Genomic DNA, 72089 nt, shown 5'->3' on the forward strand with positions numbered 1-72089 from the left:
AACCCATCTCTGACAAATATTACCCATGCAATAGCCTGTCCTAACATGCTGCTCCCTCTGCATCATGCTACTTTCTCTGCCATCCATACTGAGCTACCCTGCTCTGAGCACAGTGCTTGGAGCCCACCTCCCAGAGGAAACACCCTGTGCATTACAGGGCTTCCTTCACAACATGTGAAACACATTTGTCTGGTGACGACTGATGTGACCTTTTCTGGGGGTTGAAGGAAATCATAGATAATTAAGATTAAGCTAGGCTGAGGTAATATCAATTTATCACCCTAGAGAAATCAAAATGCATATTTAATGAAAGAGTATTTTCCTGGATGCTGAGATCATAGGAAAACAGACCTTGGAAATCTGTGGAAATCTGTGTCTAACTCTCCTTGCCTGTACCTGTTGCTTTGCAGCTAAGAGACAGCCTCATCCAGTTTCATCACTTCCCTTGCCATTAATGCAGCTCCTGCAGTGCCCACAAAATTTGTTTCTAATTATAATAACAAAAATACATATCTGTGGCTCCAGGCTTCCATAGCACCTTCAAAGACTGTTCTTTTTGGGCTGCTTTCTACAAGAGAGAAATGGCAAGTGCTGGAGGCTTTCTAGAGAAGGGCAATGGAGCTAGTGAAGGTTCTGGAGCACAAGATTATGAGGAACACTTGAGGGAACTGGGGTGTTTAGACTAGAAGAGAAAATTGGCTCAGGGAGACCTTATCTCTCTCTACAAATCCCTGAAAGGAGTTGGTGGCCTGGTAGGGTTGGTCTCTTCTCCCAGGTAACAAGTGACAGGATAACAAGAAACAGTCTCAGGTTATGCCAGAGCATGTTTAGATTTCTAAATGCAACCATTTCTTCACCAAAAGAGCTGTCAGGCTGCCTAGGGAAGCAGTTGTGTCAGCCTTGCTGCAGGTCTGTTAAAGGTAGTTGCTCTGTGTAGGTACTGCACAAGGGGACAGGGTGTAGTGGTGGGCTTGGCAGTGGTATATTTACAGCTGGACTTAATGATCCTTAAAAGCCTTTTCCAATCTAAAGGGTTCCACAATTCTATCAATTTATACAATAGAAGAAAATCCAGCACCATTAATCCAATAATTTCAGTGGGAAAGCAACAATGTACAGATGCTACTTTCTGTCCTGTGATTCCCATGAGAAGTTTATTCTCAGCTTTCTCCAAGTATTCTTCAAATCAATGGCTTCTAACTCAGCCTGAAAATTCACCACAGAAAGGCAACTTTTCATCCCAGGCCAGGCAGCAATTTCAGTTTGCTCTTGCAAAATGAGAAAGCTCCAGTTTAAGGATTACAGCTTCTACAGCATGACTCAGAGGAGAAATTTTCCAACCTATCAAGTCTCTTTTCAGACCCAGCAGCTTCAATCTCAGCTCCAAGTGCCCACAGTACCCAAAGCACTGGGATCACATTTGCCCATGCAAAATATTTCTCATAAAACATAGCTGCACTCATCATTAGCTGGGATTTCCAAATCTAAGGTTGTAGCTCATTTGTGAAGGGCAGAAGCAAACATTTAACATTAACATGACAGAAGCAGAGGTAAGTGCACTGAGGGCCAGATCCAAAAGGAAAGGCTGCAGTCTTCCAGGCAGCTGATGGTGGTAGGGTGGCAGGGACAACTGGAGAATAAAAATGGCAATATGTAGTGCTTGCACTGCAGAAACATTACTGTAAACTATTTCCACTGAGTTAAAGCTCTACTTGTACCTGACTTGTTGCTGTAGGTATTGGGTGAAAGGTTTAGAGGACAACCTTCTCCTTTTTGTTGGAGGAAGATTAACCTTTGCAAGGCCACTTTAACCAAATATTATGCAAAGTTCTAAGAGGAATAAGCACTCTCATTTCCATCAGAATCCAGGCAATTTTTCACTCTCATGACTTCCCCTACTGCCCTTGAGAAACAGCATTCAGAAGTCCCAAGGTAGCTTTTAAAATCCATTGCCCAGGAATTTAAACTTGCAAAATACATATTTTTACAGCACTCAAAAAGCCCAGACTCTCCTGAATATTTAAATGCAAAAATACCACCCAAGTATGCTCAGATGGGACAAAAATGGCATTTGAAGTCCCTTTATCTTGCCAGAACACAAGCTAGACTGACAGTTGATTTCTATAGTATTATTAATTTATATTTATTAGCACAGAGCTCAAAACCATTAATATTTTATAGCACAGAGGAAGAAATATCCCTTCTCATTATACCCTGACCACACTGATACTGTCATGGTTATTACTGCAAATTTAAGAAAAACAACAACAAAAACTTCAACACTGTAACTGTGTTTTCCAAGCTTGTAGATTATTCTCTCTGCTGCCAGCAACATGACAGGGCCTTAGAGAACAGACTCAGGAAACTTGCTTATAGGCAATTTCTACATGTCTTTTAACTTTCCCCTCACATTCCCTTCTAGGTAGAAAACAGAGACAAGGGTAAAAGGATTCAAGTGGTTTCTTTCTGTCCTCAAAGTGTATCCTTTCTTTACCATTCCCCTCTTTCTTACTTTGCTCATCATTCCAGATCTTACTGTGCACCAGTAGCAGGTAAGTTGCCAAACAGAAGTCCTTCCACCCAGAGACAGAGCCTTTCCCAGAGTCACTGGCACACCAAATACAGAGGGAACCTTCTTTGATTAATTGCAAGTCTCATGGCAAACAATATATGATAGCTGCTGAAGGACAAAGCAACCTGAATCTGTAGGAATGATAAAAGTCAGTATGTCTCTTCTCATATTTTTTTTTCTACTTGTTCTTTCTAGTATTTCTCACCTGAGGTCATCACATCTGCAATAAAGTAATGAAGGCTTCTTCTTTTTCTGTATAATGATCTTAGGCTGTCTTAGACAAAAAAATGTGGGGGGAAAAGACATATAATTTTTACATTTATAGAAGGAATACATTTTTTTCTCTGCATGTAGTAATTAGTGGTGCAAATGGTCAGTAAGCAATACTTCCCTACCTTAATAGAATAAAATCTTTGGTTAATTAGGAGATTAAAACACATAATGAATATGTGAACTCTGCCAACTGTTCTAATAGAGGCCGTCAGCTCATTTATATTGTTAATTGAACAATTAGTATTGCTGAATTGCAAACCCACAGGAGACAGGAGGGCAGAACACGTTCCTGAGACACTGCATTGCTCTGCTGGCACCAGATATCTGTGACCACAGGTGACTCCATTGCCCTCCAGAGCCCTTCAACAACATGGGTGGATTTCAACCATTAGGGAGAGAAATTTAAATGTGCAAATATTTGCATTTTCCTAGACTGATCATAGTCCACCTCTTCAGAAATATCTCAGCACATGAAGACTGACAGGTAAGCAAACATAGGAAAAAAAGATGAAATGGTCAAAAGGAATAATGTATCCTGTCCAGAACTTCCAGGCATCAGAGACACCCATGACTTCTCTTCAGATGGTGGAAAATAACACTCTGCCTGGGGGTAATCCTATTTTTGTGCATATATACACACTTCTTTATTTAAAATATATGTGTCTATGACTATTCAGTGTAGAGATTATAAGCAACTTGCTGAAACACAGTACTTCTGAACTTGCTGCTTACTGCAGGAAGAAAAATAATAAAAATGCATAAAGAAGAGCAGCAGACATAGAACAGCTGCTGACTGATGGCACACAAGAGGGACTCTGCAGGGGAGAAGTTTCTACTGGGTTTCTATCAGCCTAGAATAATGCATGTGTTGGACTGAAGAGATTCATCTATAAATAGGATCAGTCTTCCTTCATTGATCAGCAGACATAGGCATAACCAGGAATTTAAGGTGAATGTTACATCCAGCAACAACAGAAAGAAAATGGGTTTTTGTCTTAATTAATAGAGTGGAGCAATTTACTTGTGGAAAAGGGTTATTGCTGAAATGTTGCTAATATCAGTACCTGCACTGAACTTTTAACCTGTCACTCACAGTTCATGTTGGGCACATAAAGTCACCTAGGAGCTTAATGAACCAGTATTTTTACTGTGGTCTTGTTGTTATACACTGGGGATCTAGTTTGATTTGAAAAATAGAGTATTGTTTTAATGCTCTATCAATAAAGCATCACCACACTGCTGGAGAGCCATGAATGAAGATGTGTTTCCTGCTTAACATGAAGGCAAAAGAAAGGAGAAGCAAGGGGGAGAGGGAGTGACAGTCTCTCTTGTCCTTTGATATGGGCCTGGAGACTAGCTGTTCAATCCTTCAGTTCCAGGGCTTAGCAAAGCCACCACTGAGAATCTTCACCCAAGCCAAATCTGAGTTATTGGTGTCCTCTTCAGGGGATGGTGTCTGGCAACATTAGACAAATCTGCAATCTCTGTTTCACTGCATCTGTGGTGAGAATCCACTGTTGCCTGAGCATCACTTTCCAAAAGCATAATAATATTTTATTTTCAGTGCTCTGTATCTCTCATGTTACACAGAATTATCATCACCTATTACTGTGGTGAAACATGGCAGCTGCTTAACAGAACACAGTTATAGACAAGTTCAGGAAATTAAAATTATACTGGGTCAATCTGGGACTCTGTTATACCTGTGAAACAACACAGTAGTTATTCTGTACTGAGCACATTTAAACAAGGGAGTCTTCAAAACCACTGCATGAAAAGTTGCAAAGCAAACTGTAAGCAAGTGGAACACCATTATCTGAGGTAGAAAGTGCTGTGTCTGCCTCTTCCTAATAGCATTGATAATGTTTTCATATATCTGTTTTTGGGAGATCCCACATCAAGCTTCTCAAGTACCTTAGCCTTCAGTTACCAGTGTAACTGCTATGCTTTAACATTAAAAATAATAAATAATTTTTCAGTGGTAGAGTATTTGAAATCCAGGGTTGTTAACCATTTGGCACACCATGTTTGAGTTTAGGGAAGCAAATCCCAAACAGAACTATTTATCCATGGAGAAGACACATCATTGTCACAGGATATTGTGCATTCTTTAAGAAGTTCACGTGATTTCAAAACAGCAGATAGACAAATTCATGGAACAAAAGTCCAACAAGTTAATCACTGGCAGTGGCAGGATCCTGGTCTGGACTGAACTTTGACCTGACTCACACAGCCACTCTTCTGCCCTTCCAGGAGAATTCTGCTCTTACTGTTACTAGACATAGAAGATTTACTGTGTGCAGCTGATACAAGCTATGCAAAAACCATGTAAAACCAGGCACCATTACTGAAAGGACCCTAATCACTAAGTTAATATTCACCTCCACAGTTAAATTTGTCACTCTATCATAAGGGGAAAAAAATCTTGTAAGTTTAGTGCAGCAAGTCTTGGTTACTGTATTTTTAATGATGCACACCACAATAATACAGTTGTTTCTACCTTGCTGCAGTCTAACTGAAGCCATACTTTTGAAAAATGACAAAATTTTTATTTGTCTTATCTCTCCTATGCTGTATTGAAAAACTCTAGAGCAGTATAAGAATTAAAACCGATTTCCTAACACAGAAATAGATAATGAGCTTCATACTGCACTGAAACTTCAAACTTTTTCCCTCCCAATCTCTGACAATAAGGGGTTCAAAACAATCATAGTTTTGTTTCATTGGTAGCTTTAATGTCAGTATACACTGAAAATTTTACATGTAATGTGAATAGTTGCATTATTCTCTTGTGAAAGAAGAGCTAAGCACTAATCTCAAAGTGAAGCAATCAAGTGTGTCTTTACTCATGCACACAGCTGTGATGTATTTGTGAGAATTATCTGCATTAGTATTAGTCAGAATGGATTTGGGTATTGAGATGATCAGTGATTAAATCTACAATTACACAAAGGTAGCACTCAGTGTGTTACACTTCCCCATACTGAGTAAATACTAGGTAAAAAATTACATGCACTAAAAGGTTAGAGTTCTTGGAACACAGAAAAAAATGTAAAGTATACTTACCAGACCTTTAGCTAGTCTGTTAAAAAAAAAAAATCAATCTTTATGACTTCTGAAAATTGATATGTATTAGTTATGAGTCTTATGTGGTTTCTTCAATTGCTTTTTGTAAAATTTGCCAAGTGTTTTTTTTTTTTTTTTTTTTTTTTAATAACTGAAGCTGTGCATTTTATGTTAAAATTAGAAAACTCTTCCTTTGTGGCCTTTTAAACTTAATTATACATCACAATTGTTTCTGATTTTAGAGCTATCACAGATTCAACCTCTAATCTCTCTTTATTACTAGCTAACTCTTTACTATATAGCATAATAATGAAAATGCTAGACAAAGAAACAGCAGAGGCATCTCCAAAGTTTCCAGCTCAACAGCATTAAAGCAGCTCCTTTCTTCTTAAAATTCACTGCTAGATTTGGCAGAATGTATGGGGTTTATTTGAAGACTGGGCTTTCAACATTGTATTGCCTTTTGGATACTATCAGACACCCTTAGATTCACCTAAACCTGGTACTACCTTCATTTATGTAAAGCTGGAATAAATCCAGTAAAGTTAAAGTGGTTATATAAAGTGGTTATATAGAATAAAGGCAGTGTAAGATAATAGCAATTCCTCCTCTGCCCTCCCCACCTGTTTTATACCTTTTAAGACTGAGTTCACCCTTTCCCCACTGTATGGCAGCTCACCATGTGATTAACTCCTGTGCTGGTGCTTCCTTCTGGTGTTCACCTCACACATCTTCCCCATGGGAGCCATGGCTACACAGGGAGTCAAGCAGTGAAGAAAGGAACGGAGTCAGGCATCTGAAGTCTACATTTCAATCATGTAAATGAATGTCAGGTGGGAAGTTTACCAGCGGAGAAATAATCCCACTGACAGAACTTTTCTCAGGTGACCGAAGCTGCTGGGGAGACACTGGAGTGCTGCTGTCCTCCTGAGATTATTTTTTGGCTAACAAAGTAGAAGGTTTTGAGAATGGTTACAGAGGGGTAATCTTCTTCCAACAAGCCAGAAATGCCCTTTGCCATGGACAGGTGACAAGCCCTCTCTTCCAGCCTGCTGTGTTTGTCACCTCATGTTAGGGTTGTCTCCTGGCAAGCAGAACACAAGAATTTGAACCCCCTGTAGCCTGTTACACCTGACTACCACTGAGTTACACAAAAGCCAGCTATACACTGTGATTTGCTTTAATTTATTTGCTGCTTTTTGTTCTCAATTCCTTGTTTTAGGGAGGATGTATTTCCTGCACTTTGATTTCCATGAGTAATTATGTGCCACGTCTCCCAGGCAGCCAGGCACCTCCAGGATGCTTCCCTGCCTTCTCTCTCACAGGAAGGGCTGACATCCTTCTTCTGAGCCCTTCCTGCTGTCACAGGGACCTGCAGATCCTTCATCTGACACATCCAGCTGCAAAGGACAGGGAGCTGAGGCACTCATCTTTGACTTTCTGATCTGATCTGCTCAGCTTGAGCACCTAAACCATAAGTACTTGCTACACTTCTACAGTGCCTTGAGATTCCTGCTTTCCTGGGGATGATATAATACAAATATTAAAGTTTTTCCATCACCTCTCAGCAGTGTTCTCTGGAGCACTGCCTTGTCCTTTCTCAGTCAGCAATTACAGAAGTTTTGTATTGTAAAGTCCCAGCATGAGAACAACTCTTAAGGAAATGCTTTGCTCCAGCAAGCCCATTCATCAGGGACATGCAAACTGAAGTCTCCTTCCTTTTTCCAGGTAGGAAAGGATGACTGAAAGGAAGTTCCCTGCAAAAAACACTCTAGCATGCTCTTCAAAATAGCCTGGATTTGGTGAGTTTCTGAATGTGATCCAAATAGCTGATATAATCAGTAAAACCAAATAAATTACCATGTACTCCAGCCTTTCTCCAAGTCTGAAATAGAAATTATGGAAAATAATGAAATTTTCCTCCCTTCTGTGTAAGCCAGGTTTTTTCCTCTTTTTCCTCTTAATAGTACCTGTTGGTGCACTAAAAACTCATATTTGTCCTTACAGATTTTGTCACAGAACTAAGAGCAGTCTGGAGGGTCTCTACAAAAGAGTGTGCACATTAGATAATGATGGCAAGAAGAGGCCAGCTGGACAGCTGGTATTAAAATCTACTGACACAGGATTTCATTTTATTTATTGCATGGTTAATCCTACAGACATACCTAAAACAATAAAGAGACATTCCTTATTTTTCTAATAAATCAATCAATTACATTATTACTGCAGTCTAAGCCAAGCAAGGTTTAAAATCAGGTTATTCAAGGTTATCCAATAAGAATTTCCCTTCCATGTTATCTACCTGTTTTGCAAATGCTTATAGCTAAGGAATGGCTGATGTTTGATGACCCTTCTCTACACAGATATTCTTTCTAGCAGGGCTATTTTTCATCTATTTTTTTACAGACAGAACTAATAAAATTGTGGGGAAATATGTTGGCTTAATGTTTTGTAGCCTTTAGGTGGATTTACCTGTGATTTGTGCAGCTCAGGAAGCCAGGGGAAGGACAGCCTATTTTTTTGAGAGAATGTTCATCTGAGTACTTCTCAGGAAAATTTGAGAAAGACATATTTTCCTTACTGCCATACACTTCTGTGCACAATCAACAAGCATTTTGCTCTGAGCCTTGGTGATGAATGTTCCCAGGGCACTTTTCAAAACATCAGAGGTTTCCTCTAAATGTCCTTGGGCAAATGGCAGATCAAATGTCTTCTCACTGGGGCTGGTGACATTCGGGGCTGAAAACCAGCTGCCTTTCACTTGTGGCAGGCATACACAGAGATTCTGAGAAACACTGTCCTGTGGGATAGAAAAGCACTGAAGGAACATTGGATCAACTTTCTACCAAAGAAAAAAAACCAAAGAAAAACAGCTGAAGGAATGCCAGACCATACTGTAGAGAGAAATGCTGCTCAGCTTCATATTCTCTTGCTAGCCCAACATCAAAAAAGTCAAGCCTGGCTTGAAAGAAACACTGCTAAGTCTGCTGAGATGCTCTGAGGAGCTTCTCAGCAATAGGGATGTCTATCAGGAGCTCACACAAACGAGCCTGCCCTCCCCCAGCAATTTGCCATTAATCCTCCTTCTTTGCTGCCACTGCAGGACTTACTGCAGCAAAACCCTGATCCAAGCCTCTTCTGGGAGCATGTCTGAGGCAGAGAGAAAAACAAGACCCAGGAATACTCCAGGCTATCAGCACCAGGTAACTGAAATTCAAGGACACCTCTCAGGGCTTCCACAAATAGATTTCAGTCCTCTGCCTACCCCTCTGGTTTCTAAAAGCCCCTGTTTCTTATAATCTCTCACACTTTTTTTTTTTTTTTTTCCCCCCAAGGGAAGCAGGAATCTGCTATTACCTGCCTTGAACAAATGGGAATTGATGATGTGAGCAACTTGCTCAAAATCAACCATCAGCATTGAAACAGAGGATACAATTGAACTCATAGCTCCAGAATCACAATTTTTTGCCCCAAACTTTAGGCAATCATTCCTTCCCTTACACTAGGAATTCAGTGTAGATGTAATGGGTACTTACTTCTTGAATAGGGTGAAACTATGTAGGTCTCCTCTGACTCTGACACAAGCTTATTGGTAGTGACAGAGCTCACTATCAAGACAGAAAGGTATTAAAATAGGGGTCCCTGTCTGGATTTTGTGCCCTTCTCAGCATAACTCCATATATCCCAGCTGCTCTGACATCCAGAGCACAGTACATCACACCTGCAGTGTTTTATTTTATATCACACCAGCAGTGTTTTATTTTCCTTGCTTCTCTGCTGAAGAGGAGTGCATGACGGGAAAATGGGTTTCTCCCAAGATGCCAGTTAATTCTTACTTTCTAAAGTGTCCTTATTTTCTTTCTATGCTTATTTGGGTAATCACACTTCACCTCTGGGGCATGGATTTGGAGAGTGCAATTCAAGCTGTGCTGTGTTGCATTATGATGCCATGTAATACAGGATAAATGCTTGCTTCCTCTGGGATACTGCATTTTGAGGCACACTACTGCCAACACATAGGTTTATGAAACACAACTAATGACAAAATCATAAAATCAGGAGGTACTGGTTACACCTTAGCGAAGGATAAAGAGGAAAAAACCAAAAACAGAGTGAAAGACAGAGCAAAAAATATAAATACTGTTGACAGTTTCAAATACAAAGCTTTTTGACAGGTATTTATTGAACTTCCTTTGGACTTTAATACAGCCAATGCTAAAGATAAAATATAGACTCTTTTCCCTGCCTAATCTGCTATTTTGGCATAGTATCCAATTTCAGTATCTCTAACAAAAGCATAATTAGACTCACTATTACAGATGTGGGACATCTACTCCCACCATGTTTTGAGTTGAAGGTTTAAGACCTATTTTTCCCAGCCTACTGCAACTTTTATTCTGCATAAAGCTTTCTCCTTTGTTCAAAATCTTCAATTATTTATAAATATTTAAATACAAGGCAATACAAAAAAAGCTGGATATTAATCTATACAAAAAGGAAAGTCAGAGATAAAAAAACCAGCTGCAAATATTCTAAGATGATAACAAGAATAATCAAAAAAACCTTAAAACCTACACTCTCAGTTGGCTATTGTCAATTAAATCACTTTAAAATGGGTCTCAGTACCAAGGGATTGTTCATGGGTCTGTTGTAAATTTCTTTCCTGGGTATTTATTAGTGGACAGAATCACTGTTGAGATGGATGGCATGTGTTCACCAACACCCCTGTACCCAAGCATACAGTGGGTAATTGGCTTCTGCCACATTACTACATTTTACCTCCATGTAATTGTAATGGGAATAAATGAATGGCTGCTCTGGAGGATAAACACTGCTGCTTGCTGAGAAAATTGCTCAAAATTGGACCAGCCTGAATCAACTAGACACTGAGCTTTAGTTTCACTAATTTCTTTGTGTGGTTTAATATCAGGCTGTCACCTCCAGTGCACTGAAAACATAGTACCTGTGGCTCTTACACAGGAAATTATCAATGGGGTCCATCTCAGCCAGCTCCTGTCAATCTCCTGGTTTGTCACTGATGATTTAGAGACTGAAAATGCAGAGGTAAGGCAGGCATTTACTAACAAAGGCAGGCAGAGGTAGGATTAGCCCCACTATTCCCACCAGGCCCTCTATTCCTACCCTTGCCAAAATATACCTGCTGATGTGCTGCTTTGCCCATGGTGCATTGATACACCTCTTTGTGTGAATGGGCTCATCTCTTGGCTCACCACATAGCATTTACTCGATAAAACAAAACTCTGAAGAACAGTCAAAAATAGTTTTGGACCACTCTGGCTTCTACTTTGTGCAGTTCTGAAGGAAAAATTTTCAGGTTACTATTTTTGCAAGCCCTATCTGTGTTGTCTGTATCACCTAGTTTACATGACATGGTACAGGGAAATTATATACCCAGAAATTCATCAAAGGCTGAGGGCACACAAATGTCTTCTCAGTTCCTCTCCTGCTGTTGCTCAGGGACAGAGTAAAGAGATGTTTCTGTCTGTAGCATGTGGCTTGTTTGGCAATCTGAATCAAATGCCTGGAATCTGCAAATCTTCAGCTTTTGAAACCAGTAAACATTGGATTTTAATGAGACTGAAATTAACTGTAGTCTTGGTCCTTGAAGGAACCCAGGGGAGTAGCAACAGGAGCACATGAGCGAGGTAAAAAATTAGAGCAAGCTAACATCAAGCACTCCAACATAAATAAATGGATTCCTATCAAACAAAACCTTTGTGAGGTGCATCTCTCTGCTGGATACAATGTCAAAATGTCTGCTTTTTCCATCCAAAGACTGACATGTGGAGGCAGATGCTGTTCTTCTCCAGCTGTCTGGGCTACTGAGAAACAGAGGCAGCAGATACTTGGGCAAAGTATTTTATTTATGATGTTAAAACTTCCAAACTTCATAGCATCTATCCCAAATCCAGCTGGACTAAAATTGCTGAAATTTCTCCTTATAACCATAGGAATTTAATTTATATTACAAAACATTTACTTTCAACAGTGAAAACCTTTTTTATAAAAATAGTAGATATGAAAATATCTATATTCATATGAAATAATTAGATATATGAATAGATAAATGAGTGGTTTACTTTCTTTTCTCTCTCCATGTGAACAGGCAGGACCAGCCATTTAAGACAGATTAAACATTATGTTCTTCTTTTTTGGGCAAATGTCAAAATCTCCCCAAAATACTCCAAGGTTTTGACTGATTCACTTAATTGCTTTGTCTTATTTTTTTTTTCCATCTGTTGAGTGAGAATATTGAAGTATGTACTGTAATTCACTTTTAGAAGTACTTTAAAAAAAATGGCATTATATTCAATTCCTGACAAACTTATTTAACATCCTTGAAATCAAAGGCTAGTTTCTCCCATCCATTTCTCTGCTTTTTCACTAGATTTTAGATAAGGATGGTCTTTTTAATTTGTTTGTTGTTTGGCATTCACATAGGTAAATGATAAACACATAGGTCATATATATATGTTAGCTATAATTTCATCACCAAAGATTCATTACCTCAGAAATTCAGAAGTGATCACAAACCTAAGATTAGAGAAATTCTAGTGGAGGATTTCAAAGTATTTTAGGTGCCTTGAATTACTTGTGTTTCACATATGTAGTTCTGGGGAAGTTTAGAGAATATGTTAAGTAACAAAGCAGACAATCCAACATTGGTCATTGGCAATCCTGGAGATACCACACTCAAATGAAAGGAGTTGCTGTGAGAATTAGCAGAATTTCGTTCAGTATTTCTACAGCATTTGAAACTGAAGAGCTCTACATGGACACCTGGAGTTGCCCATGGTAATAAGAAGCCTTGAGAGCCCCAGCCCAGCCCATCACTTCAGCATGTCCTAAAGCCAGGCATGTTCCTTGGATGGGAGGGGTGATTATGGGTCCCAAGCAGCTGTGCAGTGCTGGATTTGCATGGAGGGAAAATATCCTTCCTGACCCCCCGTGGGCAATCATCTCAGTTCCTGGAGCATGAAATTAGAGTGGCCTTATCTTTGCTTGCATACTGTAACTACAAATGTTATTAGTGATCATAAATTTAGCAAGGCCTATTTTAAAATCCATCCACAGCATTATTGCATGACTTTTGAAGACAGTCCTTTTTGAGAACTTACAACTTTTCCCCTTGCATCTTTTAATTTCGTTTGGGTGAACTGGGGGAGGAAGGTCACCGTCAAACCTGCTGAAATGCAAATATTAACAGTAGTACTTAGCTCCATTTCTGCCACCTTAGAACAAACAGAAACTTACCAATGTGTAGAAAGAATAACATTAAAATAAATACCACTCTTTCCTTCCCTGGAGTCTATGAAAAACCTTGGGCAAAATATCCCAATTTTGAGGTGTTCTGGTCTAGTTGAAGTTTGTATTGTTTAGACCCATAATGATAGTTTGCTTCTCTCTTTGTCCCTTCTTTTAATCAGGAAATCCCACCACAGCTCAGCAGAAATGACTGATCACCTATATAGAGAAATCTCCAATACTGGCAAAGATAATTGGCTGTATTTGGAAGACAGCAGGAAGAAGTGCAGGTTAACTTTTCTGCTCAGAGAGATTCTCTGCAAGTATTCCTACTGTTTGGAAGGAGAGAAAGGTGAATGGCAGTGCTGCTTCCCACACATGGAAAGCCCATCTCTTATGCACAAGGAGCAACATGTGTTTTTCAGTCCAGATGACTTTGTACTTTAGCCTGAGGAAAAACAACAAAGCCACAGTGAAAACAAACCCTTCAAAACCTGGGGTGGGGCAGAGTGTATTTCTCACTTGACCTTTCTTGAAACCCTTCCCCCAGCAGATGAGCTCCCACTGAGACTTAAACCATGAACAGCAGACAAACAGATGTTAATAGCATCTTCACTGGAACACTGTGCTGGTCCAGAGCTCCTGCTGAAAATGCTACTGGGCTTTATCCTCCCTCCTGCAGGCGTCTGTGCTAGTGCAGGCGTTCTGAAAGGATTGCAATTTTGCTGCAGGCTCATGGCATAGAAAAAACAGAGCTGTGAGGGAGAAAGGCCTTTGCTGAACATCTCTCAAAATAAGCTTATTTAACAGTCAGATGGGAAAAGACTGGTCTATCTTTTCCTTCTTGCTTCCCAGACTTCGGAATGCCCTGTGATTTACATTGCACTCAAACCCTCAGCACTGTTCACCCTCTTGGCAAGCTCCCCCCTTCCATTCCATTCCTGATCTCCATGCCTTTGATTACATTGATTAAAATAAAACCAATATATCAGAGACCTACTGAAGCAGCTGATTCCAAATATCCACAACAGCAAAAATAAACATTGGTGAAAAGCACCTGCAATCAACAGAAATAAAATGAAAGCAAAAAAAAAAGTATTGCATAAAAATAATAAAAAAAGAGACCAATTTAATAATTTAAAATTTAATAATTTCTACGGGGTTTCTAATTCCTGTGTATTGGATAAGGTGGTAAGAGTTGAAGAAAACGAGGATTTGCACCAAAATAACATTAAAATTAACTGTCAATTTTAATAAAGAAGAAAAGCAAATACAGAACCTTTCTGCAGTACAGCTGGATCAACCTATCAACCTCCTGGTCAAGGAACATGGAACAGACATGAATGCATCTATGATTTTCTATGCCTTGGACTGGAAGTAAAAGATCTTCTTTTAAAAATATAATACATATACAGTTTTTTTTTCCTTTGAGGGAGAATGACTTTCTAATGTGAAGGAAATGCAGGTGCAAAAATGGCTCCTAAATGTGCCAAAATGAGGTCTCCAGTTGGTAAATGGGTAACAGCATTTCTTGTCTTATTTTACTTCTTTTCTGTAGCTTCTGAACATTATTCAAAAATGAATGCATTTCAAGTGTATGGTTGAATTTAGGTGGAAAGTGCTGTTTCGTCTCTTTTTTTTCTTTCTTTTTCTCTTCCTTGCTCCTAATTATTCCAAATGATTTTGAGCTGCAAGGCTTTTACATTAATGGATGCCCCCATTCAGCTGGATTAAAAATCCTCTTTACTATGAGCACTGAAGGACAGCACAACACTAAAACTACCTGGATGATTTATTTTATTCAAGTACTAGTTGCATTAATATTTGAAAGACAATAATTCATGTGCTGAAACACTTAAGAAAAGGAAGAGGGATGGGGTCATGCAGGAAGTGACATCTGACTCTGTTTTACACAGAGGGAAACAGAATCTCCTTCAAAAATATTAATACACTGAGATATATATTTTTTTCCCTTTTAAGTCACTGTATGTCACCCAACAGTGCAAAACCAAAAGTATGACAAAATAAAAATGGAAAAAAGGCTAGATGAGGAATAGGCATCTTCCTCCTTTTTCTCCTGTATTTACAGAAAGGCCTCTGCAGGATGGAATGCACTGGAAGTAGTTTGTGACTTGATCCGTAAATATCCAACAAATCTGAGCACAAACATGAAAGGAGGTATTCAATAAGAAGCAAAGTGGCCTTTCTCTCCCTCTGTCCTTTATAATTTGAAGAAGACATAATTTCCTGTGGAATACTGTCTACCTGGCCCTGGTGCTCCCACCAGGAACAGAAATTGGTCTGCTGCTCTTCTGACATCGCCTGGATGAGTCTTCAAGTCTGAGACTGAAATGGTTAAACTTCTTTGGCTTTCCAGGTGCTTGTCCTTTTCTCTCCTGCTGCATTCTAGCTGACCACTTTTCAAAGGTGAGGCCAGGAGGACAGAGCACGTGGAAGGGAAGGAGGGGGATTGGTCTCCAAGCATTCCCACAGGTTGCTTCTTTTCAAAGGCTTTCTTGTTGAGCATGGAACACAACAGATTCCCCCACAAATGCTTACAGAGCCACCTTATTTCAGCTTTTATTTCCTTTGTTTGTTTCTTCAAAAGGACTGACATTATTATGGGAAAGAACATTGAGAGAACAAGTGAAATTTAAACAACATCCTGCTCTGAAACATTCTGGTTACGGCAGAGAGCATCTGTGCCACTGTATTTTAAACAGGCATTTGGAAGAGAAGTAGCTTTGACAAGATGATAATTTAGTCCTTTTGACTCCCTCACTTCAAAGTGAATCTATCTGGAAATTCTCAGAGGAACAAAGTTTTGCTGAAAAATGCCAAATTCTTGACCCTGACCTATTTTGTTTGCAACAAGGGGGGTGATACAAACTTCTGTCAGAGGAAAGCAGTGTTTCTGGGATGTCAGATAGATTCATCCCTGCTTCTGAGTCACTGGGAACCCTGCCTGGCAATTTCTGTCATCAGCTGAAGAATAAGGTCATTCTCAGTTTGCCTTGTTTTTAATTGGCCTTCAATTGGCAAGAGCTATCTGAAAAAAAAAAAAAAAAAAAAAAAAAACCAAAAACTAAACAAACAAAATCCCACCAAATAAATGAATAAATCAACCTCAACTAACCAACTAATCAAAAATAAAACCCTTCACTAGCAGAGCAAATAACCAATCCCCTCATAAATGTAGGGAAAGCAATGCTTCCTTTTTGTGAGGTGACCTTGATTTCTTTCTCTCAGTAAAGAAAATGTGACTGCCCTGTCAATACTGGATGTTACTGATCTGAGATCACTTGGGCTTTATCTACACAGGGGATTTGCACACATTTCCCCACTGAGCAGGAGGCAGCAGCAGCAACACTAGAGGTTGCAGTGAATAAGTTCTGGAAGCATGACCTATATTTTGTCTTTCCAAATGACTTACCAACTTTTCAGGTGTTAGAATACATTTCTTGGGAAAGAGAATGGAGGAAAATATCACTGATATTTCTACCTCCACTAAATCCAGGCCAATGTTTCACTTGGGAAAAATTGGTGGAAACATGCTGAAAGCAATGAATTAATGTTTATTCACAAGCAACCTGAGGATCTGTATTTTCATACATGAACACAAACCCACAGAGGGAGTAAGACCAGGCAACAACTGGCAGTAGATGGATTTTTTCATTTCCTGAGTTTGGCAGTATGTTACACCTCCCAGGAATAGATTTGCCACTGGCCTAACACTTCCCTACATATAAAATATTTCAGAGGATTCTGCTGAAGTCTTTTCCTTTACTAATTTAAATATTTGCCCATTTCACAAATCTCAGCTCAGTTTCTCCTACTTCATTGCCTCACTACTCTGTGGCACACAGTGGCTTACTGCATATGAAAAATACCAATCCTGCCAACCAGCAGATGCAGAAAAGAGCTATGTTAAATTATTTTTCTTAAAACTGAGTTAATCCAGCTACTAACGACCATTGACTCAAATTTTTACAGCCCTTACAATGGCATCTATCCTCTGGTTTGTTTCCACTGTTTATCTGTAGAGTGTAAGTTTCTCCTCTGATAATTTCTGAGCAATCTTTGCTCTTGGATGCTGCACTTTATGACACACTGCAAAAGTAACAGTAAAATTAGCAGTCATAATCTATGAGATCTGAAAGCCTCCTCACATGAGTTGCTCAAATGAAAGACTTTTCTTTTCTGCTTGTAATGACGTGAATGAGAAAAGGAACAAAATTGGCCAGAGCTACTCAGTGCCTGATTAACAAAACACATGCTGCTCCAGCACACTCGAAGGCTAGTAATTCAATTTAAAGGTATGCATTAGAAGCACTTTACAGCTGATTCTGTGCACTTTTAATTGGCTTAACTACCAGGTTTCCAGAGAGGAGGTGGAACTCTTGCTGAGATGTTCACTCAGTACAGAACAACCCGTTTCGACACTGTCAGTTACCCAGAATGAGCTGGAGTTGTATTGTACCCTTTCTTCTCAGGGTTGTGTTCTAACCATAAACATTCCCCTTGCTCTCATAGCTGTCCTAACAAGTGCTAATGGAAACAAACTTATACCAGAAGATTTCATAATGTATCACAAAAGCTAAAACAAACTAAAAAAAAGGACAAAACATTGCTCATTTCTGACACTTCCCAAAGCTTTTGTTCCAAAACTTCACTAATATCACCCTTTTAAGGAAAAAAATTATTAACTTTAATGTCTGTCACAATTCAGTCATCAATAACAATATCACAGTTTTGCTTGTTCTCTCATTAACCTGGTGCTCCTCATGCTTCCTCTCATAAACACTGTTGAAGAGTGTTATTATAACCTTGCTGTTCATTTAATTGCTGTTAAAAATCGTGATGATCAGAGCAGTCTAAGTAATTTTTGGCAGCAGATCCCAAGCTTTCTAACAGACTGCTTTCCACCTGGTTTCACTTCAGGATTCATAATTTCCCTGTGGCTGGCAACCCCCAGTGCTGCAGCTGCATTTCTGTCAGGGTCACAGGCACAGCTGGGGTACAGACATCTTACACAGGGAACTGGGGCAGCTTGGCCAGATCATCAAATCCAGATTTTTCTCACATTTTTTGTCCATCCAGGAAATTCAAAACAGCAGAAGAAGATGGGGGCTCTGCATTCTAAGTGACTTGCAAGATGTTTTTATTTTTTCTTAGAGTAAGAGACATTCAATTGTGGGAAGCTACAGAAGTTCCATCAGCCAAGACTTTTAGGATAAGCTGGAAGCAGAAGTGGAAAAAAGTAGCATCTTTCATTATTTTCTCAGAACTATATGTAGACTATGTGATTGAATTTTATCCACCTACTGAAATCTGGAAGCACCAGTAAATCTTGGTTTCAAGTTTTCTGTGCATCAAGCTTAATATACTTGATATACAAGAAAAAAAATTTACATGTAAAAAGGCTTTACCTATTTCTTAATTGAACTTAAACTAATAGCAAAGTTCATTTAGTATTTAAATTTTACATCTGGAAGCAACACATATGGAATGTTACAGATTAATAGAAGTTTGTTCAGCTCCACCACAATCCTGAACTCTGGAAAGTCTGAATATTTGCCCTGAACTTCTGTAGTATCCTTATGGTCTGACCTCTAAACTCTGTGGTATAGAGAGATCTGAATTGTAATTAATAAGACAGTATTGTACATAGCAGTGTTAATTACTTTGAAATGTTCCAGATGCATGAGTAAATCAGAATTAGTGGGTTTTTTTCTGAATATCTAAATAAAATTACTTGTATGTGAACATGTAGCTGGCTGTGGATTATAAATTAAAGAATCCTGAAATCTACAATTATGCTTCTGCAAACAAGGTTTGCTGGATGTAGTAAAGAGATGCAGCTTTCTGGGATGTGGATACAAGCCACTTCCCCAGATCTAAATATCAAAGGTTGAGGGAACTCTGCAACCTCAGTATAAATGCATATCTGAATATATGTAACAGACACTGCAGTGGAACTCATCCAAATAACAGCACAAGCTCTCCTTTGAATGATAAGGAATCCAAAATCAAATACAAACTTTCTGAGATGTTCTATAAGTGAGTAGTTATTTCAAAGGAGGCTGAAGGTGTTCAATAGCCTTGAAAAATCACAGACAAAATTGTGCAGAGCACATAGCAATACAGATACTGGTATTATTACTCTTTCCCTCAAGAGTTTTGAGAGAGACAATCCCCAGCACAGACTCTTTCAGATTCCAGCCAATATTTCAGGCTCCAGCCCAAACAATTGTGCTAGTTACATAAGCCACTTTCCCAAAAAAATGAATTACTAGTCAATAATTTTGCACTTACAGACACACATCTTCTACTCTTTAAAAGCATTATTAGTGGAATTGAGGGGGCTTCAGGGAGGAAATGTAGTTTCCAGCATTTTGCACATTAAAATATTAAATAAAATAAATATAGAAGTTTAATAATGAACTTTTACAACTCATTTATTGCCATAATTTAAAAACTAACCTGATCACTTCTTCCAATCAAAAAATGTGTCTTCAGAGCTCTCCAATTTACCTGAAGCTTCCTAGTGTGTCAGAACTTGCATCATCTGAACAATTACAATTGTTTGCAATGCCATTTCTGTATTTCACAGTCCTCTGTGAGGTGACAGAAACAATTCCAAAAACTTTACTACCATTAGAAGTGATGACTGTCAAGGACTGCTCAAAGTTAGACAGGGGGGAAGCAGAAGGAACAACCTCCAGTAAGATGTTTCCCTCCAAAATGAGCATAAAAGCAGAAAATTCGGCTTCATATTGGAATCATTCTTTGTCTCCTCTGACTCCTTGGATAAGCCAGGTTTTTGCCGATGATCAAATTGAAAACAAGGGGGTAGCAGTCTCCTAACCCAGGTGTGCCAGCAAAGGGCCAATGCTCAAGGAAAATAAATACCTTTCATTCTCTCCTACTACTTTAATCTGCTTGTGGCTTGCCACTCATGCCAATACTTTCCATGCATGTTGAATTTTGACTATACTTTCCAGAAATGAGATGCCACACATGAACACAGAATTAGGTTTTAAATGGAAATCATTTTACAGCTCTAATCACATGGCATGTTTGGCACAGGCAACAATAATGAATGCTTGCTTAGTTATTCACAGAATTATTATTCAAGCAAGTGGTCTCCACTACCTCCAAATAAGCTTTTAAAAATCAAATCTATCTTACCTGGCATTTTTAAGCTCAGGAATTAACAGACCAAGCCATCAAATGTTTATATGATGAGGATTTTATGCTATGAGAAGAACAGTAATCCAAACAGTTCAATGTATCATTCCATAAAAGTCAGAATTAAAGCACTGTTAAACCAGATTAAAAATTGGATTGAAAATCACCTTCCTACTCCTAAGTAACAAAAATGCCATAATCTAAAGTTATAACTTTTTTTCTTGCTCATTTAAAATCAGAAAACATATATTTATAGATATTTCTAACAAGCATGGTAGGCTGAATAGAATAAAAAATATGCTAAGTAGTATAGCATGATAAAAAAGCTTTACTGAATTAAAGACATTTCAGGGCATGGATCTTGACCATCTTTTTGTTTTACATATGGACTCAACCCACCTCTTGCTCATGAAGTGGTGCAAGTAGTCTTTTTGTGGTGAAAAAGTAGAAATATACTAACTGTGCTATGTAACTTGAGTGATACATTTCATTATGCAGATGTCTAATTCCTCACAGGCTTTAAAGTCCCAGCAAAGTTATCAGAGATCTTTAAACACACAAGTCCTTCATTCAGCTTTTTTAATTTCTGGCTTGTTTCCTGATGCAGGAATTGGCTACAGTAATTCAGGTACAAATGAAGCTGCCAGGAGGCAGCTGCACTCCTTATCCTCAGCCAAATGCATGCTCTGACTCCAGCTTTTTACTGTTATGATTTTGTTTCACAACATCAATAAGGCATTTCAGCTGTAATGGTCTTTAGGGGTTATTACTGAACTTCTTGGGTGGTTATAGCTACTCAGCCTCTGGCTCTGAGACTCCACACAGACTGAGCAGAACTGTGCAGCCTTCTCTGGAGGTGTTCATGGACATGGATCACACCACATATCTGGCTGAGGCAGGCAGCCCACAAAAACTCTTTCCTCCTTGTCTCTTAGCCCTAGAGGAGACTGGATGCATCCTTCATGCCTTACACCCCATGGAATCTCTTGTTACCCAGTGCTGTCCCCACCATCACAAGAGGGAATCAATTCATAAACTGCTGAAATCAATCTCCAAGGAACATTATTTTTGCTTATGTTTGAGTATCATTCCAGAGGGGAAGAAGGAAGGTGACTGACTACTATTAGAGTTTTCTGAATGTAAATGTTGCAAAAAAACAAAAAAACAAAACAAAAAAAAAAAAAAAAAAAAAAAAAAAAAAAAAAAAGTGAAAGCAAATGAATTTACTTTATAGACAGGATTTAATATTTAAAACAGATGGGAAGTTTGTTAAAGAAATTTGTATGCTTAACATTCCTTAGGACAGGGAGTACTGGATCATTCCAAATTGAGCAATCTTAAATCAGAATTACTGAATGTCAAACAAAAGGAATTCAGATATCCTAGGCTTGCTCCAATACATCTGTTCTAAACTGCTTGAAGGTGAAAGCCATCTTAAAAGCAGTCTCACCCATGCTCACAGCCAGATGAAGCTGTTGCTGTTTCCCCACTTTTGCTTGTTTATCAGGTTTATTTACATAACTCTACTTGGCTGAAATGTGTTTGAAAAATCTATTGGATTTAAGTATTGGTAATAGTTTACTAGAATGGTTCTTCCATTGGTTTCTCATTCTCAGTGAACTTCTGGAAACTTTCTCACATCTGTATAAATTAAATGTGTGTTATCAGAACTTCAGCACTGACCATTTCAGCCACTTCACCTGGAAGTCATGCAGCCACAGAATAATCTTAAAGTTTCATATGTGTGTCAATGAGATCAGCCTGTGGTTTTATAAAATGATGGCAAGCTCTGATTTATGCCTGCTGCAGAGGAGCCAGGTTAATTTTCTCCCTTTTTCGGCTTGGTTCTCTATCTTGCATTCTCTTATCTTCAGATAAATAAGATGAGTTATTCCTCAGGCAGAACAAATAGGAATTAGATCTCTGCAAGATGACATACTGCTGCAGCCAGGTTGAGCCTGAGCCCTTTCAAAAATCCCTCATGAAAATTCCCTGTTTGCTTTGGACTCTCTGTCCTACCCCTGTGCTTTGTTTTGTCTACAGTCTTCTGGGATCCTTGTTGTTGTTGTTGTTATGGAGGTGTGATAACTGAAGTGAGCACATCTCCCTTTTCTGTTGTAAACTTCCAAGACTGTAAACTGTGAACTTCCAAGACTCCAAATATGATAGAAATTAGCCTGCTTGTGGCAAAACACAGTTTTTATTTTCCATCTTCCCACAGTTTCACACAGGCCTGTCAACAGGCCAGTACAAATAGGCCTATCTATAGGGAGATACCACAGATACTATAAATTAATTAACCTCTAGAATTGGCTTTGATATGCTTACCACACATAAAATAAAATAAAATAAAATAAAATAAAATAAAATAAAATAAAATAAAATAAAATAAAATAAAATAAAATAAAATAAAATAAAACAAAACAAAACAAAATAAAATAAAATAGAGAAAGAGCATTCTTTTGAAAGACATCAGTTCAGCATTAGTACTGTCTGTCTTTAATGTGGTTTGCAGGTAGCTTAGTCAGAAAAAAACAAAAAGTTCCAAGTGCTTCCTTTTCCAGAAAAAAAGCTGAAAATTAAATGGGGCAAATCTTTCTGGGAAAACAGTTGCAAGCTCATTACTGAAAGTACAGAAATTGATCAATAATAATATTAATATTATAAATGTAACTATTTCCTTTTTATTTTTTTTTAAGTGGCTTTTAAAGATACTGTTTTCTTAGTTCTGTTTTATAAAACCAAATGGAAACAATCTGATGGAATTTACACACTTGTAGCTCACAGAACAAAAAGTGGGAAAATGTTGAAACAAATTTTATTCTGAGTTTCCTCTTAAATAGAAGGAATTTCAGATCTGAGATTTATCATTCTACTTCAGTTCCATCCTATGTCACTTCACTGCAAGTCAGACCTTTGAGACAAATCAAGTGACAGGATGCCAAAATGTCACTGTACTCTGACCCTCGGGGCAGACACAATACACTCTTCTGCAAAGGAGTCCAAGATGCATCAGCCCAAGTGACAACCTGAAGTTCTGAGAGGGAAGATTGATACACACACTCTGGATCTTTCCAGTCTTGAGAGGGATGCTGAAAATCTGGAATAGAGCTTGTTCAACCTCCTCTATGCCATTGATATGACATCCCCATCAACACATGACTTTGAGGCAGGACAAGGTCTGTGCTCAGGACCAAGGCACTGAGTTGTAGCTCTACAATCACTCAGATCTACCTGCCCCAAGTTACATGATAAAGAAGTAGAAAAGTTGATTATCACATTTTAAGCAGGCTTATCTTTAGGAAAAATAAATTTTTTAAAAGTTTAAAAATTTTGATTAAACTGTTCTTATCTCAGCATACAAATACTTTTCTAGAACTATTAGTTCAGATTTTTTTTGTTAGAGAATACAGATCCAGTAAAGTAAGGGAAGAAAAAACAGCAATGTATCTCAGCAACAAAGTTAGAGGAGGTTGAATTGAAAAGACTACAGAAATTCAATTTTGTTTACTTCTATGATACAAAAATGCATTGGGCAGTGGGAACAATCAGAATTTGGTATGCCAGAATTCTCTCCAAAAAAACATTAACAACAGAAGCAAACAAAATGGGTGAATTTCCTTGTGGCCCATCCTTGTATGAGATAAGCTCAAGGGACAACATAAGCCTCATATTCTAATTTGACAGGAGCATATCTGACTGGGCAGATTACACCAAGGGAATGAATAAATAACAGACATTCTCACCATCCTAAATCTATATTTGTGCTATAGCTTGAGTTACAGTGAGCTTAAGCCAAATCTACAAATATTCAATACATATAAAAAACCCAAATTCTATGGAAGCCAGAAAACAATAGCACTGCAATAATCCTACCCAACTATTTTCATTTTCTCTAGCTTTAGCTTCTATCAGAGCCTCCTTAGGAGCCCTGCTGTGCTCGTTTTTGTTAGGAACTTGTTTCAGATTTGGAATTCCAGAAAATTAGAAAGATTATTCTTACACAGGTCTCACAGCAAGCTGTGACAGGAATGACTCTGTCCCTGAAGGACCCAATTCCAATCAGGCAGAGCTCCAAGGCAGCAGGAGACCCAACAGAATGAGAGCAAGGCTTTGTTCCTGGAAAGGTAGAGCTGTGACCATGCCCAGATTGCTCTAGGACCTCAGCCAGAGACTGCAACAGCAGAAACACCTGCAGGGCCATGCAGGAGTATTGAAATGGGAGGGGAAATAACAGATGTGGGTGTGGCTGGGGGTCTCTCCACTACCTGGAGTCTCTCTCTACCTCAGGAGACCCTTTTCACATCTAGGTGCTCAGAGGCAATTAGCAGCCACCAGGAAGAAGGCAGTAAGAGGTGAGGAGCTTGGGAAGAGGCACTCAGATCCCAGCGCTGGCAGATGCATTCTAAAGCTCTTTTGACACTTTGTCCCTGAGCACCTGCCACCACTATCACCTGTGTGCTGCAGTCTCCTCAGCACACCACCTCTTTTCCCCAGCCAGAACCTGCTCTCCTTGCTCAGCTACTTTTCTTCCTGTTTCTTACAATTAATCCCCTCTTGGTGAGCAGCTGCTTCAGCTGCTCCCTGGATCCTTCCTCCCCTTCCTTTGCCTTCTCATCCCTCCCTATGAAGTCTTTGCATGTCACTCTGCAGGTCAAGCACCATCCTCTTCCTTAAACTGCTTCTCTTTAACCTTTAGCTGCTCCAGGACATAACACCTGCTGTTTGCTCTGGATTTTTAAGGTACCAACCATCCAAGGTGGACAATGGCCCCATGAAATCCCACTGAACTCCCAGGTTTGCACAACTTCTGTCCTTGGTGGTGTTACATCTTTCTCAGTATTTTTAGTATTGTGAAATATTAAACTGCTGCTGCCCACCAGTACTTCCCAGCCTGCTGTTAATGTGCATTAGGAGAACACATAAATAACACTAACAAGGTGAGTGAATGTGGGGGGAAAAAAAAGCTACTTAGTTTTGTGGAAAACATACTTCTGGCTATTTGATTAAACAGGCAAAAGCCTACTTTATTCTTCACATACTAAGCTGCCCATGCACTACAGAACACATATACAGCAGTTTCAAGTGTTATTTTCAAATTTTATAAATAGCTATCTTAAAATACAAACTTATACAACCAAATGGCATGGCCTAATAGCAAAATGGAGAAAGATCAAGAGTAAAATGCCACATACAGAGGTACATAACCACACACTCTTGTGTTGTGTGAAATCATTCTAAATATAACTTTCTGATGATGTTCAGAGAGGTACTGACAAGAGATGGAGGGAAGGGGATGTGTAGATCACAGGAGGAAGTTCACAACTTCTCTGCCAGAAATGCTGGGACAGCTAGGTGGGAGGTTTCACTTACACACAGACAACTAGGCAGGAGAAAAACTGCAACACCACCAGGATGTGCAGTGAACTGTGTTTAAGGTTTTGGAGGCATCAGCACAAATTCTCTGTCAGTCTGCCTCCATGCAGCCTGTACAGAACCAGATACAAGCTGGACAGAAGTCTGAAAGCTTTGGAGCAAGCATAACACATTCAGGCACATCCAGAAGCCCACCAGCCTGAAACTCTCTGGTGTTCACTGGTGCCTCCTGGCAAGGTATTTTCTTACCTAGAAGAGGCCAATTCCCCACCCATTAGCAAAAGCAGTACCTGATAGCTACTTATCCTGCTGTGCTGTCCCTCCAAGGCAGCCTGTTAGTGACAGAAATCCCAACACCTTCCTCAGCTCTGCTCTGGCATCTCACCCAGGTGCTTGTTGATTCCTGTGATGTTGTTCCACTCATCATCTTTCATGTTGGTCATGGAATTCTAATCTGTTCTCCATGCCTGGCACCTCTCTTGGCCCCTTTGGCACCAAAACCCACTGTGGCTGGTGGTCCACAATTCCATTTTGCTTCTTCCTCTGTGACTTTTGTCACAAATTTCTCTGTTTATTCTTGGCTAGAAAAGGTGCTTCCTCTGTTCAGTTGCAGGCTGCTTTAGCATCCAGAGGCCACTGGGAGCCTCATGTTCTCTCCCAGAGCTTTTCATAGTGAACACAAGCATTACCTTTCCTCCTCTGTCTCACACTCTGCCACTGTCAGTCTCAAGCTCACTCTTAGGAACATGGAGGCTTCAAATCTGACAGGCAGGATTGAAACCAGACTAATGTGCCGTGGTTCTCAGCCTCTTACTTGCTAATTTTTGGTTTATATAAAAAAGCCACTACACCTTCAGACTAGACTAACCATTCTGCAAATGAACATGATTGTTGCAAGTTTTCCTTCATGCCTTTAGCTAGGCCAGACCATGCCTCATTTTCTGTAACTTGGAACACCAGTGAATCAGAACATTTCATTTTCTGAAGTCATACCAGAGACGTGGACCCGGGTGAGTTTAATCTCTTTGGGGAATATTTGGCTTTTATGTAAATGTTCAGATGATAAACAAAGGCTTAGGGAGCATCATTTGTGCGTGCAAGTGATGGCATTGCTTCCCAGTTACACTACACAGTGACTTCATAATGAATGTTTAATTCTCCAGAGCACTGGCAAATGTTTGTAATTGTTTTCCTGTAGCTCTTTCAGCTGGGTTTTGATAGTTTTCTTTATCTGTCCTATTTCCTAATACTTCTGGTTTGCCCAGGGGCATCTATTGGAAACATTAAAAAGTTGGGATCCAACCATATATTAGTCTGTGAATGAAATGTTTCCTTAAGCTGGAAATATTTTGAATTCAGTACAATTTCTAATCATCATCTGGCACAAGAAGCAGCAGTCAACACAATCTAATTGTGTGCTGAGAATTGTTTGCAAGAAAGTTATACATACTAATAGAGATTAAGTTTAACCATAAAAATTATATGACATAAAAATAAATAATGGTCTGCTGCCTTTAAGGGCTAAGGCAGTAATTTTGTAAAAAATAAACATAAATACCATCAAGAACATTCTGAAAATACTAGCAAGAAACACATAAACCAATCATGAAAAAAGCAAAATAAACTGAGAACTTGCACAGAAGAGGAGCTAGATGCTCTGAGGGCATTTTTAGTGGATTTCAAATTCTTATAGTACCAGTTATTAATTTAAATCCTGTTCAAACCATGAGTGACTGAACTGAGAGAACTATCTACAGCAATCAATTAATAGCAGTAAATTTCTCTGCTTTGAACTGTCCATTAATCATTATTTACAGTACATGAATCATCATTTAATCATTTAGAAATACATGTTTTATGCATTGTATGAACCTATGGAATGTTTGTAAATTATTTTCTGTTCATAACTTGTTGTCTGTGCTGTGAATTTCATCATAGTCATGTATTAAAAAGTGCAGCAGTATTTTCACAAGTTTTGCCATCCATTCTGTGTGATTTAAAGTGAACTTCTATGTACCAGTTGAAAAAAAAAAAATAGAAAATTTCATTATGAAAGTCGATGGCAGCTGCTGTCAGAATACTATTCCATCCAGAGATGAGCACAAGCCTGGATAGAGATAATTCATGTAATAAATTCAAGTCTTTCAAAGAAAGAAATCCTGTGCCTACACTTGCACCACGATGGTAAGGTAACTATTGTTCAATGCCACATACCATGTACCTAAAAACCAGTAAAAATCTAGATATATTTACAGAGATTTTCCTGGAGAAGTAGGTGCTAAAGATTGGAATTTGCACACTGTGGGCTTAAAAACAGAACAGTCATGAGGAACCCATGGTGAGACATGAGGCACAGCTTCTCAGAAAGTGTTGAAGAGGGATGACTGCAGAACTCCAGATGAAAAAACAGCCTGGGTTGCTGCCTGGGAGTTCAGGGGAGCCTGTGTATTTGCAAATATTTGGACTACTCCCTGCATATCTCTTTTGCCAAAACACTACTCAAAACACCCACTTTACATCTTCATAATCTGTCCTTCATTGAACTTAACACTTCCATAACTAACCAGCTGGTAACCCAACCCATGGAAGGAAGCCCCTGCTGGAAGAGAGGACAGCTATAAAGCCTGTGAATTGTCTCAAAGACCATCCTGAACACTGGAACAGTGGAACAGTTTAGTCTGTAAGTTTTATAGTTCTGTTCCTGGATTGTTTTCTTTCATTTTGATTTTTTTTCCCTAGTAACTCTAAGGTGTAAAAAAACCCAAAATAATTATATATATATATATATATATATATATATATATATATATATATATATATATATATATTTAAAAAATAGAGAGACAGTAGCTCAGGACAGGATTCAAATACTCATGGAGAAATACATTCATACAAATGTGTCCAAGGCATCCTCTTATCTATGAATGTGCTGGTAAATCACTCATATGGAGTTGTGATCAGCAGAGACCAAAGAGATAGCAGAGACCTTCTAAGACAATTACAAGTCCCTATCTGAATGGTCTGCTGGCTGAATAGATTTTTCCATCAGTTGCCTGCCCACCATCATCATGGTTTGACCCCATCCAGCAGCCAATACCACCAGCTGCTCACTTGCTCCTCCAGCAGGATGGGGGAAAACGTTGGAAGACTAAAAGAAAACTTGTGGGTTGAGATAAAGACATTTTAACAGCAAAACTAGTGCAAAAGCAAAATGAAGAATTCCTTCATCACTTCCCATGGGCAGGCAGGTGTTTGGTTATTCCCAGAGTGGGGCTCCATCACAAGAATGACTTGGGAAAATGACTGTCATCACTCCAAATGTCTCCCTTTCTTCTTCCCTACACTTTATATGTAGGGAATACATTTAAAGCATGTATGGCTGTCTGAGCATGATGCCAGACTGTGGGATATCCCACTGGTCAGCTGTCCCATCTCAGAACTCCCTGAGCACCCTCAGCCTTCTCACTGGTGGGGTAAGGAGCAGAAAAGGTCTTGACATTGTGCAAGCCCTGCTCAGCAGTACAACACCCCATTTTTAATAATACTGTTTCCAGCACACAAATCAGAAACATGGACCCATACTAGCTACTGAGAGGAAAATTACCCTTCCCCAGTCAAAACCAGGCCAGTCATAGAAGAAGTTGTCTCACTGAAATTAATAAAATGTGTTCACATCAGCTAAGTCAGAATTTCACTCCAATGACTTAACAGCCTATGTGAATATTTTTGTCTTGGTCCAGCTCCCAGAGTGTGGATGATAGAAGTGTTGTAAGAAACCAAAACCAGCTTGAAATTAAAGGTTCTTCGGGTTTGGTTACAAATTCACAAATCAGTTTATTTTCCCAGAAAAGCTGGACAAGTGTAAAGCAAAAATAGGCTCCTTTTCTGAGAAAGCATGACTTAAATATTAAAAATACAGTGATGTAACAGGAAAAAAAAACCAAAAAAAAACCAAAAAAAAAAACCAAAAAACCAACCAAACAAAAAAAAAAACTTAATCTTAACATCCACATAGCAAAATATGTGAATTTTACAAAGCATTCTGTTGGATGAAGTCACAATTAAAGCATGACCCATCGTAAAAATTTCCAGGAATTATTGAAAGAATTCCAGTTGATATAACTGGATTCTACATTAGGCTTGCAGTAACTGGAGGATAATAATTTTGGCAAAGACACAGTTCCCCCTGTCACAACTGAGATGCATTGTTTGAGCAGTTTGTGAAAGCTGAACATTTATTATTTGGATCCCATTAATTTTATCATAAAAGGCAGATATTTTCTTCAAAGAAAATGGCACCCCTGCTGAGCATTTAGATCTTGATAAAAAAACCCTCTAGAACTGAGCTTGAAAGGAAAAATGCAAAGAGTGCTGCACACAGGTCCTTGAAACACACCTCAATACACCACTCTTCCCCATGCTATCACAAAATCCTTTTGATAGGTGATTATAAGGGATAGGTAATCTTAGTGACATGCTCAGGAGGGAAAATGTGGCTTGGTTGCTTGAAACATGAAAGAATGCCACAAATTAGATCTAGTCAAGTAGTACAAAAAGTCATTCATTAACATAGACACAAAAAGAAAGTACCAAGTTAGCACTATCATTATTCAAGGAGGTCAAAATTAGTCCTTCATGTACGTTCAGTTCATAAGCAATTTATTTGCAAGAACTTCCATGAATCTTAAAAAACCCCAGAATTTTAGCACCAGTAATTATCTTGAAAAACTTTATGAATGTGCATTTCTATTCAACACTCAGCCTTTCCTATTTTAATTCTCCCAAGGAGGAAGTATTCTGTGCTAGCTACTGAACAATCCCACAGTGCCAGTGGTGACCAAAGGCCAGTCAGGATGTCAAATAAAGAACTGATTCCTTGTCTCAGTGGTCACTACATATCATCTGCAATACAAACTACTTGCATACAATAAATGCATGGAAGTTTGTTTGACTAGAATTCTTAGATGGTATTTGTTTGCCTAGGAGATGAGAATTATCACTTTGGATTAAAATATTGATTAATCTAATTGATAACCCAGTTCCAAAAGGCATCAAAATGATATTTAATAACTTTTTTATTTAATAACTTTTAAAAAATGGTATTTAATAACTAATTTAATAAGAGAAAAGCTTACTGCAGCTGAAGTTCTGCAGCTCACTGGATAACTTGTGTGCTGGTGGGCATTTTTCCACCTTAAAACTTTTTTGTTCTGCCTAAAACAAGCCTGGAAGTTGTCATCATCCATAGTAGGACTTTTGTATTTAAAGACATCTACTAAATAAAGGCAAATTAATTTTGAAAATGGCGAATAAATGGATAAAGCACTGTCAAATTTTTTAACAGCAGGCAAACACCAAAAGATTCAAATGCAAATTGATGAGATAAAAGTGGCTACAATGAGAAAATGTAATTTTTGGTGTATGAGTCTGCTGAAATGCCTGTGGCCTACTCATCAGCAAGGAGTAACTCAGGAACAGAGAGATTCCAGACAATTAAGATTGAGAGACATGGATTGACAGAAAAAAGAACCCAAAAACCCTGTTGAAATCAAACTGATTTTCAATTAAAAAAGAAGGAAAGTATTAGAGTAGGAGACAAAGAGGAAGTTATGCATTCATTGTATGTGATGTGAGTCAATACTGTTAATTTGCTAAGAGGAAAGGCAGAATTGCCAACCATAATCTCCTTTTATAAAGCATGATAATGGGTGGTAGGAGTCAGTCCTGCTAATATCTGGCCTGCAGTAGGTGTCCAGACCCAGGACTAATAAACTGGGCTGCACCATTGTACTCCAGAGCTCAGATCCCAGCAAAGCCACCAAAGATGATCCATGGATCATCTCCCTGCACTGAGTGGGGCTGGGGGTGGATTAGGTGGAGCAAATAAATATTCATGGTCTAAGGGCACGTAAGTCAAACAGAGGTGCTCATGTGTTATCTTCACATTTGTGAAAATGTGACTCCTCTAAGACTCTGGATATCCTTAGGGTAATAAGATCAGGAAACTCATGAGGCTAAAGAGTCAAATCAGCCAGGAGGGATGACAAAGGAGATCCTTGCAAAGTCAGTGAAGAGAAGGACAAGGTGTGCTGGCTAGCAAGTGTGCTCATTAACAACATTCCTCAAAATTCTGATTGAGCAGGTTCTTTGCTGGCAGGGGCATGGGTGTGGGACACAATTCACAGCACTGTGACTCTATCTGTAACATCAGACACCAAGGAGGTGAATCTGGGTCACCCTAGAGAGGAAACTGGGGAGCCACTGGTGAACAGTGCAAATGATGTGCACTTGTGGGAGAGAAAAACATTCCTACACCTCCTGAACATGAAAATATGTTTGAAAAACCTGTGCAGGAGAGCTACTGAGGGAAGGGGGGGAAAAAAAACAGAAAAGCAACAATCCACATTTAAGGTTTTCCAGTAGGTTTTCTAGCAGGAGGAAATTATTGGATTGGCTATTAGCACTGGGCCCATTTCTTGCAGAATTTATTTGCTAGGATGCATATTGAGGCTTCATTATTCCACCCCAGTATTTTTTTGAGCTGTGGGTGTTCTGCATGATTAACAAAGACAAATATCATATTTTACCACGGTTTATTCCACTCTAGGCAATAGGATTTAGTCCATAACAGAGAAAATCAAATACAGGATTAGGAAATGCCATTTTTTCTCTCAAATACAAGCTTGTCAACCTATGGAATTTGTGTAAAAATATATTTAAATGGATATTTTTAAGATGCTTGAACACAGAATGATATTTTTCCTTTTTTTCTTATTAAATTTATTACTTCTCAGAGCAAGTAGCTAATAGAGTTGGCAGAAGACATAGAGTGCACATGAAGTCATTGAACTGTGTAATAAAGACACTTTGGTCACTACCACAACTTTATGAATGTTACTATATTTTTGGTCTTTTAAGGTTCTCAGAGTTGCACCTCTCAATAGCTGGACACTGACTCAGGATATTATTGAGGGGCAATGACAGGGACAGGACCTCTCAGAATAATAACAGGTGATTTTTATACCACTGGCATTGCCTATAGTTGAAGTCAGATTTCCCCTAAAACTGAAAATACATGCAGATTTAGAAAAAACATCATAAACATGTGCAAGACCTTGGTGTCCTTAGTCAGCATATGGACAGATTATGAAATTTGTCTTACCAAGACATCACTGAACACGAAAAGCATTTAAAATTTGTGATCATCCAATTTATGTTCCATTGTATTATGTTATATTTTATGTTGCCTAAGACTGTTTCTGGCATACCCCAATTTGCTGTAGCCTTTTGGCCTGCCTCACACACAGAACTGACAAAGATATAAAAATTAAGATTTTTTTTTCAGCTAATATCTCCCAAGCTTCACAGAGCATTTCTTGGACAGGCATCTGATGTGACAGAGCCATTTTTATGTCCTACTGTGTGCCATGACCCAGCATTACAGAAGGATGTGTGGCACATCCATTCCTCCCCTTCTGTGTGAACACATTACAAAACATCAGTTGGCATGAAAATCTTGATAGTACCTGCTGTTGGGTAGATATGCTTTTTTTGCTTCTTGTTGAAATGCAATTTCTTGTTGAAATACCTATGCAAAGAGAAATATTTATTTATTTATTTATTTATTTATTTATTTATACATTTATTTATTTATACATTTATTTATACATTTATTTATACTTTTTTTTATTCTGCTTGGTGGCAGTTTTCATACCAGTCACAGGTGGATTTTACCTCTTATCCAGAGTTTGATAACACCTTGTGGGGTGCAGACTCTCTGAAGAAGAGATGAGGGCTAAGTTTAAATTTGATCAAGATCAAGAGGAAGAGAAGCAAGTTTAACCCTCCAGATCCTGCTCAAGTTTGCTCACAAAAAGACTATGGAATAAAAGGGATTGGAAAGAGGTGTGGGCAGCACCATCTGTTCCTGGTTTTTAAAATTAAAAAGGGAGATTCCCTGCTGCAGGAGCCAAGAAAAGGATGTGAGCATCTCCTTTACAGAGGGGATTTAATTTTGTCACTCTTAATGGAGTCCTGCTTTGCTCAGCACTGGGCACTGTGGTGCCCAGCATGGCCATCCCTCTGGTTGCCACTCAGAGCCTGTGTTTTGGGAGGCACTGGCTGCTGCCACTGCTGCCCAGGAGCTGCTGGGTTGATGGGGAACACTTCAGCTGCCTGTGCCTCTCCCTGTTGTAAAAATAATGGCAAGAGCTGCAGCAAATTTTTGCCATCATATGCCAGCTACTGCTCTGCTGTGCTGTTGCCATGTTTCCCTCTGCCCACTTCAAGAGGCTGCAGAGGTAAAGAGAACAGTCTGCCCCCAATGACAGCAGTGATAACAATCATTGTTACACCCACAATGACAAAAATATGGAGGTTTTTGTAGAAAGCTGCTGCCTGCCATGTAAATTAGTTACTGACTATTCACCAGTCTTGTTAGTTAACAAATGCTCAGTCTTTCATTAGTTCTCTTGACAGCTGCTCCAGGGAAAAAAATTCCTTTGAGACTGACACAATGAAGCTGGCGTTTCTGCTCTTTCTGCATGTGCTACCAAAGGGCTTGGACCCCCCAGACTCCTGCCAGAATAACTCTGGAAGTCCTGGCTTTTGTCAGAAGAGAGGAAAATGCTACAAAAAGAGGGTCAGGAACAGTTAACCTCTATCGTTAGCACTCCTGGGTTATCAGCAGCAGGCATGTTCTCTAGAACTCAGAGCACATTTTACTGTGTATCTCAGTATCATTGTAAGCTTTATTTAAATATCCACTAATAAAAGAAACAAGCACAGCTTCCAAGAGGGAGGAGGGGGAGATTGACTTTCACACATGACACTGTATCACATTTTTAAAAACAAGACAATCTGCTCCCTCTCCTGATATTTAACAAGCAGCACAAAATCACAGGCTAGTTCAAACTACTTGCATGATCTGATATTAACTCTTAGAGTTCCATGATTGACCTGCAATATTCTCCCTTACTAATGCATCATTTTTGCCCTACACTTTTAATTTTTTACATCTAGAACTTGAAGAAACGAATCAATTATTATTGATCAATTAGTTTATTTTCACTACATTTTCCCCTTCAATTTTATGATTTATTAGTAAAAAAACCCTTTAACCATATTAAAACCTTAAAAAACTTGGCATTTTTTACGATTATACTGCCCTTTATTTATCTGAAACAATATTTCATCTTCAGTCAAATATCATTAGTAGAAATATAGCTATGATGCACATCCTTTTGTAATAATGGCAAACTTCCTGCACATATACCTTTAACCTGATGGTATTCAGACCAGCAGCCCTGCAATGTATTGGTCTGAGAAGTAAACAAAATTATGAATGTAGGCCTAAAAATATATATTTTTATATTAAAAAACATCCTTCCAGTATTCTAGGTTCCACTTTCATGTTACAATCCCTTTGTTAAAAAGTCATCTTCTATATTTGACCTCTTCCAAGGATATAGCATGAGAAAGAGAAGTTAGGTATTTACTGAGAGTATAGCAATTATACATATGTTGTATACTCTAACCAAAAAGTCTGATACAAGTATTTCTATACATATGTTGTATACTCTAACCTAAAAGTCTGATACAAGTATTTCAGAAGGCAGCATGAGACTTTCAGTTGACTTGGTGGCAACTGTGTTAATAGTAACCCAAAACCTTAGCCTTTAGTAACCACCAATGTCATTACCAGAGCTGAAGTTTCATGTATTTTTTTTACTATATGACAATAAGTGTTTCAACCAGTCAATTTTCTCTATACTAAGCTGTTACTAAATGACCCAATTTAAAAATTGATCTTCTCTCATCAGAATGAGGGTAGATGCCCATGCTCATTTACATGGCAGTCATGAGATTAACTTGATTTACCTACATTTTTTAAAGCCTGAATTGAAAACAAAGCTGTTACACAAGTTATTAAATAAAATCACAACCACACGTTATGTGAAAGAAAGACCATCAGCTTTATATTGCTTTTCCTCCATTCTTTTGCAAGAATGTGATCAAAGAGAAAACAGAGGGTGGAGAAAGACAATTACACCAGTTACAGAACATGGCCTGGACATGTGCTAAAGACAGGATATTTGAAGGCTTGCAGAGAAAAAGTTAAATTCATGCAGGCTTTATGTAGAGATAAATGTTAAAATTTTAGAGAACTCTTTCTGGAGATTCAGATGACTTACCCCCTTTCTAAAATTTATGATTAACAGAACTACAGGGAAAATTGACAGAGAAATTTCTCTCTTATAATTCTGTAGACTATGCCTGTACACCAAAATGGAGTGTGATTGCAAAACAGAGCAGCACTCTCATGTTAACTTTATTCTTACTATTAAAACACAAAGAAAGTAGACAGTAGACAGATTCCTTGAATTCTTGTACCAAAAGCTTAGATTTATGGCTCCAGTTTAATAAGTGCATAAGTGAAACAATTCTGTGTAGACACAACCTGAACCTCTGCAAAATGGAAACTGAAGAACACTAAGTTTGCACAGTTTTTTTGTGATGGCAGCAGACACAGTGGAAAGGTACAAGGAGGATGCTCAGAGTTAGTTCTGATAAGGTTTTCTGCTTATGTTCATACTGTAACATGCTAGTTACACAGCCTGGACAGCAGCAGGTGAAAATGTTACTGGTGGCATTCTCATCAGAGATGTGCTTCTCCCTTGCTTCTGAGTTATGATCACACTTTCTCACATGAGTAAAGTTGAATTAAGAGAAATCAAAGAGGACAAGGTAATCATAAAAATGAGGAAATTTGGGAAAACCAACAGAGAGAGATATATAAAGTTTCACAAAAAAATACAAAACCAGAAGTACTACTACTAATAATAGTCCAAAAAAGGAAACAAAGGGATGATCAAAACAGGTGAACTATACAGATATGATGATTGATGGACAGAGGCATAAGGAGGATATAAAACAATCCACCAACACAACTTAGTGGTTAAGTGGATGTCAGTGACATTCAGGAACCAATGCTCAGCAAGTGGAATTTGTTGTCTTGCTCCATGGTGAATGCTCTACAGTTCAAATGTTGACTGGCAGTTATGTCACAAAGTATGTGAAGAAGCCATTACAAAGTGAAGGGACTTGCTGGGGATGCTGATGAAAAAAGAAACCACCTACTTGAAATGGAAATGAGAGAAACTCCAAAGGAAAGCAACAGGAAAGAGTGGGCATCTGGAAATCTACTGCCAAGGAACAACCAAAGGACTGGCCTTATTTTGTAGGAAGGCTGGTAGGGTGGCTTTGCTAGTGTGTGCAAATATGAAAATGAGAAAAAAAAGGTCACAGAAGAAGGCTAACACACTATTTTCCATGTGTACTGGTTTAAGACAAGCAATACTAGACTTAATTTCTAGCAATTGAGTTTTAGATAAAAGAGGACAATGGGAATATGGAGGTTTTGGTGTTTCCCTCAGGAGATTTCTAAAGAAGAGTTGAGACAAAAAAAAAAAAAACAAAACAAAAAAAAAAAAAACCAAGGGGATAGTCCTTTCTTAAAAGTATTGAGACAGAGAAAAGGGATATCTGCTGACTAGGAATCCCAAGGTTTGCACTCTATACTGTCACACAATTCACATATGCAAGCTGGACAAAATCTGAAAATCAGGAGACTGCTGCTGTTATTTTGTCCTTGAACAACTGCAAAGCTTCTGTACAAACTTCCAAAAACATTACACACAGCAAAATCATCTCTCAGCCACATTGCATAGGACTGGGTTAGTAGCCAGAGGAAGCATTTTTGGCTCTGCAACACAACTTCTGTTTGCTCATGAGGAAGTCAGTTCATCTGTCCATATCTGTGAAACAAGGAAGGTGTCACTTGCCTCATTCACACAATAGATGGGAGCAGGTTATCAAACTCATGCACATTCCTAGCCAGTGTGAGACCAGCAGAAATGGCCAAACACACACACAAGGTGTCATTGTGCTGCACACAACAGCACATGGCCATTGTTGGAAGACTGATCTTGGGCTAACACACACACAGCCCTGGGAGCAGTTTGCACATAAAACCCCTCAACTGTAGACCTTGCAATATTAATGCAACTCTGGTGTTGGTTTCCTGTGCTTAAGACTTCATATTCATGAATATGTAAATTTCATTAAGAGCTATTCAGACCCCAGTGTCTGGGGGTGGGGAGGGGAGGAGAGGAGAGGAGAGCATCACGAGTGAGGCTGCCAGCTGCCCTGCAGTGTGCTTGGAGATGAGATGAGGTCACTGAGTATTTACACAAGGAGAGAAAAAAATGGATCAGCAGGTGATTAAAGGACACAAAGAAAATCGGGATAACAGCACCAGAATCATTGTACATGTGTCAATATCAAATTGCACCTGCAGAGAAAAAGCCACAATATTTATCCTGAATTAAACCCAACTGGAGTAAGGGTTGTACAAAACAGTGAAATCTGTTCTTTTCAAAGGAGATTTAAAAACAATAACTTCATGTGCAAATCACAAAAGGGTCTCCTCCCTTGTGTGGTCGAGCTATTACTGCAAAGCTGCTCTCCTCAATTCAGGATTAAAATCCCTTTTATCTTTGCCTAGATCTCATCTGCAGTATATTTAACAGAATCAGACATTGAAAGTGACTCACTAACAATTAGGCTTCTGCTTTTGAACAGAGAACTCTTTGAATGTGCATGCAGTAGGAATGTTTTGGGGATGTTCTTTCTTGCAAGATGAAATTTTTAAAAAGATATGTTTCTTTAAAAGAAAAGGCACGAAAATCATTCAGTGGTAGAAAAAAGATGTCTAAATTTCAACTGTACAGAGGGATGATAATGTTCACTACAGAATGTCAAAAGCAGCACCACTGAAAAATTAGATTGGAGCAGTGAATTGTATGCAACCTAATTATATTAACAATGTTAGAAAAATCCAGAAGCTTAACAGCTGTTCCATATCTGAGCTGTGATAAACAGAGCCTTAGCAGTCTCTGTCTGAGCCATTCAAGCAATAGACAAAACTCAAAGCTGCTTTAGATGTTTATAGGCTAAAAACACCCAAAAAGTACAAAATCCAGAGCCATTTGGCCATTTTTCCCAACATGGTTAAACAGACAGTAAAAAGAAATTGCTTATGCCCTTTCTCTGATTCTCCACTTCTCATGAGCAAAGCCATCTCCCCTTGGACCCAGAGCTGTGCTGGTGCCTGGCACAGACATTTGGCACAAAGCAGGAGCACAGGCACTCCCCTGGCACTGAAAGCAGCAGGAAGGGAAGAGCCAGCCTGGCCCATCCCGACCAGGACTGCCTTTCTCCCCCAGCCAGGGCTGCTGTAAGGATGTTCTGTGTGGTTACCCAGCCATATGGGGAGAAACTGTGACACAGCAGTGCTCCTGAGTATTTCCTAAAGTACTCAAAGGTTTATCGTGCTGAGAGTAAAGATGTGCTCACAAAAAAGTTTCCAGTTCTTCCATGGAAAAAAAAAAAAAATCTTCCTCTAGCCTTGTGGTAAACTCAGGTAAACTCAGAAAATTACAAGGGGATTATGTGTTGCAGTGTTTCAGCTCCCCAGCTTCCTAAGGAAAATATCTGCAAGTATGTGTGAGTATTACTCAGGGCTCTTATACTGAATTATTACAGCTGCTTTAGGAAAAAATATTTTTTGTTTCTGACGTTACAGATTTTTAATATCAGGGAAAAATATAATGTCCATGACTAATAAAATAGGATTCAGACTCAGATATTCTCTTTCCTTTGGAACTTTGTCTATAGCAGTAGTCCAACTGAGCATCTACTTACCTTTCCAACTGCTTCTTGAAAAAGCTTTTTTTTCTTTACTGATTTATATGCATAAAACTCTCTGGTTTCCCCACTTCCTATCCATCTAATCTATACTTTGTTCTTTGAACTAAAAGGCCTTGGGAAAGAAAAGAGCATGTATTTTGCAAATATATTTTGATGTCCAATAAACAGCTCTATTCATTTTCTGTAGCTTTTGGTAAATACAGTGCCCAACTAAAAATTACACTGTTCTTAATTTTACCACTGACAGATTTTTACAACTTGCAATAGCAAGTTTAATCTTGATTAAATAGAGTGTCTTCAAGTATAGATAAGTTGCAATCAACTACAACTGGCTGACTGATTAGGTAAGAAAAAAGAGGCAGGGGAGAGACTGGCTCACTTTGAGTCTTTTTATTGAGAGTACTTTCCATACTGTATAAACATCAAACTTTTCAGAGAAATTAGAAATCAGAAAATAGAAATCAACTCCCTACTCAACACAAATTCAGCCCAGAACTTCTGGTAAACCCAACAGGTAGTTAAAAAATGTTTAAGTCTCAATTTTATGTACAGAAAATATGTTCTTTGGAGCTAAGTTTCCAACATCCTATCCACAAAAAAAACCTGTCCATTCCAGCATCCTTTTATGATGACAACCCTCAGCTTAATTTATATAGATCAGAAACAACCATAATGCTTTTTTTCCAGACGTCATTCATTCCTCATCATGCATTACTTCCCCCCACCCTGGGAACAGGATGACAAAGACAATAGTTTGCACATCTAATGAAATAACTGTTGCTGCCCCTCTTATCTTTCTCCTACTGCTTTGGCAGGGCTACTCTCTCTTTAGTGTGGTCCATGGCACCACCACCTCTCAAACAAACCAGAGGCTGCCAGTGCCCACTGCAGCACCTGGAAAAGTCCTAAATAAATTGCTGAGCCACAGCCCAACAGTGCTCCTCCCTGGCCAGCAAAGCACTGAACTGCAGCCTGAAGCTCCTCACACAGCAGCCCCTGCATCCTGCAGCTGATGGAATGTGGCTTCACACCTCCTGCAATGGCATAACTGAGATTAAAACACACAATTCCCACCTGACTCTTGCATTTGGGAAGAAGCAATCACCCTGGGCTGATGACTGGGTTAGGACAAACATCCCCACACCAGGCTCTGAGAGATATTATGGCATAATTTCTATATCACTCATAAGACTGTTGCAACTCTATGAGGAGAAATTGTGGCTTCTGCAAACTTAGAAGAGACTCATTTTATGCAGAGAAAGCACAGAATTTACAATGCACTTCAGCAATAAGAACACACACTCAAGCAGGAAGGAAGCTCTCCTGTGTAAGGAAAAAAATATACCTACCACAAAGTTTTCCTATTAATGAACATGTATTTTAAAAAACAAAAGTCTTCTCCAGCTTAGACAAATATTTGTGGTGTTTCCAGATAAGAGGTGTTTTTTCTGGTGAGCATTTTTAAGTGTCAAATCACAGACACAGCCAGACAGTTGATAGAGCAGCACTTTAAAAGCACATTTTTCCAATCTCAAAATATGCATTAATTAGTGATTATTAGTATAATTAATTGGATAATTAGAGTACATTACAGACTGTTATCATTTTAGATGATGGTTAGTAGCAACATCACATTGTTTTATTCTTTTTAATTACTCTTCTTACTGTTTCTCAACTGGATAGTGCTCTTAAACATTACATTGAATAAAGGCAAAAGCAAAAACTGTTGATACTCCAGGAGTGGCCCTCAGAGGCACCACCACTCAGAAAACCCTCACATTCCCCCTGCTGGAAGCAGGGAAACAGCCTGGGGCACCAAAAATGAAAGCCAGTTGGTTTGGACTGGGGTAGACAAGGGAAAAAGATGTGTTTATTCCTCCTCTAAGTCTCTCTGGATATTTGCTTGTAAGCACCTCTGTGATTCCCTCCCACTGAGCAGAATTTTTCATATGTTATCTGGCTGGGGAGATTCAAGGAGGAAACTTGACTCCTCCATCCCTCCTGCAAAGCTGAGCTAGGCACAGGATACACCAGCCCCAAATTAACTAGTTATTATTATTATTATTATTATTTAGAAGAACTTCTCTTTTCCAGAGGGAGTACTGGCAGTGAGAACTGTATCATGAGTCATATTTGTAGAGATTCTGGTGTGGCAGTAGAGCAGGGAGTCACAGCTGGAAAGGAGCAGAGCAGTGGAATTAAACACAGGAGGGCAGCTACAGGCACAGGCTGCATCTTGCTCCACTGCCTGAAGTTTGGAGTGATTTACTTTAATATAAATTTTCTTCACAGAGTTTACAGATGATATCTGAAGTAAAATTCACATTTCACAACTGAAAGAAACTTCAGGGTGGTTTCCTGAATTTCTTTAAAGAAATTACATACGTAACTATGAAATATCCACAGGTCCAGAACAGAAAAGCAAAGGCATCCCAAAATTAGACTTGCTTCTATCCCACTGCATCAGTAAAAGTGAATAGCACACAAACCAACTTGCAGCTTTACTGTTCCAGGATTCCATTCATTTCTTTATATGGTAAAAAAAAATTTATCACAAACCTTTTTTCTTTTTCAAAAAAGTTTTTGGCTCTATGTGAGTTTAATAAGTAATGCAAAATGGGCAGACAGGTGACCTTGAGTCAAGGTCCTCTGAGAGAAGTTGTAACAGTGGTATATAGGACGAAAAATTGTTCTCAGTCTTTGAGAAAGTACAAATAATTTAAAATAAAATTAGGCATTTGGAGCCACTGTGAATGGAACCAGCTGGGATTGATCCAGGTGGATCCAGCTAGCCCAGTACCTTATTAACAATAAGAAACAGAAGTATAAAAAAGTATCATTACTAAAAGCAAATGACCTGTGGAAGCAGAAAGATTAATCAATTAGACTGATTCCCAAATAAAAGTCAGTGGTCTTTATGTGAGCTCTTTCTCATCTTTTCTGCCCATTTGAGTTCCTGAAAAATTAAAATTGTTACCCAAAAAAAAAAAAAAAAAAAAAAAGTCACATACCTGCAATGTCTAGAAGTGTCCCAGAGCTCTCCTGAATTTAGTGGTGTTTCAAAGTCCCTGGGGGCGGGGGGGTGAAAAATTAAAAAAAAAATCTAAAACTGAACTGGAACATGATTCTGAGAAAAGTCTGACAGAAGGGCTCAGGGCACCCCACACAGTTTCTGATGGGGGTAGGTTGAAGAGGTGTTTTTCTGTAGGACTTCATCCTAATTTCAGAAGACAAGGACAGTCAACAATGTCATTAAAACATCGTAAGACACCAAGGAAACAACCCAAGCCAATGTCAAGTATTTTCCATACTGTATCACAGAATAAGCAAAGGACCATCTTCAACCCAAAATCCAGTGTGTTGTAGCTATATCACTGGCCACTTGGACAGCATTTTCAGATCAGCTAGATTTCCTGCTTGGTCTTCTCCATCAGTGATGTGGGAGCAGATAAAAGTCCAAGATCCAGACCAAATACAACCACTGGGCTAACAGCAGCCAAGGACTGTTTCAGAGCACTATGTGAGATTTCCTTGCATTTAACCAAGAACATTTTAGTCAATGGCGTTAGAGAAACTCGGTATTTTTCTATCTGGTTCCCAGTTCTCCCTGACAGATTTCACTTGTGTTGCAGTATTGATGATACATCACACTCTTGTACCATGACATCCCAATGGTGGTCACTTAAATCACTGTTAGATCTCACAGAAGATTATCTCTCTCTGAGTGGGACATTGACATTTCCTTGTTAAAGACTCTCACCCTTAGGGGAGTTTCTGTCACCAGAGCTATTAACTGAGATCTGGATCTAAATACTGTGCTGTATTACCTGCATCCAGATGGCATAAAAATGGAAATTCCTGTAAGATTGAGACTTGACCTTTGGATGAAATCCATTCTTTCTGTGGTTACTGCCTGAGGTACTCTGAGGTGTTTCTCTTCAAGCATAAAAGCAAAATGGTGACTTATGATTAACATGAGAGAAAGAGCTTGCTCACGACTTTATAAGAGAGGAAGTCAATTTCTAAGCCATTATTCCAATAAATCATGATGTTGCTACCTACTCATCCTTTCATGGGTAACACATAGCTGGGTGTTACTCCTGCACTCCTGGTACATCCTCCTCTCCCTAACTTTTTATTTTACATATAGATACATAAATAAATATGTCTGTGCGTGCGTGGATATATATGTGTGATTAATGGATATTTCATATGGCACATCCTAGGCATTCTGGAGTTCTAAAATGCATATGCTGTACTAAAGATAATCCCTTTTCAGTGAAATATTTTATCTTTGATTTACGGGTAACACTTCTGTTACATATTTAGAAGAATTTGCTAGGGAGATAAAACTCATCCTTCTTTGAAACAACAGCAGAAAGCATATGTGTCACTTCATCAGTACTTCAATACTCTTTTCTGAGGGCTAACCAGCAGCAGAGGCATTACAGCAGTTTTCTGCACGGGGTAGAACTGACAAGGACCTCTTATGAATGCAGGTATGCCTTTCTTGTAATCCCCAGTCTTGCTGTCTCAGGCTGTGCTTTAATTTCCCAGGTGGGCTGAGTTGCAAGTGAATTTGGCTTGAAGGAATGACTAAGAGAATGTAAATATGAATAAGGTTGTATTCTTTTAGTAAGTGGAGCCATCTGTTGCCACATCTAGAAAAATACTGTCTGTATGGAAGTTATTGTTGATGATGTTACAAAACAGTCTCATTCACTTCTTTGGTGACACACAATGTTATAAATTTAATATATCAGTTGTCTGGATTGAATTTGTAGTGGGGATAGGATTTTTTTCAAGGGAAGAGGGGCATCCTTACATGTTGCTGCACATCAGGAGCTTCTTCCCACAGAAATTCTTACAAGTTTTTCATAGATTCCAGCAGCTGTTCAGTCCAAATTAGGGTACAATAATTTATTGCATTATAGGGAAAACTTCTATCAAGTGTATTCAATAAAAGTTCCCCTTGCAAGCAGCCAACAAGGTCAGTCTCATGCTGATGTTGCCACTGCTGCTGCTCAAATTTATGAATATGTCATTAGTCATATCTGCAGGCACCATCTGACACTTGGTATTCCACCACTGTACAAGAGAAGCCAAAAAAGGTCTGAAGGTATTGTTCAAGATAAATCTTCTAACAATTCCATTGTATTTCTTTATTTTTGGGGAGGGGTAGAGATGACCATTTGATCATTTGTTTTTTTCAATTTATCCATATCAAAATAATTAAGAATCTGTAAAAACTCTGAAAGCCTACTCTTATAATAAAATGTTTAATTTTGCCTAGTTGGATAAAATGTGCATGCTTTAATATTTTATTGGTCATAGATCTGGAGTCAAAGATCATCTAACTAAAGAAATGTAACATTTTTTTAATACTGCAAATACCTTGCACAAGTAACAGTAGAAAGCCTTAATAACAAGGACTATATGATTAAATTACTTTTATTTCTTTTGCAGTCACTGAAAGTCTCCATTTACTAAAGAAAACTCAAATATCTAAAAATGTGGCCTGTTATATCTGAACTAATTACACAGTTCATGGTTGATGTTTTTTTATCCATTTTATTCATTTAGATTCAAGCCAATTAGAATTCAATTAATTTTCCTGAACATCATCTTCTGTTTGGTATCACCAGGACCATATAACTGTGATTATCTAGTGGTAAATACAATTTTTTGATTAATCATTGCAGAGAAGAGAAACAAATTCAAATGTAAGTTGTTTTCTGACACTCCTTCATTCTGTTGAAGAGAAGCATGTGAAGTCAATTAAATGTATTTAGGCCATTTATCTAGTTAATGTGATTTTCAAAGATCATTTGGTGTATGTGATAATATATAATCAATATAGCCTGCAAGAGCCAGTTGAAGCTCTGTACAACAGAGTCTAGGAGGTCACAGGGATATGCAAGTGTTCAAGTGATTTAGTTTAGCTTTTAATGATGTACATCAGTACCTCAGCACACTTACCTTGAAGCCAGCTTCTCCAGAAAATGTTGTTTTCAGAGCACTGAGAATAACATCAATGCCTTCTGTCAGATTCAGCAGTAACTGTGCTCAAGCTGCAAGAGTTTGAAAAAAAATGGAAAGAATTTCTGGTCTCCTCTCTTAGAATAGGGGATGATGATAATAAGACAGCTTATGTGAACTCTTTCAATCTTGCATGAAGAGTTAAAAGAAATCTGAAATTTACTATCAAGATTAAGAGTATGTTATCTACTAAGTGATTCTTGCAAGAGCTAGTCAGTTCTTCCCATTAGGGCTGCAATTTTACAAGGGGTTACTTACCTGACCTATTTAAACACATCAGTCTCATTCCTTTCCTCTTCTTCATTTTCATGGCACCATTTTAGAGCTTTGCACTCCCCCACTGTTCAAAACTCTTTTGTGAAGCCAAATTTTTGGTGGAGCAGAAATTTGTCAGAAATTAAGGACCTGCCAGGTTACAAATCCGGACAACACATCCTTCTGAACCATATTAAATAAAGACATTTGCCAAAAAGGTGAAGGAGACTAATGCAGTGTCAAGCTCATTAATGTTGGACCAGCACTGAAGATGGATATTGTCATGTTCAACCTTGTATTAGCAGCATCCATTATTCAATAAATTATTAAATTAATAGGCAGATGGTAACAATGGGTGCATGTCCTCATTTAATTAATTGATGAGAAGGAACTGAACTTATGGTCATCTTATGTCTATAGATTTAATAATTTATAGAATGATAATTTATCGATTGCCCACTCTTTCTACAGGAGATAGAATTCTGTTTCAATCACCATCCATTCCTGTCAGAAGCTCTTATTACCAGGCTCTCTGGTGGCTGTACATGAACTAATTGCAAGATGGACTAATCCTCCTGCAGCTTCATTCTAAGTGCTGGGACTGGAAGGCATTTAGAAAAAAAATAAATAAAAAATCCCTCCAAAAATCTCTCAGTACTTAAATAGCCTTGCAGCAGCACAGTCACAAAATTGACCTCTGAAAAAAATGGATAGATATAAGGAGTAAACGGTGTTCTGTTTCATTAGTTTGAACAGAACTAATTTGGCTCTTGTTGATTAATTGAGCTTTTCTAATTGAATAAAGTGCAGATTTTTAAAAAATATATTTTTGCTAGGCATTATCACAAGTGGAATAAAAGCTCTTTTCTAATTAAAAATATTCTTTTTATATTTGAGCCTGTGGATTACATTGCAATATATTTTGATATGGCACCAAATATGCAAAAAGGGAAATACTCACTGCAATTATTCATATATAATAGCCATTTTTCCACTTCTGAATTTTATTACTCAAGTGATGATAGGTTCTCTGAAGACAAATGATACCTCTCTTGTCTTTCACTTTACAGAGCAGTCTGAAAAGCTAGGTAAAATTTACAATGTGTTTGATTTAATTATACACTTTGCCTGTACTATTTTGGGCTGTGTAAAGTGATAAGATTTTGCTGGTTGCCAGTCTCAAACTACTTCTGTGAATCTGTAGGGAAAAAACAAGCTGTAGGACTGAATGAAAAAGTTGCTTTTCTGTCCACATATACAGTCCCTCCAGAAATAATATCACAGCAGCACTCTGAAGGGAAGTTTCCTCAGAAAAAGGATTCCAACTATTTTTGAAACTTTCAAAAATAAAAAAAAAAAAAATTGCTCTTCCAAAGAAAGGAGGAAGGATGGATTAGTGTGATATTTGGGAGTAATTTAGGCCTAAAAAAAGAAGAGAAGCATGGCATAGCTAAGGGATAATCCATGAGATATTGTAATTTAGACTGAGCCTTGCTATTATTCACCTTGAGATGGTTCATTAAAACTTAGGTGGATTTTATAACAAATTTAGGTCCTGGCTTAAGTAACTTAGAGTACACTTTTTTAATAGGAAGGCTTAGGTGTTAAGCAATGTTAAGGCCAGTCAGAAAGCAGACAAGGATAGCAGAAAAAGCCTTTTTATATTTCTTTTCACTGCAACTAATTTTTGAACAAAAACACTGCTCAGATGGAGTAACTCCACAAAAAAAAAAAAAAAAAAAAAAAAAAAAAAGCAGTTAAAAGCATTACAGTAGAATTGAAACTCCCCAGAAGCTTGGAAGGCAAGTGAAAAAGGCTTAAATGTTGCTTCTATCCTTGTCTTCAAGCAGTGGGTAAAAACAGAAAAGAAAAAGAAGTGGTGTTATTTCTGACAATAGTTGACTCTGAAGCTCTTGATGATTTTAGTAGTTTTCAGTCAACTTGCAGAAGAAGCTGAATTAAACTGCATTACAGAAATTTGAACTGCATTCCATGTTAAAGAGAGGTGAGAGACAGTTTCTAAATGAAAAATACTCAAAGCATAGAGACCTGTCTTACAATTTTACAAGTTTTAATGGAGTTCTTTGTAAGAAACTCACCCTCTTTTGGGATGGATAGAAGATAAAACTCCTGTGCTGGCAGCCCCAGAATCATTTAGCACAGCCAAGTGAAATCAGGTTTGTAATAGTAGTAACTAAACTGAGCTAAAATTTCTATAAATCTACAAATGGTGATCAGTGGCAAAAAGCAGGAGCCAAAGCAATACTACATTTTAGGATTTAAAAAAAAAACAAAATCAAAAACAAACAGAAAAAAAACCCCAAAACAAACAAACAAACAAACAAACAAACAAACAAACAAAACCCCCCCCAAAAAACCCAAAACCCCCCACGAAAATACAAAAAAACAACCAAAAACCAACCAAACAAACAAACAAAAAAAAACAACAAAAAACCCCCATCATAAAAGAGGGGGATGATCAGACCTTCATGAGTCAGTAGGTGAACAAAGCAGAAGGACATAAAAGCACCTTGCCACTTCCCTAGACAAAATCAGAAGTTAATTTAACCAGTGCTTGGCATAACAGGATCATGTCTTCCATCTCAGCAGGGAAGTTAAGTATTGCCAGGAAATACAGGAGAATTTTAAGTCCCCATTTCCCATAAGAGGGAAGCCCTCTGCAGAAGAGGACAGAGATTGAAATGTCCAGTTTTCCTAGGAGAATTCATTTATATTCAAAGTCACAAATAAGGGGAAAAGCAATTAAAATTTCAACCATTTGACAGTTTCCATCTCAGACTGTATCAACAATATTAGTGCTTTTTACCTACTAGGTTTGATTATTTTGAGAGTCAGCTCACTTTTTTTGAAGGGTATGCTGAAGAAAACATGCTAAGTTTAGAAAGGTATGAAATTAATTTACAAGTATTTTGTCTTAAGCTAAAGGTTATCAACATAGGGACTACCAGGAAAAAAAGTAAAATATACTGGGGGAAAAGAAAAACCCAACAAATAATAATTAAAATGTGAGTGTAGATTGCTGTTACTGACTGACAAAAAACCACCCAACACCCACCCACTCCTGTTTCTCCCAAATCTTCCATCCTCACAGGAAAAAACAGCAAAACTAAGCAACAGACAAAAAGAATAAAAATGCTCAACCAGCTACCCAAATAAGATCAAAAGTTTCCCTGGAGTAATATTGTCCCTCTCTGCAAAGAGGCAGATGCTACAGAAAAAGAAATAATTGCACATCTGAAATTCCCTTACACTGTTATTGCTACAACTTATCTCCACATCTGAGCACAGCCCACGGTTAAATGGGCACTTATTTACACAGAAGAAAGATTTAGACATGTCACCACAACTAGCTGCCATTGCCCATCTGAAGTATTGACAGGAAAGAGTTTCAATCTATATTAGAGCTTTGCAAAAAGCCTGCAGAAAGCAAACTCTACCATATATTTGGGTCACACAATTGCAGGGCAATAATAAAGTGCAGTTTGGCCTCTGCTGATACTCTCTTCTCCAAAATGGATTGTGTTAGATGCTCACATGGCAGTCCCTGAAGACATGTGGCAGAAAATACCTTGGAAAAAAAAAAATCCCACTTGGGTTTGTGTCCCAGAAATGGCCACAGCAGCTCTATAAGAAGCAGTGGTCAGGAACACAAGTGGAAGTAAAAGAGAAAGCCTGCAGGAGTTTGTGGGATTTTCATCACAGCCCTACTGTTAACAAAAAGGCATTTTTTTCCAAATTCCAATGGTAGACAAAAAAGGACAGAGGGATTACTTGTCCCAGGCAAACAACAGCAAGCACAGCAGGCTGGGCCAGCTGGGCCAGGACACAGGACACCCAAAAATAATAGTCTTAATACTTCTTGACAGCACTGTAGGTAATATTTTAAGAAAGACTCACAAGCCTGCTAAAGCACACAGAATCCCACAAAATAATCAAACTTTCATCATGAGTGTGATGAATACCCAGTTTACAAACACTGGAAATTCTGTGTTGTGTTTGGCTGGGAAAGGAAAACTCACATTTTTAGGCATGTGGTAGTTAGAAAGGCTGATGTGCAGACCTAGGTGACACCACAATATATGGCGAGAAAGTTGATCTGAATTTAAAAGGATTTTGAGAGGGGCACCAACCGAGCTTTGAGGTCCATTACAGGAAAATAAAGTACTTCAATTTACCTTTGGTGAAGAAAAATTAAAACTTGCTTAATAAAAAATAATTAGTCCTAATGACTTCAAATTATCTTACACCAAAAATCAAATAATTTCTGGCATATGAATAGAAAAAGAAACCTCTATAAAAAATATTTTACTGAGCACAGAACCAGGGATGTTCCAGTAGCAGTGTAACAGCATCTTTAATGTTGGTTTAACAGCTGCAAATGTATACAATAACTGCTAGAACTGATTATTTAGACTTCTCTTTTCTTTCTTTTTTGGTGGTGGTGATGCCTTAAGTTTTAGCTTTCATATTTTCCAGATTCTGTACTGCATTAGTATATAACTGTGAACTTCATATGAGGTGTTAGCAAATTCTCCTCACAGTTTAGATAGACAAAATAATCCTTTTCCAGCCTGAGAATCAAGGACACCATTGCAGCTTTGGGCCCAAAAAGTGTAAAGAGCAGTGAATTCAGGAGAGTAACCTGGGAGGATGGGACTTCATAATCTGAAGCTGTAATTGAACAATTAACCCAATATGTAAATGGACCAAAACTTATAAAAGTGTGAAAACTTGTGACACACTGTCCATCTTGGGTCCATCCTGGGTGGAGCCATGGCCAGGCTCTTGTACTGCCCAAGGTGAATCCTTTGAAGGCCTTTTAAAAAATATCTTCTTTATTGCTTTAACACTGCCTAGCCTCTGTTCCAGACAGCCTCTCTAGGCATCATCTGTCCTGAATGTCCATGCCACTATTAAACATAAACATGAAGAGTCCCAAGAAAAATGAAACCCCCTCAGAACTGTTTTATGGTCATTTAAATGAAGTGTGTAATACTCTAATCTTTCCCAAGTTAAAACCTTCTGATTTAAGGCTGAAATAAACATATGCAATTATGAAGTATTCAGAAAGATTTCTTAAAAGGAAAAAAATTAATACAAAACCCAAATTAGTTAACTTTCCTTGTAAGTAGTAGTGTACATCCTGCATTATTAAGAATGCAATTGCTGTGTAATGAGGCACAGCTGTAAAATATTTAAATTGTTTTTCAATAATTTTAATGTGGTAAAACTACAAGATTCCTGACAATTCTAGCATTGTTAACGTGATGAGACAATTATTCAACAGGCGTTTGGAAATGACCATCATACAATTATTAACAGTTTTTTTTCTCTTCATGAAGAGAAGAGTAAAATTTCTGAGAGTGCCTGAACTAATTAGAAGTATAAATGTTACTTTGAAAGACAGGACATGCACAGTGACTACAATAAAAGGTGATTTTAAATGCTGATCTTTGTACAAAATGGAAAGACAGAATTTCTCCACCAACTACACTAAATACATTTGATCTACTCCTCAGACAAAGTCTAGCAGAAAACATGGACAACTTTTCCTAAGCAAGAAATGATTTTAATTTAATTTTTTCAAGCAGAGGTGACATATAAATGAAAGGTCATTAGCAATCTTTTACTATGTATCTCAGCATTATAATTCTGTTCCTAGTTTGAAAAAGCAAGCAGTGAAACAAAGACAATGCCCTATTCTTATGTTCTGACTACACAAGCACATACAACACCATAATTTTCAGCCAGTACTGATCTTTTCCATGGTTAATAATTTCTTCTATTTCTTCTGTTACAATGACAATATTTAGAGTGTAAATCTAAATCCTGTCTGAGACCTGACTTCTTTCTCTAGCAAATCTATGTGGGAAAAGCAAACAGGTCTCATTACTTGAACTCTAGCTGTTTGGTGGTCCCAATCAGAATTTAGCTTCAGAGTTTAGAAAGCAAAGATTATAAAGGCAAAAAGTGTCCCTGTGAACCTCAGAGATGTATAGTGAGGCCCACTCAGAAAAAAATCACATCTTGTTCATTCATGGCCCCTTCAGAAGCCTGGGGAAGATTGATGTACTTTGAAAGTCACTTAAGAAAATAAATATTAGCTGCTCTGGAATAACCTGAAGATGGAGGAGAAAGACATTTGACAGGGAGTACTGATGCCTTAAGTTACAACTTTTATATTTTTCAGATCCTGTATGCATTAGTGTATAATTCTGAACTTCATATAGAGTGTTAGTAAGACCTTTGCAGTTTAGTCAGACAAAATAATCCTTCCAGGCCTCAGAACCAAGGTCATCATCACAGCCTGAGGCCCTGAAAAGTATAAAAAAATGTGAATTGGGGAGGAGCAAACTGGGGGAATGTGATTTCATTAGCTGAAGCTGGAACTGGACAATTAACCTCTGATATGCAAATAGACCAAACTTGTATCTGCCTGAAAAGCTCATGACTCTTGTCCATCTTGGCTGTAGCCTCTGCAAGGCTTTTATGCTGCCCAAGGTTTATCTACTAAAGATCTTTAATAAATATTTATTTTATTCTCTTACTCTGTCTAGCCTCTGTTCTAGGTAGGCAGTCCAAAGCATCAGTACCAGAGAACGTCAGAAACATAAAAAAGGTGATGAGAACTGTGAAAAGAATCCAATAGACTTCTTGTAAATACAGAACCTCTTAGAGATAAAAGTCTCTGAGTAAAATGAGAAACTTTTTTCAGTTTCCCTGCATTAATAATTCAAAAAGAAAAAGCAGGTTTTACACAAACACTCATTCTCCCCACTAAAAAACAAATATATTCTGCATTTGCTACCTACAACACAAACAATATGGAGGTAATGTGAATCCTGGATGACTAAATTACACAGTCAGGTGTAACATACTGTGAATTGCTGTACCCACAACATGGAAAAAGCCTTTATATAGAAAACTAAGATTAAGGAAAATAAGTCAGGGAGGTTACCCACAGAACAGCTTAAGACATTTAATGACTGCTGCAATCTTTCCACAAATAATTATGAAGGATTAGCTACAGAATTGTCATTCTGTTTGCAGGTAAAGCTTTTAGGTTTTGGAGACACTAGGACCTGCACAATGTGTTATTTCCCAGCACTATAACTATTACATTCAAATGATATATTGCTTCTCCTGGGAAATATGACTTGGAGGTGTTTCATAGCTACATGTTCAGGCTAGCAACAAGTAGGCATTTGAGCCTTTGTTAGGGAAGAGTGGCACAAAAAACTGTGAATAAAACTGTGAGATTTCATTTGGAAGGGTATGGATATCAATTCCTTAATGGACATGTGCACAAACTATTGTCTGTATTGTCATATACTACATGTATACTCATACACTATAGTCATATACTACATGTAACATATACTATATGTATATGTATATGTATATGTATATGTATATGTATATGTATATGTATATCTATATCTATATCTATATCTATATCTATATCATCTATATCTATATCTATATCTATATCTATATCTATATATCTATATCTATATCTATATCTATATCTATATCTATCTATAAACATGCAGACACAGAGTACCATCAAGGTAACTGAATGAGAAAAACCTATGAAGAATTAATTCTGAAATCCTTAAAGAAAGCCAGTCCTTACTCAGAGATCCCATTCAGTCTCTAACATTCACTTTCCACTCTCCAGGCAACTGAGGCATAACTCCAGTTACTCCCAGTCTCACACAGGAAGGTGAGAAGCAGATGGCTAAATTTATAAAACATGATGTATCATCTATCACATCCCATTTTTCATCTGCAGTGTCCATCTTGCCCATTCACCATGTTCTGTGACTTTGAAGAGACAATGAAGACACTAAACTAAGATTTAAGAATTTTCCCTTCTCTATTCTACTCATGGTATTGGAAGCTAACTTGCACCAGCTGGTGCAAAACTCTTTTACCTTACATGAGTATTAACAACACTAGTGACTTCTTCTTGAACCATGCTTCTCACCGAGTCCTTAAAATGGTTTCACCTCATCTGTGATGACAGAAACATTAATGCAAGATGCTGTAATTAGCCACAAAGAAGAATTGAGACTTCAGGTTGGGTATTTCTAGGTCTGAGATTCTCTTGGACTACTATTACCAAAAAGGTGAGAGGTGTGAAGTTGAGACAAGATTTTGCTTTGCTCTTGCTACTGGGACCACTGCTCAAATAACTTGAAAATTGCTGCTGGTAGCTTGTAGTGAGCATTCAAGAATGACACTTCTGGGTTTTTTTCACCAGAAATATACTTGCAGTGAAGAAAGAGATCAAAACACAAGTGCAAGACAGAGTTTACTAGGGAAGTAAACTGGTGAAAGTATCAGTCCTGCCCATCAGTGTTTGGAAAATGATGGAGACAGGATCCTGAGTCAGTCAGAGTGCTGGCCTTTGGCTGCATTACAAGCAAAATGACAGCTGAAAGAACTTTGAAAATTTATCTTTTGCTGCTTAACTCATACCAGAATACACAAAGAGCCAAACCCAAACAAATGACCAGTATGAAAGTCTTAGAATACATTGTTTCTGAGCAGACAACTAAAATTTTTACTCTGTGGCAGAGACAATTCTGCACTCTTAGGAAAACTGCTGGATACTCAGAGAAAGCTAGTCATAAAGAGAGACAGATCATTGCTAATGTTTAAACACATCCTAGCCCTTGTATAAAATACACACAACAAAATCAACTCAAAGTGTTCCAGTATCAGTTCAATAAAGTTGTCTTTTCCTTTTCAATCAATTCTTTACATATCCACATAGAACTGAGCTTCCAAGCTCAGTTTTACTCACAATTCAACATCTGCCTTTTTATACACTTCCATACCTATAATTGGCACACTTTCAAGCTCCTAGTCTTTTCTTGAAGTAGAGGTTAATCTTCCTTAGAAACTTGGCTTTTATTCTTGGAAACTTGCCTTTTATTCCTGTTTAATTTTGCTCAAGGAAGTTCTTTTGCATTTCACAAAAGCGTTTCATGAAACTGCTTCGGAAATCAAGTGGTGATGCTCAGAGCATATTATATTTGAACAACAGAAAAACCTTCAGAAATATGTATATATTCCTCCCCCCCCCCAGAAAAAAAATCTCAATTGTTTTTGCTTTTTAGGCTAGCAGTTTTCAAAATGTCAAAAATTGTTGCTGTCCTATCCTGATTTCATCTAGATGCTGGTAATTCTCTCCCTAGTAGCTGCTGTAACCTGTAATGGTGTGGACTTAGAATGAGAATAATGCTGATAACACACTGATGTTTCTAACTGGTGCTAAATAGTGCTTACACTAAGTCAAAGCCTTTTCTGCTTCTCCCATGGCCCCACCAGCCAGTGGGTTGAGGGGAACAAGAAGCTGGGAAAGGGCACAGCTGGCCACAACTGGATATCCCACACCATGGGATTTTTTGCTCAGTATATAAACTGTGAGGAAATCTGGCTGAGGGGAACACTGCTCAGGAACTGGCTGGGCATCAGTTTGCAGGGAATAAGTAATTTCTTTGTGCATCACTTGTTTTCTGTATTCTAATTCTGTTATTATTATCATCATCATCATCATTATAATCTCTTATTTTTCAGTCCTATTAAATTGTCTTTATCTCAATACAAGAATTTTATTTTTTTTCTTAAATTCTCTCCCCCATCCCACCAGGGCTGTGTGGCAATTAGCTCTCTGCTGGGTTAAACTATGACAATTGGTTACTGCTACAGAAGCACAGGAGAGATGATACACACAGGCCTTATTGACATTTATAAACATAAACAGATACAGCAGTAGGAGCAGCTTTTGTAGCTCTTTTCCCTACATTTAGAAAATTCCATCTTATGAATGTAATGAATGCAATAAATTCATAAACGTCAGGGGTTCCTTTAGTGAGTAGGAGACTGTTGCTCTGGTTTGTGGATCCCAGGCAAATTCACTTTAACCATTCTGAAATTAAATAACACAGGAAAAGACATTAGTTTAAATTAAAGCCAGAGCTAAATTCATATACCTTGTCCTGAAATTTTTGTGTGTTTGCTGGATGAAAAGGAAATTCTCACATTTTGTTTCATGGTTGTCAGATTTAGTGAGTAATTAGCAGAACAAAGTGTAAAAAGAGAACAGGAGTACAAAGCAAGATTAAGGCATGCTACCTGCTTAAACCCTCAAACATTGTAGAGCCAGGATGCCACCAAACAGCCAGGCTGGATGACCAGGGTGACTGAGAGGAAAATACCATTAATAAGAAAAAAAAAAAAAAAAAAAAAAAAAAAAGGCTTTCTCATCTGCTGCAGACTAGATCTGCTCTGCTTCTGGAGCATTAATGGAATAGGAGAGAAGCAGACCTGAGCAATTTGGATGCTATTTGTGTAGCTGAATGGGAGACATCAAGCCTCTAGGAATCAGTTCCCTGGGCAGCTTGCAGCCAGGAGAATTTGCACTTCACCCTCTACTTCCACAAGGAGGGAGGCTGAACTATTCTTTTAGTACATAATAAAAGCAGAGACACTGGCATGCCAAACACGTCCAAAGGCCTGAGCTGGGGTGATTACTGCAGCTAGCCTTTCACCCTTGCCTGGGCTTAAAGAGTCTCAATGTGTGTGAGTTTAGTTATTAAACTGATAACTTGTAAAATGGTAGCTTATAAAAATCTGTAACAACATGGAAGATACTTATATATATATATTCACTTTCAATGGGATCTATTAAAAACATAGGTCTTAGAAACCTTTAAAATCTATTTAAAATCACATAAAACCTCTTACAAATCACCTTTGCCCCTCTAATACACAGATAGGAGTGCCAAGATTATAACATCCAGATAGACAGATGTAGAAACAGCTGACTGGTAAATTCACACCTGGTTTCTTGACTTTTTTCTGTTGGGGGGGAAGGACAAAAAACAAAGAAAAAATTCTGACTATCTGATAGAGGATAGAGGATATAGGATAGAGGATAGAGGATAGAGGATAGAGGATAGAGGATAGAGGATAGAGGATAGAGGATAGAGATGAGATTGGAGTTCACAAGGCACAAATTCACAGATTTCTATTCTCTTTCACTACAGCCTAAAACATTAACATGATATTGGGTGTCTGAAAGATTTTTCCCTAAAAGTGTACAATCAGCACATACAATCAATATAAACTCAAACTCACTACATGTCTGGACCTGAGATGACACTGGAAAATAGCCAGCCAATTTAGGAGTATACATTATAGGAATTATGAAAAATAATTTTCAATGGAAAAGAGTTCATTTCTGGAGCAAATGCAATGTAGACAAGCAAAATACAAGCATCTTATTTTTCCCCTTTCTATACCTGCAGGTTTTATACAGCACACAGAGAAGTCAAGGAGGCAAAATGCTGAGGGGAGGTAAGAAATAAATACAACCAAAACTGGTTATGCTTCTGACAAACAGCCCTCCTCTCACCCCTGGAAAGCAGAAGTGGTCTCCAACTTTACTGAAACTAAATCTCATGAGATCCATTATTCCATCTGAAACACAAAGCATGTGTTAGCACTAAATAATTCCTATGAAATCTGAACTATATAATTCATCCTATATGGCCTCCTTCCCTGGGGATTTTTATTTCATTAATGAAAAACAAAACTCTTGTTTTAAAAAAATTACACTGTTCAGCACTTCCACTTGAAAAATGCCTTGATCTTAAAGAAAGCAACCTCATCAGTTTAATGACTGTTTGTTGATTACTTTCCATTAAAATGGACAAAAAATATGGCTTTGTGAGAGGCAATTTAACCTTTCAATTAAAATACACCTTCTTGTCACTCCCCCATCTTGGTCTCTTTATTCCATTCCCTTTCAGATATTTATTATTCACCTCCTTTCTGCTCTGATCTGAAAGCTTTTACCAAGGCATAGTCTGATGGAAAACAAAGCCTGGTTTCATCCCAGGTGCAGAGGGGACTGTGACAAACAGTCCCACTGCCTCAGCTCCCAGTCTCATGGGTAATGCACACTTATCAGAAGGAAAGACAGCAGCTCATAAACTGAAGAGGGGACATTAGCATCGCATTTTGTGCCTCTTTCTCCTGTAAACCAGTTGCCCTTAGGGAAAACACTTCCATCAGAGACAAGTAGCTCAGTACTGCTCTCTGCTGCTTGTTCCAGCTTTTGCAGCTGCAGCTTTAGACTGTCTTGAGAAGAGAAATCCATCAGGTGTAGGGAAAAAGCAGAAGGTGATAACTTTAAGTGCTTAATTCTATGGTTAAATTAAATTCAAGCCCTCTTCCCATTCACTCCTTCTCCCACCTTTACATGAGACTTGCTTTCTGATCCTTCTCCCCTTTGAATTCTAGAGAGGAAAAAATGTATATTTTTCAAAATGTGGTTCTTGATCTCATACAATATTCAGACTACCTTGCATTCTCCTTTTCAAAGAAGAATACACACTATAAAGAACACACCAGGCATTATTTGTCACTTCCACAGATTAGTGCACTGTGGCTGACTGCAAATAAATCAAGCTGGTTTGTTTCTAAAGCCAATGGAAATAGGGGAACGTGGTGGAGTGGGGATAGGGAGTGGGGAAGGGGCATTTAATAGCTCCCTAAAAGAGCAGGCAACATCTGCAAACAACTGGAAATACAGCTGGCTCAATCCTTCTTTGCATGTTTTGGCTACTTTAGAGACATGTGCCTGGGGCCATGACCACTGAGGTCTAAGCAGACACCAGAGAAGATGCATTGAGTCCTGCAGCAGGTCTGCAAATGGGACACAGCTGGACAAGTGCCAGCACAGAGCAGGGAGACAAGAGGAGATAACAGCAGCAGCACTGAACTCTCAGTCTCACCTCACCTACTGCTCCAGGACAGACACAGCAGAATGGGGAAAGCTGCTCAGCTCCACTCCAAAAGTCTCAACACAACCTATCTTGTCCAGAGCAGTGGTTAAGACAGCACGTTGTATCTGGCCAGAAAGAGCAAAAGAATGAAAGTTAGTGCCTAGCCTACTAATGGAGGTCTGTGGCTTTAGCTAGCACCAGAAGAGAACTTTGATCAAATACCCTGGCTACCACCAAAGCAGACAGTTCTGCTGCTAAAAGATTTACAGCTATTAACAGCACACAGGGGTACAATATGTTGGAAACTGTTATTGAGTGAACCTTTGAGAAGGGGTTTCAAAAATGAGACATATGCACATTTAGCCTAATATGCTTTAATAGCAAGTGTCAGAAAATGTCAAGAAGGTTACTGAATACTGCAGATCATCCTCCTCCTATAGACATAACCACACTGAAGTGTTCAAATCAATGGTTTCAGAATTGCCTCAGCTGGAATGGGAAGGCAGACCTGATCATGCAGGGATTTGAACATCCTCTGCCTGATGTGCTTCCAAAGGAGCCTGACCTTGTTAGGCAGGGAACTGCAGGAAACTAAGACATCAGAGAAATTGCTGTCAGTAACAGGAGGCTAAAAACTTGGGTAGGGAGAATCATCTTGAAGCAACTAGACTTAAGTGCTCTAGTTTCAGAGGCAGCTCTTTGACCTGTGTGAAATCCATGCCTGTGAAATGGGGATACCATCTTTTTATCTTCCTACTTAGAGCACACAACCTCATTAAAGTGGGCACCACACAGGAACACACCAGTTAACTACAACTGGAATCACACAACGATGCAACACTTGTCACTTCATATGGCTTGTTTCCAGACATCAACCTTTGCTGAGACTTCTAGACCCCAGTAAAACACAAAGCTCAAGAAAGAGCTTTAAAAACTGAGAAATGCTCCTTCCCCAGATGACTGCACTGTGTTAAGAAAAGAAAAACTCAAAACCAGTACTACACTTTAGGCTGAGGGCATTGGATGTCAAGAATTTAAAACTCAATTAATAACTCATAGTAAGTACTGAATTTATATCTTCATCATGCAAGGATCATGAAACAATTTATGGACTAGGATGGATTGGATTTTTCAGGTAGATTTTTGTTTTGCTCTGAGGCAGTCTTCAGCTCAAGTGTCTGAGACCTTCCAGTTTGCTCTGGGGAGCAGGATTAGTCTCACATACTGATTTGAATTCCATTTCCAGCTTTCTGGTTTTTGGTGCATGTGGCTATGATACATGCTTTCTGTGGGTTAATGCCTACAGACTAGACCATTCAATTCCTCTTAATGCAACTTTCATTGCTTCAGAGCTTAGGGGATGAAGAGGATCTTGTTATTGTTTTAATTTTGAACTTAGCATCAACATGTATTTCCACACTTGCAACAAGAACAAAATAGCAGCCAGAAAATTAAGACATGCTGCAGAGGGACAGCTGTTTGGCCTTAATTTATAAATGCAAGTTTTATCATCACTCTAACTGGAAATCTAAATAATATGAGAGAGTCATGAAACATGGTTCTTATTATGCAGCAATAGCTAACCTTCCCAAAAACAGAGGCACTGTTCAGTATTTTATTGCTGGTGTTCAGATGGTAGTGTCCTGCCATCCATGCATGAGATGAAAAATCACTCCTCACCTTAGAATTCACAGCACTTAAATCCAGAGCAAGGGTCAGGTGCTTAAATAAGTCAGATTTCTTACAAGAGCTTGCATGGGAGGAAAGTGTTGTAGAAAATTTTTAGCTATTGATTTTATTTTGCAGCATAACTGCATGGACCTCTGGACAAGTTTTGTGGACTCCAGATTGGTAACAGCAGGTTGAAGAGAAGATCAGGCTAAAATAGCTTGGAGATCACCAGTTGCCCCATGGGAACATTAATCTAGATGAAGCAGATATGCAGTGGCTGCACTAACAATGAAAATTATTAGAGAGTGATTCATTTCCTCTTTTTCCTTTTTAGTACCATCTGGCAGTGTGAATACGAGACCAGAAGCAAAAAATGCAGTTTTGTTCAGCCTGACAAAAGCTGTCTAAAATGAGCTGCTTAGAGAAAGGTGCTTCATTGCTCTGCAACCATTACACACTTAGGCTGTTTTCCAAAGAAAAATAAAATGTTATAAATGTATAAAAGAAAATATTAGTTTACAAGGAAGTGATCCCTTTCCCATTCCAAATAAAAAAAAGGGGAAAGGGGGTTATTGCCTGGGCTGAGCCACTCCAGACCCAGCTGTCAGTGCTTGCTGTACCAGTTCTCTGGAAGTTCACAGGGAGCCAGTGACTTTCCCATTTGAGCAGCTACAAGCTCTCATTCATTCATTCATTCATTCATTTAATTCATTCATTCATTCCTGTTTGAAGGCTGTTACAAAAAAGGGGCAAGCCCTAGAGCCTTTCCTTACTAGGAAGAAAGCAGAGAATATGCTTTTCCCTTCATTCAGTGTTCACAAGACTGATTTGGACTAGCTGCCTGCTCTCCACCACTAAGCTGGTAAATCTTAAGCCAGTAAACCTTCAAACTTGCCTTCTTGAGAGTCTCCATTTCCTACAGTGCACACCCTAAAGTAATACCAATAGGACACACACTACCAGCCCAGGGAGGAAGAATATTCTTTGCCCTTGCCCATGTTTCAGAAGAGAGGATGCTGCTTGCAGAGTCCTGAAGCACTAAGCCAGCAGGAGGAACCCCAGAAAACACACAAACTGTTCTTCACACCTCTGTGTTAGATACACAAAGGAATTCATTAGTTTGTGGAATACATGCTATCTTTCAATTATTTCAACTATCAGGATCCTAATAAACGTTTCAAAGCTTCTCAGACAACTCACTAGATTTCATTTTCCGCCATATCCAAACTGCAAGGGTCCTTAAAACAGTTCTAAACTTTGCAAACTACAGCTTTGTTCCATCACCAAATACTCAGGATGTTAAATGACACAGATGTACTTACCTACTTCATCATTTACAAAGCAAAGCACTTAAAACCCAAGCAGTGAATATTAAAGGCCATAATAAATTTTACATTGCCTACATAACAAACATCCATTATTCATATATTATTCACATTTACATAAAAGGAATGCATTTTTCATCATTACAGGATAACCTTTACTCTGACCTGTGGATTTTCTCAATATATTTGTTGAACTAGTTTTAGTTTCTAAATATTTTATATCTAGTGTTACATGGGAAATACTATCATTCATTAACTTTCTGAACTGACAATTTTAATTAGTTTTTCCAGAGGATAGCATTGAACATACAGTTTCAAAAAGTATATAACAGTGTTGATTTATGGGAAAATTATGCATCTCGATTTGCATTTGGGAATGATTAAAGTATTATTAATGTGTAGATACATCTTTTAAGTTTGTATTTGGATTAGAATTGAGGGTTAGTTATGAAAATAAGCTTTTATTCCTTCCAAAAACCCCGACTCTGATTTTGAGCTATAAGTCAAATGCAAAGGTATTTTAATATTCCTTCCAATCTTCCACTGGATCAGGTACCTGTATGGACAAACACAAATTCCTCCCAGGCAGTCACACATGTCCTTACAGCTGCTACTTTCAGCAGACTCACAGCACATAATATATGGATCAGGATTAACACTGATGCTACTAGATTAAATTTGTTTTTAGTAAGCACAGGAAAGTAGGATCAAAAGGGATCTCCTTGGTCATCTTTCTTCCTGCTTAGAGCAGTGTAAAATATTTGCACATTGATTACATCATGCAGAGGCCATAAAGCTGATGATGTTGTTAAGTATTCATCTATTTAATTCTCATTGCTTGTGTTGCCTAAGTACTTCAACATACTAATATAATTTGGCTATTCCACTGCTTCTAATACAGATTGGATGACATGAAAAACTTGCCCACAAATCAAGATTCATCTTTTAATTACTTGCAATGCTTAATTGTGCTAATGAGATAAAAAGAACCCACTAAGTTAAATATGCAAAATATTTAGAGGATTACAGCCACAGTACTCATCCTAATTCTTGGAAACAAATGCTGTTCCATACAAACCCCAAATTTAAATTCATCTGTAGTTTTGGCTAGTCAAACTCTAGATCCAGACTCTGTTGAGACAGCACATGATCCCCTAACATTTATCAGCCTAATTTCAACACAATGCTTACAGTAGTAATTCCCCTTAGTGCAGTACTTTTAATAATGTGTGGTTTCTGACAGTTTATTTCTTTTCTGGCATTTTTTCATGTAAGTGTGTTCATATTGAAGCCATAGCTCCCTTCTTTATTCTCATTTGTCTTTGCTTGCTGATGAGAATTCTGAATGTAAGACAGGAAGTTGAGGGGGAAATTAGGGAAAAAATCAATTAAGGGACACCTAAAATGCTCTGAATGAAAAGTGTAAAAAGATGCAAGTCAATACAAGAGAAACCTATCAATTTCCTTATTGTGACTGTATTAGAAAACTGTGGCTTCTCCTTGCCAAAAGCATGAAATCAGTTATTCTTTCCTTTATCATTATAGATTATGGTGACATGACTTAGGTACGGTAAGGGGAGAGATCTAATTACCAACTGATGAGTCATGCTATACAATTTTAGTTGTAATCAGTCATGTTCTAAACAGAATTCAACTTGCATGCTGGTAATTACCCACTGTGGATGGAAAGATGTGATGATTTATTTTTCAAACTGGCAGTGCCATCTGATACATCACAAAAGTGCTGCAAAAAAGAAGTAACTGTCTAACAAAATATTTGCACAGCATGAAAAATACCTTCATTTCTACAGATATCACAACCCCAGATTTCAGTCCTGAATGTTAATGGTCATCTCAGAGTCCACCATTTCCTACATGAGCCCACAACACCTTTTCCCAGTATGGCCTTTCACTTTTTACACTGAATTTAATTTCCTATTATATTGCCCAGTCTTTCAGTCTTGGAAAAATCCTTAATCTGTTCTTCAATTTACACTTGTCCTGATGAAACTTGTATCCTCACCACCACTCATCCCTTTTTTTTTTGTCTTCTGAGAATAGGATGACTACAAAACTCTGACTTTTTTTCTGTTGGCTTTCATTCCTGATTATTTATCCATGATAATTTATCTTATCCATTGCCAGCCTGGTTTTCTTACAAGCCTTTGTCAAAAGCCCCTTAAAATTTAAGTAGGCTTTACTAATAAATTCATTCTTGTGAGTGCTTGTAGTCCCTTCAAAGGAGGCCAAGAGGCTTATAAAGCTGAACTTTAAAGCAGTCATGATGATTCTTCTCAAGTAGGTCAAGTTTTTCCATGTTTAAATGCATCATTTATAGTTTTCACTAATTAGCCTGTGAAAATTATCAAGTTTAGAGGCCCCCTACGCTGGTAATATTTTTAAGTCTTTTGGTGCCAAAGAAATTTAAGCCTTCCCAGCAGTGTTACAAACCCACTAATTCACCTGCAATCACCTTGCAATGCAAATAGCAGCTGATTCCAGTTTTCTGTTTGTTACTGATCACTTGGTGTATTTTTCCCTAACCTTTTCCTATGGCTGCCTCAAACCTCATTCAATCCCCTGGTGATTGTTCCCCTGAACCCCCCATACAGGGTTCTGACACTTGAGTAGAACTTGGGCTCTCTGAAGTCATTAAAGGAAAAGTGTTCCAAAGAAAGCAGACCACTGTTGAAAATATGAAGTTTAAATATTGTAGGCAGATCATGCAGCTGATGTGGCCACCTCATCAGTTTTGTGTAAGATTTTTGCTACCTCTGATAAATACTGAGTGGCATTTATCACCCAAATCTACCAGCAGATAAAGGTAGAATAAAGGCCCAAACACCTTGAGTCATCCACATAATGCAATGTTCGTTTAAAGACCTTACTTGCAGTCTTAGGATCTCTGGATTTCAACCTTGGTAATGTTGGGTCATGCACTGGAGCCCTGATGGAGCAAAGCAACTGGATTTGCCAAGGAAACTCAGCCATGAATGGAAAGAAATTCACCTGCAAGGCAGTCTGGAGGAGCAGACTGGAGACAAGAGGCTTTGTCATCCCAATCACAGCTCTGAACAGGAGAATAAACATATGCTTAGACACCCCTATTAGGCTGAATCCTGCAAATGGGGATGTTGGTCTCCTTCAGAGCCCATAAAGAGAATATATTTGGCTCAGTGCCTAACTTCTACATGATTATTATTAGGAGAGATAGATTCTAGCTTCTGTGATTCAGAGTCTCCTTCATAAAGCATGGGGATCAGAGTCCTGCACTGTACCTCAGGGGGAAAAACACATTAAATATTTCAAAATGCTCCCATATAGCTCCTGGAATGGAGCTCTCAAAATTAATGCCTTACAGGGAACTCAGAGAATTCAGAGCAATTAGTTTTGTTAATTGCTGCATTTCGTAATTTTGTGCACATTTCAGGACATTTCGTGTTCTGCTCTGTTGAAGACTATTTTAAGTTATCTAAGCCAGCTTAGACAAGGACACTGCTCTCAAATCTAGACCAAAAACGTTATGAAAATGATAATGTTTGGGTATTTTGGCATTTTATACCAATTTTACACTAGTTGCTCATAAAGAGAATGTGTGTGACAAAATGAAATGTAATGACAGCTTTTTCAATATTGGAGAAGTTTAAGTTTTAGTTGGAGACTCAGGCTGATTTTTATTTTATCATATAAATTTGATCTTCTATAATAAATATAAAGTTATTATGGAGTTTATAAAATAGGTATTATTATTTACTTAATGGCCCATAACAACTTCCACAGAGAATTTATATTTCACAGATCATTGGCTTGATAGATTGTGACAGCTCTTCTGAAGATGTTCTGGTCTACTGGGTCATTACAGATAGCATGAACAGACAGTAAATCTGTGTCCTAAATATCCCAGTAACACTTTGCTCAAAACATTTAAGTGAATGGGATCAAATCTGTTCAAAACATTTGTTTTTTTTTAAAAGAGACAAACCAGCATGAGGCACATTACAGACTATTTGCTAGCAAGTGCTTGAAAAAGACATGCTGCAAATTATACAAATGTGTTTTTATGTATGCACTGCTGAAGCAAGCAGACATGTCACAGAAGATAGAGGAAGAAATAGGCCTGTCTCAGAGAATTTACACTGTAAACCCTCAGATCCCAAAGATCCCCTGTTGGTTTTGTACACAGCAATGAATAATCTCTCTGAATTTTGGCTATTACAATATCCAGTCCCAGCCCTGAAGACTGTATGTAATCTTCCTCCCATGAACTGCCCATTGCTTTCACAGAAATTGTTTGCACAGGCACCTTCTTTTTCTCTCATGATTTCAGACCAGTTTGGGGAGGCAGAGAAATCCTGCAGCAAATGAGAAGTAAAACATTGAGTAGAAAGGCTGCAGTGATCTGTAATCATGAAGCATCACTTCTAGACAAGGTGTAAAATTTGGAGATCTCTTAGACTCTTTAAAATAAAAATGAACATTATTGATGCCTTCTTAGGATCCAGAAATTGGCTGAAAAAATCCTTTTTTTTTTCCTTTAGAACATCAAGATAAAATAAATAATTCCTCCAGCTGCTGTCTCATCTTGTCAAAAGTGAACAATCTAAACCAGAAGCTGTTTGCAAATCAGTTTTAAGGCATCTAACCAACATCTTCCTACCAAAGTTTAAAAAAAGAGAGTGATTCTAAACCAGCTGCTGCTTGGGAGAAGGGGAACAGAAACACTATTAATAATAAAAATGGCAAGAGTGGTATGGAGATTGTAGGCTGATATATACTGAACAGAAATATAAAGGTGAACTCTTTAGCAGCAGAGGAAAGCATTTCCTCTGTTGAAAAATGCCTTAGGTCTATTGCTGTCTCTCATAATGAAGCCCTATCATGGCACTGCCAAAAAAAAAAAAAAAAAATCAAAACAAAAGTTTCAGTATTTTTATGTTTATCTTGGCAAGTTACCAGCTAACTTAAAATTAGTTCGGGTTAAATTAATCAGCAAACATCTGATGGAACAGACTGATGTACCCATGATTCACATCTGGACATTTGGCAGAGCATCCATCTGGCAAGCAACTGTAGTTTTATACAAACTATGGTGCTCTGACCAGCACTCTTCCTTCCCTTTCTGCATTCCAAAAAACAGAACTGACCACCAGTCACCTCCATGCAGGCCATACATATGGCTCACTCTATTTTAGGTATATGCTTTGAGACCATAGCACATTTTATTTGGGACAATGTATTTACAGACAGGACCTAGGTAAGGAGGTAAAAAACCAGATTAAACAAGATATTGGTGCTATTACCAACTTTTAAAAAACCCAGATTTTAGCCTTTTTTCTCTTAGTACATTATGAAATAAGAATGCACCAAGCTATCATATGGGAAGTGGAGAGAGACAGAGTAGAAAGTACATTCTCTGCATGCTTTTAGACAGGATAACAGATAACAGCCTGAGGTGTTAGAATGGCTGATTGGCTCATTTTCTCCACACTTCACCAAAATCCCACTTGCATTTTACTCTTCTGGCCGAGATCCATGACTACTGCTTATTTTCCTGGGCAATCAAGCTGACTTTTACACTGTCTGACCCATCAATGCTCTCTTTGGGCAGCACATGGGATATGGCAAAAATAAACTGTGTAGCCCCATCACAGCCACTTGGGACTGCACAATAACATTGGGATGATTAATTTACAAAAACTGATTTATGCAGCAGGCTTTGTCCTTGTTTTTATCTAAGAATGCTTCATAGATGGATTTCATGTTTCTGAAATGTGATTATTATTCAGAATTTATTTTGTATAAAAGCAGCTGCATAGATTGTAGTTTGGTAACTATTGACCATCATGATTATCTTGGAAGAGTGCTCTTCAGTAATACTGATTGCTCATCCATGCCATGGACTGGACACCTGAAATCTAATAAATACCAAAAGGTAAAAGTCTACATAGTCTCCACATAGGTGAATGGGACACTGGGCAACAGGCAGATCTACAGAAATGTAGAAAAAAGTTCCAATAAGGGCAATGCTATCCTTTACTGAATTCTGGGTTCTTTGCTGGAGGATTAACACAAAGATACAATCCATCAACACATGTTGTGGGTTTTTTTCTGTTTCTAACCAGAAAAATAAAATTTAATTTTACTATCACATCTACAAATAAATGTCTGCATGTGCTGTGACACATTTGTGACAGACATTTGTTGCTGTGAAGGGTGATCTATCCAGGTCCTGGCCTGATGCTACTGTGGTTAATCTGCACCCAGGGTTTCTCCACAGTCTCAGCTGTGGAGCACATTTCCATACACTCTCCTGGTTACTTTTATAGGACCAGCTTTCAAACCTGACACTTTTGGAGCAGCAAAGTCCTGGACACGTTATCAGCATGTATCCCACAGGTCTCAGTCCTTCCCTGGCCTGTCAGGGATCAGTGCAGCCCCTGCTCTGCCTGCTGCCATCCAGGTTTCCATGGAAAGCCTCATCCCTGGTGTCACAGTGTCACTGGCAGGCCAGACACCAGGAGGACAGTGGGGCAACCATCATTTCCTCTGTTTTCTGTAGCTCTTTCTGATGTTATTACTGGATTAACAGCTTTCCCCAGGCATCATATCTGCTGGAACAGTTATCCTGGAGCACCTCTGAAAACATCTCCCTTTTCTTCCTAAATTAACTCTAGGAAAAGCAAAAGAGTAGTTTTACATCCCCACAACAAATAAAATGTCTAAAAACTACTGAAGAATATTCTTTTTCACTTTATTTAATTAAGCTTGTCCCTGTCAAGGTTCCTGATACCCATTTTTGAAGTTTTGCTCCCTAGACAAAAACTTGTTACAGCATTTACACGACAGGCAGATAAATATTTGTCAGGCATGTAGTTAATTCACTTAAATTCATTACTTCAGCCTCCCCTAAATTTTTTAAAACAATGATCCTCTTTCTTTTCTGCAAGTTTTGATCTAGGATTGTTTTGAACAAGCATCTGTTCCCTCCTCATGTGAAAAAGGGATTTAATGTTTGATTAACAAATACAATTTCACAGTTGTCCATATAGGTAAACTCTGTGCTCGCTGCCTGAACATGTGTAACTTCTAAAAGTTTGACAGAATGAGAATTAAATACATTTCATATCTAAAAAATACCCTTACTTTGTCTTGCTCTATGTTAATGTTTTGTAGAAGGAAGATTTCAGGTGATCATCACACAGTCTACTTAGCAATTATGTATTATTTTGGTGAATGTCTGATTTTTTTTTAAATTTGCCTTAAACATTTCATCTTCACACAGATTTTACACTGTAAGACTGTAGAAAACAAAGAGAAAACAGAATGGAATAGGAAATTATAGGATTTAAAAAAAAAAAAAAAGAAAGAAAAAAATGTGCAGGACTACTTGGTGCAGGTTATAGCTATCAAAATATTTTGTTTTTGAAAACTTAATCTAAAGAGTGTAGATGCACATGGATTACTTTCACAGCTGTTGCTTTAGTTGCCAGAATAGCATCTAAATGAGGAAAGCTCTGTGGCAGAGATGAAATGCCATGCAAAGAGGGGCTGGAGAAGCACTGGCATGAAGGAGAAAACTGAGTATGAAAACAAATGGTCACGTTATGCACGGTTAGGAGGGTTGTCTTCTGGCTCAGGCACTAGGCTGGGACCAGAAGATCTTGGTTGGGTTTCCAGTTTTGCATCAGTCCTTGTCTGACCTTGAACTGGGGAGTCTGTCAGTTCAATCCAGCCTTTCTATCAGAGAGCAATAGTGCAACACCACCTCATCTCTTTTCACTGCAGGCTTTCTGAGGTAGGAGCTCTATCCTGCTATGTGGCTGTACAATGGCTTTAGTGCACTTGGGCTTCACATCTGGGGGTTTTAAGCTCTAGTAATGAAGATAAAGCTGATTTAAGAGATAGGGGGGTTTTTATTGCAGCTGTCAGTTGTGCTTGACTAGTTCAGATCAGTCTTCAGGGTTTTGCTTATCTGTTAATTTAATGCAGTATGCTTAGAAATCTGGAAAATATATACCTGAAATAAAAATAATCAACCCAAAAAGATTCTGTAGCCAGGTGGGTGTTGTTCCTTGGAAAAAGAGACCATGTGATAGAGCAAAAAGAAATTGCCTGAAGCTGTGCCAGTTGAGGTTTATACTGCATACCAGAAAATATTTTGTCATCAAAAGGATTGTCAAGAATTGGAACAGGCTGCCAGGAAAGTGGTTGAGTCACCATCACTGGAGGTATTTTAAAGAGACATAGATATGGCACTTATGCACACAGTTTAGAGGTGGACTTGGCAGTCTGAGGTTAATGGCTGGACTCAATCTTAAGGGTCTTCTCCAACCTTAGGGATTCTGTGATTACATGATTCTCTGTTTACTTTTCTTTAGTCCAGTTTGAACTCTGGTTTATCCTTGTGGCAATTCAGTGAATCTCCAGAAGTATCTGAAGTCCGTCCTGAGACTGCACTTCAGAAAAACAGCAAGTTTGCCACAATTTTTGGATGACAAAAAGAGTTAAATGAACACTGTTCTGCTTGCTGGACTTAAAACTCAGTGATGGGCAGTATCCACTTCAGTGGATTACAGATCTCTTCCACTTCTTGTGAGCTGTTGTGAAAAAGATTGTCATCCCTTACAGGGAAGGCTGTGGGACTGGGAGCTGACCAATTCCATTCATAAGGGGAGTGCTTCCTGCCCACACAGTCCAGTGCAGCCTTCTGCAAGAGGGAAAGGTTCCTGCAACAGAGGGCAGGTGGTGGCTGCTTGGATTTTGGGGACCCTTCCTACAGTGGGTGAGGGCAAGCCAACAATGAGAAAGCCTGGAGGGATCTGAGGCACACACAGAGACAGCCAGGGGGTCTGGGGTGCCAGAAGAAGATCACCCTTGGGATTCAGAGGGGGCTGTACATCCTTTGTGCCACCTGAAAGCTGAACACTGCTGCCTTGGGAACTGGTCTGAAAGAAAAACTGCTCCATCAGGCCAAAAAAAAGGGCACAGGGCAGTTTTGTTCTCAAACCTCTTATTTGAATTTCAGTTTGCTCTGAGCTCTTCTGGTATGAAATGGAGTTTGGAGTTATGATGCAGGGTGTCTACAATGTGCAATCCTGCTCCTGTATTTTGACACTCAAAGCCCTTTCCACAGTGTGAGTTCTTACTTCAAGGAAATGGTCCAAAGAAGGGCACCAACCCACTGATTTACCCCCTCTCCAAGATCAGGAATTATAAAGAGCTGTCTTGTCCAAATTGTGATTGAAGAGTTTGGAAGATGTGTCACAGGAAAGGGAACTGAATTGCTAACCCTTGGATACCCACAGGCTCTGCAGTGTGCAGGACCTGGCTGCAGGGAGCAGAGCTAAGGGAACATTCAGGCTGACCTCTGATAAAGACTATTTAAGATATTTTGACGTTGCCTGGGTAAGTTTTTTAAAAAAAATTTGTGCAGTTAAATCAAAAAACTAGTTTGAAAAAACCCAGTAAAATCACCAAAAGACACAACTATATCAGACACAGAGAATTAAGTCATCTGTTCATAAATTCAGGTTAAAGTTATCACTATTGAAACCACAAATTGCTTTTACATTCCTCTGTTATTGGTAACATTTTAAGCTTTATTCTTTTAGCTTTATTTTTATTTTAATTTTATTTTTTTTACTTATCTGGGCTTTGGGAGCCACACAATTAATTTAAAGGATTTTAACCTGTATCTTGCATCTCTCAGGAGTGTGCCCCAACCATTATTCTGAGGTGGGATTCTCTTCTTTCCTGCTGTTACTTTCCCAACTTGTGTAAAATGTTTAAAAAGTCAATGAGAAGGAAAGAAATAACCAGGTGGTGAGAACAACTTTAAAAGTCTAAAGGATGGGACATGGATCATGAAGGATACACAGATCAAGAAGCCCATGGAAAGATAAGGCACTCACCTGGGCATTGAGAACTTTGGATTCTGAGTCTTTGTTAAATAAAGTGAGTATAAAAAAATACAGGGAGATCTACTTGATGATTTTAATGGGTTCCTCCCAACTCAAGATGTTATATGATTGTATGACCTACAGGTTTTTTTAAGTTTTATATAATCCAATAGTTCACTACTTCGTGTTACATAATTGTGTCTATTAATTACATTCCACTTATTAATAAGAAGAGTTAAATTATTTCCAGGTCCTTGCAGGAAGTGAGCCATTTGTCTTAGCAAATGAACCATTAGATAAGATAGAAGGATCAATGTTCCAATTCTTCACAATATTGATACAAATCAAGATTAAACTTACTGGGCAAATTTTTCTGGTTTTAGAAGTTTCTATTGAGCAGAAAGGCTCTGTAGAGATGAGAGGACGGAGAAATGACTAACTATGATCTGAAATTAAAGAACCACAGGATATTACAGACAACACTGTATTATCAGACAATCTTTCCACATGAAGATTTTCACAGAACAGAATATAAAAACAAACAAGGAACTCCCAACCATGC

The 72089-nt window shown here is 38.3% G+C and overlaps 1 long non-coding RNA gene across 2 annotated transcripts; it reads left to right on the plus strand.

Moving 5' to 3' along the window:
* Positions 1-2406: 2406 nt before the first annotated feature.
* LOC130258971 (uncharacterized) lies at positions 2407-57191 on the plus strand. Of its 2 annotated transcripts, none has more exons than XR_008841564.1 (4): positions 2407-3329; positions 7640-7713; positions 9015-9114; positions 57151-57191. It is a non-coding gene; the product is annotated as an uncharacterized LOC130258971 (long non-coding RNA). The 2 variants fall into 2 exon arrangements; XR_008841563.1 differs by lacking the exon at positions 57151-57191 and adding an exon at positions 9247-10363.
* The last annotated feature ends 14898 nt before the right edge of the window (positions 57192-72089 follow it).

This window comes from Oenanthe melanoleuca, chromosome 1 (assembly GCF_029582105.1).
Source record: "Oenanthe melanoleuca isolate GR-GAL-2019-014 chromosome 1, OMel1.0, whole genome shotgun sequence".
In the NCBI taxonomy this organism is placed as follows: Eukaryota; Metazoa; Chordata; class Aves; order Passeriformes; family Muscicapidae; genus Oenanthe; species Oenanthe melanoleuca.